Source organism: Callorhinchus milii, unplaced genomic scaffold (genome assembly GCF_018977255.1).
Source record: "Callorhinchus milii isolate IMCB2004 unplaced genomic scaffold, IMCB_Cmil_1.0 Scaffold3, whole genome shotgun sequence".
NCBI classification, from domain to species: Eukaryota; Metazoa; Chordata; class Chondrichthyes; order Chimaeriformes; family Callorhinchidae; genus Callorhinchus; species Callorhinchus milii.
In genome coordinates, this window is record NW_024704744.1 from 12,509,466 (window position 1) to 12,581,554 (window position 72,089).

Sequence of the window (72,089 nt, forward strand, 5' to 3'; positions counted from 1 at the left end):
TCCTACCATCTGCTCCATCCTTTAACCAACCGTCTATCCATTTTGCTACCTTTCCACGAATACCAGTTGCCCTAATTATTTTAACAAGCATTCAAAAGTCATCTGAAAATCCATGCACATGTGTAACACATCCACAGAAATACCTTCAGCTATTTCAGAAGTCGCTAGGAACACGCAGCCGGTCAGGCAGCATCTATGGAAAGAGAAAAATGAGTTAACGTTTCAGGTCGATGACCTTTCGTCTCCAGTACGTTGACAGTTTTTATTTCAGATTTCCAGCATCTGCAGTATTTTGTCTTTCCTTTTTCTATTCCATTGATTATTTTGTTAAAAATACTTGCCTTTAACAAATCGATGTCTTTAATCAATCTGTGTCTATGCAAATGGTTATTAATATTATCAAATGGTTATTAATATTATCTATATTATAGCCTCTAAAAGTCAGCCAAAAGGAGCTGAGCCAGAATGATAGCACATAAAACAAAAATTAGGGGCTATCATTTTAAAGGCAAGAAAATAATATACAATTTTACTTCTAAAAGTCTAGTGTTGATTTTAGACTGGAAATTCTTGGTTTCAGTGTTCAGTCTTGACGTCAATAGAAGTGAGGATCTGCATACCTGACTCTGTGACTGAGAGCTTTTGAAAAGTTTCACTGAACACTCGCACAGCACTTTGATAATTCATTCTGAATAGCCTGGGTAAAAGTGCATGACGAATGTTTAAAGAGCAGGAACATTGAAGGCCAAAAAGAAAAAAATATCTGCAGTGGAAAACATTCAGCGTTCAAATCCGATGAAGTACACATTTCAGTGAAAACCCACAAAGAAATAAAACGTTTATAGGAGAAACAGACTGAATCCGTTCTGGTGAGAATCTGTATTATTTTGAAGCTTTTTTTAAAAGTGTTTAATTTATAATATTACTGTGTTTATTATTTAATTTATTTGGCTATTAAATATATTGCCCAAAGTATTTATTAGTTTTTTTTCACTATTTGGCAATAGTAGGATTAGCAGAGTTTAAAAGAGAGAAGTAATTATTACTATAATGATTAAGTAATCAAAACTGAGGTAAAAAGGGTTTCATTGTATTTAAAAGATATTTAAACATTTGAGCTATAATCTGAGATTCCTTGAAACGGAGTATTGATTATCACTAATAATACACACCCAATTGTTTTTTATTGATGTAAAAGACCCATATTATATTACAGTATAATAAAAGTTGCATTTGGTATCGCACCTTTTACGTCGAGACGATGTCTCAAAGAGCTTCACAGGATTCATTGTAAAATTACATGGCTGAACATTTTGTGGCAAACACCGCAGTCAATTTGAACACAGTCATGAAGTGAATTATGAAGTAAGCAAACAATCTATTGTGCTCCTTTTCACAATGGAAGTTAAAAAAAATGAAAACAGATGACATTTTACTGCACTATCTTGTCAACCCTGTCAAAGTGCAAGCTTTGTGGAGTCCTGTAGCAAATTGGCTGGAGCACTCGCCTCGCAAGTGAGAGGACCTGGGTCCGATTCTAGGACATGGTGAAACCTTAGGCAGGTTTCCTTACTCCACACAACTTTGTTTACTTAGCAGTAAGTTGGAACCCGGCTGTTAGTATATTGGTGGATCCCTTTTTGGGGGTAACAATCCCTTCAAAAAATAATAATAATAATTTAGTCACTGAATCCATGACTGTTTGTGGGACACTGCTGTGCGCAATAGGCTGCCACGTTTCGCTCATAAATGTACAAGCAATTCACTTCACAGTGTATTCTGTGAAGCGCTTTGGGACATCTCAATGATGTAATGATACTATATAAAATGCAGGGATTATTATTATATATTATGTCTGTTGTTTGTATCCTCATCCTTTGTCCTTGAAATTGTGCCTCTATTTGGGAAGGCAGTCTGTATTGTCTCCATTAACACAGAGTTGATTTAAGGTGCCTTGTACATTTGATACCATGTTCCCTTTGTTGGAGATGCACTTTGTATTGGAAACACTTCCTTGGAGATAATCTTTACCTTTTAAGTGTAATTTTACATTGCAAGCATAAAATTCCCTTAGCCACAGCAGGCTTAGGGGTTGTTTGATCATCTATTGTCCATATTTAACATCCAATCATACTTTAATCAAATATCCAACCAGTTAGCACAACATGAAGTGCTCCTGATAGGAGTTGCTGCCTCGTAACTGTTACTGTATGGGTGATTTTCGAATGTGCATCTAACTCGTGAGCAGTTAATTTTCTTTATTTTGAAGGAGGCAATGTGATGTTACATGGTGAGGTTTGACTAATTAATGAACAACATCAGGTATTGTTCCTAATCCTGCCTCCGGCAGACATTAATCTTCAAGTCACTATGCTGCCCTTATTGATTCTTTCATTCGCCAAGCATCTTCAGATATTTGCAAATTGCCTTCTCCTGTTTACTCTCTGCAGGACTTCGCCCTTCAACATGAAAATAGTGATTGTTTTGGGCATTGTAATCGTGATGACTTGTGTAGCATTACTGTTCTCATTTAATAAGGAAGATACAATGATCAGCACGGGTGAGTTTCACAGTTACATACTGAACCTAGTACTTCTAAGAAAAGTTTAGTTTCGAAATAGTTGAATTAAAAGGCAATTAATTCACTAAAAATGAAATAAACTTGTACTCAAAAATGTTGTTCACATTGAAAGATTTTATGTGACCACTAATTTCTTGTTCAAGGACATTTAAAACCTGTTCAAACTAAACACTGTACAGCAGTATATTTAAAATATCCATGTGCAGAATGCTTGCAGTCAAATTAGTTTTCAGTTTTCAAAAATCTTCTAAAAGAATTTCTAAAACAAATGAATCCTTTCAGATCAGATTCCTGAAAGGATTTTTTTTTAGAAAAAATAATTACTATCATCAAGATTTAATGGACTGTGGTACTATTACACAGAACCATAGAGCACAGGGTAGGTTTGTGCCTTCCTGATCTTAAGAAATGAATTTATTTAGCCAGAAGAAGAGAAAGATGAAAATATTAGAGGGGATTTCATCACGGACCATTTTTAAACCCTTCCTGGAGGCTGGAATCAGGTAGCATTCGAAGCAGGACAATTCACCAAGCTATTGGTTCAATACTGATTCAATTATAAGACAATGTCCTAAAAACAAAGAGGGGTGGGAACTACTACAGATATATTAGGTATATAAACATTTCCAATAAGCAAGTATTATAAAATAAACTGATGGAATGGATTGCATTACTCTTGAACCTGGGTTCCAATCCAGCTGGACAAAAAATGAAAATGTAACAAATTTAGTTTCAATGGGATAAACTCTTGAATATTGGAAAAGCAGAAATAGAATTTGGGATCCAGGATGTAGGATTTCTAACCGGATTCCTTGACTATGCATTCTCACTAGAAATCCAATCGAAGCTCCAGGAATGCGGATCCAGAAATACATTGCATTAGAGGATTCATTGTTCTGCAATTACATTGACTGGAAAGAATCCCAATTTATATCACTTGGATTCCTTACTGAGCAATACAGTTAGAAACACTGCAAATTATACACCACTGTGTGAGTAAAACGTTGAGAAACGAACATACAGATCTAATGAATCCTAGAAATATTCAATGTTCTCCTTATTGTCAGCCTGGCTCAGTTGTTAAACTATTGCCTCTGAGTCAGAAGGTTATGGGTTATGTGGGGACTTGGAACAAACAGTTTAGGCTGACAGTCCAATATAGCATTGTCGGAGGTGCCGTCCTTCAGATTAAACATTGAACTGAGTCCTCATCTACTTGCTCAGATGGTCATCAAAGATTCCACAGCATTAAGAGACAAGGATAGTTTCTTCCATTATTCTGATCATTAATCCCCAGATACAATTCACTAGATAGCTGTTTCACTTGGAGTTCTTGTTCGACCCTGAACTGTCATTTCTCCCCCACATCCGCGCCATGACCGGCACTGCCTACCACCACCTCTGCAACATTGCCAGACTCCGCCATTGCCTCAACCCTCAGGCTGCCGAAACCTTCACCCACATGTCACATCAAGGCTCGATTATGGAAACTCCCTCCTCATCGGCCTTCCCAACTCTTCCCTTCACAAACTGCAGATCATCCAAAACTCTGCAGCTTGTGTACTCTCATGCACCAAACTCTGCGACCCCATCACTCCCACCCTCGCAGGGCTCCACTGGCTCCCCTTCCCCCAGAGGATCGAGTTTAAGATCCTCGTCCTCACTTTCAAGGCCATCTATGGCCTTGCCCCCTCTTACCTCTCTGACCTGCTGACTCCCTACCAATCTGCCCGCTCCCTCCATTCAGCAGGCTCCAGCCTGCTCCATGTCTCCCGTCCGACCTGCCCTACCATCGGTGGCCGGGCGTTCAGCCTCTCTGCCCCCACACTCTGGAATTCCATCCCACGGTCCCATCGCCTCGCTTCCTCTCTTGCCTTCTTCAAGGCCGGTCTCAAGACCCTTCTCTTCGATCGTGCCTTTAGTGTCCCTCCCACCTCTCTGCCTTCCCTCACCACTCCATCACCCCTCCCCCATGCTCAGGCCCCGACACCTGACTGTTCAGCACTTTGGGACATCCTCCCGACATGAAAAGCGCTCTATAAATGTAATTTTGTTGTTGTTGTTTAAGGAACGTAGCTGTGCACGAACTGGCTGCCGCATTTGCCTAACAATCCTGCACTAGAATCCATGAGCCTATCATCTCCATCTTCGCCTGCTCCAATGGCTCCCCATCCCCCAATGGATTGAATTCAAGATCCTAATAAAGGGATCGAAATCCCTCCGTGGTCTTGTCCCACTCTACCTCTGTGACCTCCACAAACCCTACAAACCTTGTCACGTGTTCCGCTCAGCAGGCACCAGCATGCTTCATGTTGCCTGACCCGCCTGCCCACTATCGGCTGTTTGAGTGTTCAGCATATGTGCTCCCGTTGTTTGGAGCTGCATCTTGAAGTCCCTTCAACTCATACCATCCTTTTCCTGATTCAAGATCCACCTAAGATCTTTGTTTTGCCACCTTTCTCCCCCACTCAGCCCCTCACCCCCCATCCCCTCGGTCCTCATCCCCAGCTTAGATGCAGGTCTTAGACTGCCCAGCACGTTGGGATATCCTCCGGACATGAAAGACGCTCCATAAACATAAATTTATATAGTATTGTGCTAATATCCAGTCACTACACTTCATTGTAAAATCCCCTGAGTGCTCTGAAATGCTTTGAGATGTTTTGACAACATGATAAGGTGCTATATTAAATGTAAGGATTATTGTTGTTGATAGATATGGGAAAGATTGCATTGTGTAACCAATGAGAATTTTGTTCTGTATTTTGAAGAGTATTGGGAAAAGCTTGGTGACCCCTTTTTATCCACTGTGATTCAAGAAGGACTAAACACTGTGGATGGTGCAATATATCACACAATGAAAAGGTAGGTAACAGAGGAAAAAATAAATGGTCCTCTAAAATGAGATTGTGTTATTTTTGGAATGATCAGTGCCTGAATTAATAGAACTATCATTCTGTCTGCCTCTGACTAGGGATCTCTATCCATCCTCGATCTCTCTGGTGCTTTGACCCCATTGACCACTCCATCCTACTTCATCATCTATGATATATTTCCGCAGGTCTATATTTTCCCTGCTTTTACACATACTTGTCTCAGCATCATCACTATGTCTCCTGTCCAGGGTAGTCACGTGCAATGTTCCTCAAAGCTCCTATTCTTGATAATCTACTTTGTTTCACCCACCTGCTCCCTCTTGGTGACATCATTCACAGTCATGAGATTCTTTTTTCACATGAACATTATTGGCATTCAACTCTACCTTTCTGCCTCCATCCTTGACTCTAAAGCCCCCTGCTGTTCTGACAAACTGCCTGTCAGATATCATGTCTTGGATAAGCCTTAACTTTCTCACAATGTAACATTGACAAATATGAGGCTATCCCACTGGGATCCCGTCACACCTCCTCACCTCAGGCACTGACTGTACAGTATCAACACTGCTGGTTCCTTCCCTGCTGTAGATTTACTCTATTAATATAACATTTCAGAGCATATAGAATTTGGTGAAGTCCTTAATACAGCTTTAATTTTAAAGCCAGTTTTCTGTAACCTTTTATGAACTACAGAAAATTGACTTCAAATTTAAGACTGAATTCTGGATACTCTAAACTGGTAATAGTTAATGTTAATAGAGTGAATCTAGATCCAGATGGACTTCTACCCTATTTTTTGAAAATATATATATATTTATTTATAAATATAATATTTGGCCCAACAGAAATCCCAAACAAAAACAACATAAACATCTTCTGTTACATTTTTCCTTTTCTCCCGATACAAACACATTCCGTCCTTTACGTTACATTCCTTCACTGCACACAGGTTTTTATGTTTTTTGGACGCTCCCTTTAAAACAATCGGGAGTCGCGCCTGTGCACACCACATCCATGTGTGCGCCTGCACATGCCCTGATAAGGCGCACTTGCCACTTTTGGAAGGTGCCCCATGTGCACTGTACGCTCACATGTTTACTGTACGTACATTTTTTGGGCCGCTCTTTATTTACATCTCAAGCGTCCATCTGTACATTTATATGGTTACCCTTACGTTTATTTTAGTCATAGTTTTGGGTGCGTTTGTGGCTTCCTGGTGGGAGTGTCCTGCGCCTTACTCCAGACCTGGTGGGGAATGGCTCAGTCTCGTCCCCGTTTACTGTGACTGCGCTACAGGTGTCTGTGTAGAGCAGTCGGATCCACCTGCATAATCCCTCCCCAGAGCCATTTTGGAGAGTAACTCATGCGCTGTGAGATACCCTGTCAAAGGCTTTCTCTTGATCAAGACTGATCAGGCAGGCCTTCACCCCCCTTTCCTGCATGTAGGCTCTGGTACCCTGAGCAGCATGAGGCTGTCCGAGATCCTTTGGCCCGGAACAATGCAGGTCTGGTCTGGGTGTATTTTCCCGCCCAAGGACAGTTTTTATCGGTTCAGAGATCACCTTTGCCAGGATCTTACAGTCTACATTCAGTCGCGAGATCGGTCGCCAATATCTCCTCCCCCTTTTGTTTGTACAGTAGGGAGAAACTGCCTTTCCTCATAAACTCTGCCATGGTCCTTGCTAGCAGCATGTTGTTAATGTTGTTAATAGTCAATATATTTAGCCTTCAGGACAGCAATTCTTTTCCTCCTTTCACTCAATGTTCTATTTTCCAAGTCACCGTTCCACCTCTTATATGGATGTCTGCGAACCCTTTCTTCATTCCTTTTTCAACTGCTTTCTGTAAGCAATATTCCTCCCTCTCTTACTCTGATTCCAGAGATTTAGGGGGTATGACTGAGAGACACAGCCATGCTCATGCTATATACCCACTCTCGTAACAGCATAATTAAATAAAAATCTAAAACTGCTTTCTATCCCTAACATGTGTTGTTAAACCTTTAGCTGTCAAAGCAATTAAATGCTCATTACCCAAACAGGACATTTACCATATTTTAACAATCTATCCTATTACAGTTAATGACACATTAAAATTACTATATATATACACATAATATATATTGAAAGTCAATTTCGATTTTAATAAAAACCAAGATAATCGTTATCCACAACTAAAATTTCACTCTCAGTTGTGTAAGTTAATTATGCTTCTCAAAAGAACTTGGTGAGCTGCTGTTTTGTGGTGTTTTCATCAGTTGTCTTTACCTTCTCAGGAGGATTAGTGATTGATGAAAATGAGTCTAAGTCCAATTCTGTAGCAAGAACAGAGGGGAATAAAATCAACGCCTACTGCAATCCTAAACAGCAATCAGTAGATTTGTCCAGTGTTTTTCTAAGATGTAATCATGAAAAGCAGCAATAGAATACTTTAACAGTACTCTGCCTGGAGTTTCTCTTGAGCAGGCCTATACGTACATTCACCAGAAGAGGATGAAATGCACACAGTTGCCTACAGATGTAGTGTAGTCAATAAGACAGAAACATTCCAAAGGTGCTTAGAAAGCATTGGTACAGATATTAAAATAATTTTTGTTTCCAGGAAGTGGGGTTGGGGCCTGGACGTTGGACTCAGTTAAAAACAGCTTGGTGCTGTGATGGGAGGATGGGAGAGTGGATGTTTCAGAAGGATAAGATCAAAGGGACTAAAAAGCTTTCTTCATCTGAATCAATCTTGTGATCCTGCAAAGTTTCCAGCACAAAATTAGACCATTTGGCCCATTGTGTTTATCCTGGTGGCAGTTTTCTCCACTGGAGCAAAACACAATAATCCAAATCCCTTTAATATTACTTTTCCGTTGGAATAAATTTGAATTTTTGTATCACTCCCTTTTAAATGCAATCATGGACTCGGCTTTCACAGCCCTTTGTAACATATTACATATTCTAACACTGCAAAAAAGAAATTCTTCTCACCTACTTATTTTATCTTCTGATGATACTGCTCAAAATTATGTTCACTTGTTACTGACTTACCCATCAGTAGAGATAGACTTTTCGCTTTGTCTGATCAGAACCATTTCAAACATACTTTCAAAACCTCTATTAGACGCAATCTAGCTTTCTCCGCTCCAATTGAAACAGTCCCAATGTTTTAAACCAGTTTAAAAATAAGTTATGTAAATTACAGCCAACACAGTTTCAAAATGAGCAGATCTTTTCTGACCAACCTCTTAGATTCTTCTCTCAAAATCTCCAAATAATTGAATTTTTCATGCCTCCCTTTGGCTATAATGGGCTTTGCTGTAATGGGAAAAACAAAATAAGCATTTAAGTCTTTTGGAGTTCAAAATTATCTTGTGTTTTCACACAAGCTGCTTATGGGAAACTGCTGTTGTAAATTGGCTGATGTTTTCTCTTACAAAATAATACAATATTCATCTCATAATAAATATCGTGACACTTTTGAGACATCCATCTGACGTGAAAGGTAGTATATCAAATGCAAGTATTATTATTACTTGCGCCTTGGGACGTCCTCCTGACGTGAAAGGCGCTTTATAAATGGAATCTTGTTGTTGTTGTATTAGTAGTAATTACATTTTACCTTGCAGCACATGCATTTGAATAACAAATTGAAAACACATTCACCTCATTCATTCATCTTTATAATGAAGCAGTTTTCATAAACTGCAGTAACAAATCTGTGCTATTTAAACTGTTGAACGAGTCAACTATAGTTTGATATCATTTCCATTTTCTCTCTGTTTGATTTCAGGAACATTAAAAGGGATAAACTTGCTTCCCCCACTGAGTTGATGTCATTTTTCAAGCGACCGGAACCTGAGAGCAGGAAGGTTTCAAGAGCTGCTGAAATAATGGAGATGACTCTTCACCTGATCAAAAACAAAGTGTATCAAAAATATAAAAGATCAATCAATGCTACTGGTGAGGAGATTATAATTTATAACATCATAGCTCACGAGTCGGAAGACTTGATTGCTGGTTTAGGACTCAAATCCGAAAGATCCAAGTTCTTATCTTAGCTCATGTCAAAGTCAATCATTTTCTCAGCTTGTTATCCAGCGTCAACCTCAATCACTCCCAATTGAAATGACGCAATGCCAGACTCTTAATAATTTAATGCAGACTTCTTATAATTTCTCCCACTAGTTATTCCTGGGGTCCGCTTGGAATGTGATTACCAATCATCATCATCCTTGCATTTCATATAGCGCCTTATCACATCTTCGAGACGTCTCAAAGCTCTTCCCAGAAAATACTGTAAAGTCCAGTGACTGTATTTGTGGGTGAAATGCGGCAGCCGATTGCACACAGCAGTGTCTCACAAACAGTCGTTGAGCGATTGACCAATTTATGAGTATTTATTTTGAAGGAATTATTATTATAGAAGGAAAATTATAACAGAGTACGGGCGTCACTACACTTTACACACATACACACTGTACTATCTAGTGACACACACACACAAACACACTGTACCATCTAGTGACACATACACACAAATCTAGTGTCATTCTGCATGGAATTGGGATGACACTGGGATCTGAAATGTGGGTTGTGCTAACTAATAATAAAAATAATCCTTGCATTAGTTATAGTGCCTTTCATGTCAGGACCACATCCCAAAGCAAAGCACTTCACAGTGACTGTGTGTTTTGTGGGTGAATGCAGCAGCCAATTGCCACAACAATGTCCCACAAACAGCCATGAAGTGAATGATCAATTTAATTTGGGGTATTGTTGGATAGGATACCAGTATTTTCAATAGTGCCACGGTATCTTTAACATCCACCTGAACAAGCTGTGGATGCTCAGTCATTGAATATATTCAAGACTAAGATTGATAGACTTTTAAAAACTGAAAGGGATTAAGGGATATGGGGATAGGGCAGGTAAATGGAATTAGGTTAGAAGATCAGCCATGTCCTTATTAAATGGCGGGGCAGGCTCGAGGGGCCGAATGGTCTATTCCTGCTCCTATTTCTTATGTTCTTAACAGGCAGTGGGGCCCCAGTTTATTATCTCATCTGAACGACAGCAACTCCGACAATGCAGGATTGCATTGGAGAGTCATTTTAGACCATATGAGTTCCAATTCCTGATGTGAGGTTGAATCCACAAGGGAAGATGGACTAACTCATTTAGGACCATTCCCAGTTGAGATCCACATGACAACTCAAATCTCAGATGGGAGTACAACATTTACTCAGGAATCATAAGTTGCATTCTAAAAATATATCAAGATTAATTAAAAACCTTAAAAAACATCAAGCATCACAATTATACTTTCAGATAATATCTAATACATTAATTACAGAATCGTTACTCACAGAAGCGAGAGTGTCAGTTGTCAGAAGGCAACTATGTGAAACAATATGTGTAAAGAGGGAATTACAGGTACTGAGAGGATTACAGAATTATCTGTAAGCCTTTTAACTTGTTGTTAAATGCATAATTAAAGTCAACTCTAATTCCCACTTTACACATGCCGCAAACTCAAATATTAGATCCCACTGTCACATTTCACTTTATTTGCGAAAAGGATACTTTCATTATATCAGTCTGTGCTTCATTTCATGCAGCTGTCATGGGTGAAAGGGAAGCATGTAAACTCACCATCATATACATTCCTGCTTAATACAATTTCCAGCAAAATCTATAGTATTCTTTAGATCATATAATAATCATAATTTTTATACTTGGTATAATGCCTTTCAAATTGTGAGGTCATCTGAAGCGCTTGATAATGCTGGCTGGGCACCCGAGCTGGGGATGGGCACCAAGAGAGGTGCGGACGGGAAATGTAGTCATGAAAGTGTAGTTGAAGAGACGTGCCCGGAAAGAGAGGAGGGAAGGAATGAATCGTGGCAGAATAGCAGATAAGGAGGGGGATATTTAGCACATCTATGTGGTTTTAGCTGGGTAGACTCCAGCAGTGTCCCAAACGCTGGAGTTCCCAAGCCTTTGGGTTTGCATACTCTTAAGTATGGTGATGGACTTCCATACATGTCAGACACCCAGATGACAAAACAAACTTGCTCTTCAACCTATCCCTAAAGACCAGTTTATAACAGACAACATTTACCACATAGCTTGCCATTGAGGGCATTGCCTGGCAAGCTTTCCTGCTGCTTGTTCAGCTAGGACCATCATACCCGTTAGGGCTTTGGCTTGCAGGATTAACGGGAGCTAAGTGGGAAGAGTCCCTGCGACGTGAACAAGGTGAATATATAAATTATTATCATTAAAGCCTACATTGAGATCTTGAGATTTATGTTCTAGATAAACAATAAACACATTAAATCCAAATACATTTATCTTCTATCATTCTGTGGGAAGCACCTTTAGAAACCTGAAATAAGCCCTTGTGTATTTTATGTTCCCGTCAGTCATACATGATGGAAAATCTTGCTTTGCACTTTGTTTCAGATCTCCTCTCGTTCGATTCATTGATTGCACTTGCAAACACTTCAGGATGCTTCCCTCGCGTCCAGCCTCCCACTTGCTCCAACAGCTGTTTAGCCCACAAATACAGGACAATTGATGGAACCTGCAACAACAGGTTTTTGAAAATGTTTCCTTCATTTATTCATACTGTTGCTTAGAGTTTGTGAGTATGTTTAAAAATGTTCATTTTGGTTAAGTTTAGTGTCTTGGAGGGAATTCTCCAATTGAGGTAGTACTGTACAGCTCTGTGTAATGTGTCACCGTCTGTCAATTGCTTTGCTCTAATTGGTTGCCATGTTCACCTAAAAAATACACAGTCACCATAATTTACTATGAATCCTCTGAAACGCTTTGAGACGTCCTGCCAACACGAAAGATGCTACATTGAATGTAAGATTTATTATCACAAACTTTCTGTACGAGTAGCAAATCTTTGTAGATATTACCACTCCTGCGGGTATCCTCTTTATACTGAGACATCCTCATAACTATAATCCCTCAAACCTGGTATCATCCTTGTGAACCTCCAATGGACCTTTCTACTCTAAGGTTACAGTGAAAAATCTTTCACTATATATCCTCCCAAAACCATTAGAAAGACATCCATTGCACTTTCAATGCAATATCATTTATATTTAGATGGCTCCTTTCACATCAGGAGGGTGCCTCAAAGCAGTTTATCCAACTGAGATGGGCCCTGGGGGTGATTTAAAAGGATGGGTGGTGGGGAAAGGGAAAATGATCAAAGAGGTAAATGATGAAAGGTTTTAAAGGTGAGAAGGCAATGGACTCTGGGATGGAGTTCTAAATCATGAGGGAATAATGGATGAAAGATCACCCACCGAGGGAAATAGACCCCATTTGTTGAGCCTAATTATAACAGCTCATCTTTGGTGTCATCTCTGAAAACCTATGCAGTACGCTTTCCATGGCTACACACAACACTTCAATTGTTGCCTTACATAAATTTAGCTGCAGCACATCACCCATAACCGAACCGGCCAAACCCTAGTTACTTGAACAAACATTATATTATTTTTGTTTTAAAAAGTACCTGTATTGATATATCTCAGTTATATCTCCATCTCACTCTAACAAATAAGCACATTGCTTAGTTAGCAATTTGTTTCACTTTTTATTTTAAGTCGCACCTTGACATTTCAGTAAATGTGTCCAACTCTGTGCTTGTCACAAGCGCCCACAAGGTACACAGTCACTTAACTTTATAGTACATCCTGCAAAGTATTTTGAAATGTCCTCTTGAAGTCTACCTCCCTTATTAAATGTAAACATTATTATTGTAATTTCAACAGTGAAGACAGAGGTAGAAAATAGGACAATGTTTTTGAATGTTAGAAGAATCAAGGGAAGAGATATGATAGAAGTAATAACTATGAACAAAATAAGGAAAGGCAGAGAATTATAGTGAGTAAGAGAGAGAGAGAGAGAAGGGAGAAACAGAATTTTCAAATATCCTGTTAATTAATTTGAAAAAATATCAAAAGACCCTCTGGATATACAGTAGGCACAATATTCATGTCTTGGACGCAAATTTAGATTAATAATAATAATATAATAATAATATCATTATAAACAAATTTAGATTAAATAGAGTTTAAAATGGAAAAATCAACAGTAACAACAACAAAATTACATGTGTATAGCGCCTTTCATGTTGGGAAGACATCCCAAGGTGCTGGACAGTCAGTGTTTTGGGCGAGGATTGGGGTGATAGGGTCACGGACTCTGGCTTGGGAGAAGACCTGGGCTGCAGAGATCTGGATGATCTGCAGTCTAGGGCGGGAAGAGTTGTGGAGGACGGCAACCAAGGAGTTTGTATAGTCAAGCCTCGATGTTATGAATATGTGTATGAGGGATTCAGCAGCCTGAGGTGTGAGACAGTGGCAGAGCCGGGCAATGTTGCGGAAGTGGGGGAAGGCAGAGCGGTGATGGCACGGATATGGGGTAGAAAGGATAGTTGAGGGTCAAACAAGATGCCAAGATTCCGGACTGGCTTAATAAGGTGATTTGTGCATCCATGGTTGGTGATGCTGTTAGCGCCTGAGGTGTGGAGGCACCAAACAGGAGGGCCTCAGTCTTGCTACATTTAACTGAAGAAAGTTAGCTCTCAACCAGGACTTGATGTCTGCCAGACATTCTGTCAGGACAGCAGTGGTCCTGGAATCAAGAGTGGAGGCAGAAAAGTAGTTGGGTGTCATCCGCTTACATGTGGAAGTTGACCCCACTTTTGCGGATGACGTCACCAAGAGGGAGCATATAGATATTGAAGAGGAGGGGACCAAGGACAGAGCTCTGACGGTGCGGGGACTAGAGGAGAAACAGTTTGTGGAGAAGATGTGGAGGTGGTGTGAGAGGTACGATCTGAACCATTCGAGGACATAACTGTGAAGGTTGAGGTGAGAGGAGAGGCAGTAGATGAGGATAGAGTGGTCAAGAATGCAAAGGCAGCAGAGAGTTCAAGCAGAGGGAGCCCTGGTCGCAGATGGACAGAATGTCATTTGGCACTTTGACCCAGCCTGTTTCTGCTTGTGGGCGGCACGGAAATCCGATTGGAGGGGTTTATGAAGAGAGTGACCTTCATCTTCTTGGAGACAGCATTAATATTGAATGAGATGTTAAGAGTTCCATTCCAGATCAGAGGAGACAGTGAGGCTATGAATGCTGACTGAAAAAGGAGGAATAAGTATTGAGGCACCAATGATAAGAGGATGTAGCTGTTGGCTAGATATCTAGAGACCTGGAGAAACTGTCTTTGAAGAATTGAAAGAAACAAGGTTTCCCTTGTTTCACTGCAGGACATAGACAATATCAATGTTTATTGGTTTTGGCAATGCACATTGAGGGGAAGAAAAATTGTGTGCTCAGCAGGGGTGGAGAGGGAGGAAGGATCATGTGATTCAAAGCAACTTGATGAATGTAAAGTGGATTCTTCATCAATAGCATAGTTAAGATTGAATGGTAATAAAGCATTGGTATGGAGAGAGAACAAAGTGGGAAAGATAACAGAGCCCTGCGTATTTTCTTCTCTTTTAAAAGAAAATTGTTAAACAAAGCTCAAATTACAGAAACTCACATAAAACACTGTCTTTCTGTGTTTCAACCATTAAACATAGTGCTGACAGCCATACTTCAAACCCTACAATCCATATGTGGCATCAAAAGCACTGAATCGATAACTCCTTTGATTTCATTTCAAACATAATATGAAACTTAAAATCCAAATTATGCCAAAGAATTGAAAGAAACATTTTCTTTGACTTGTAAAAAAGACAAGTCACCATAGAGTCGTGGAGTCCTGTAGCTCAGTGGTTAGAGCACTCGCTTTGCAAGTGAGAGACCTGAGTTCAATTCCAGGCAGGGCGAAACCTTGGGCAAGTTTCCTTACTCCACACGCCTAATAATAATCCCTCCAAAAACCAAAAACAATAATTAATTGGTCATTTTCAATCTACGACTGTTTGTGGGACATTGCTGTGCGCAATTGGCTGCCGCGTTCGCCCACAAATATACAGTCAATTCACTTTGCAGTATGTTCTGTGAAGCGCTTTGGGACGTCCTCCCGACGTGAAAAGCGCTATATCAAATGCAAGGATTATTATTATTATTATTATAGGGAGCAAAAGCAAATTGATTATTAACAAAAGTAATAATCCTTGCATTTGATATACTTCCTTATCATATCTTTGAGACGTCTCAAAGCCCTTCACAAAATATATTGTAAAGTGGAGTGTCTGTGTATTTTTAGGGTGAGAAGATTAAAATTTTCTGGGTGACTCACCCCCAACCACTGTCCACAAGTAAAATTAGGTACTCAGAACTCATACTCAAGCTGTACAGTCTTCCTGTCAGAGAACACCTAGAGTATTGCAGACAGTTCTGATCATTCTGACATCAAGGGGCTGTCGAGGCCCTAAAGGCAGTGTAGAGGAAAGTAACGAGGAAAGTAATCCCAGAACAAGAATTTTGATTGAGCTGAGATAGCAGAGAACATGGGCTTAGGCGACCCAAGTTGAATTTCAGGATAGATATCAGGATTTAACACAGAGGATAATTAACAACTAGAATAGGTTACCAGGAAGGGTGAATGAGGCCAAGAAACTGGACTTATTTAATAAAACAGCTTGATACTGAGATGGTGGGTGGGTGTTCTGGAAGCATGTGATCAGATAATAATAATAATAATAATAATCCTTGCATTTGATATAGCGCTTTTCACGTCGGGAGGACGTCCCAAAGCGCTTCACAGAACACACTGTAAAGTGAATTGACTGTATATTTGTGGGCGAACGCGGCAGCCAATTGCGCACAGCAATGTCCCACAAACAGTGGTGGATTGAAAATGACCAATTTATTATTGTTTTGTTTTTTGGAGGGATTATTATTAGGCGTGTGGAGTAAGGAAACTTGCCCAAGGTTTCACCCTGCCTGGAATTGAACTCAGGTCTCTCACTTGCAAAGTGAGTGCTCTAACCACTGAGCTACAGGACTTCACAAAGGAAAGGCTTGTTCATCAGAATCATCTTGTGATTCTGTGTGATTTTCAAACAAGATGAAACTAAATGTATGCTTATATATAATATAGCCCTTAAAATAGTTGAGATGTTTCTTGAAACTGATATCTGGGACACCTGAAGAAACTGTCTTTGAAGAATTGAAAAAAAAGTTTTCAATTGCCCCGTCACAAGATATAGACAATATCAATGTTTAATGCAGAAATTCATCTGAATTTGGAAATTAATTAATGTTAAGAACTGTAGAAAACCAGCTTCCATATTAAGACTGAATTTAATAAATTTCCACAATTTTACCTAATCTTTAATTTTAAGTGGTCAAAACTCGAATTATGGACTAAGACTGTATAAAAAATGTAAATGGAGTGCAGGAACAGAAAGACCTGGGGTTCACATACACAAATCTTTGAAGGCGGCAGGACAAGTTGACAGAGCTGTTAAAGGAAGCATTTGGGATCTTTGGGTTTATAAATAGAGGTCTAGAATATACAAAAGCAAGGAAGTTATGCTAAACCTTTATAAATCACTAGTTAGGCCTCATCTGGAGTATTGTGTCCAATTCTGGGCACCATACTTTAGGAAGGATATCAGGGCCTTGGAGAGGGTGCAAAGGAAATTTACCAGAATGGTATCAGGGTGAGGGACTTCAGTTACACTAGAGAAACTGGGATTAATCTCCTTAAAGCAGAGAAGGTTAATCGAGAGATTTTACCAGAGATGTTCAAAATTATGTAGGGTTTTGATAGAGCAAATAAGTAGAAACTGTTTCCACAGGTGGGTAGGTCGGTAACCAGAGGATACAGATTTAAGATAATTGGCGAAAGAACCAGAGGGGAGATGAGGAGAATCTTTTTTACGTAGCAAGTTGTTATGATATGAAATGCACTGCCTGAAACAGTGATGGAAGCAGATTCAATAATAACTTTCAAAAGGGAATTGGATGGGTACATGAAAAGGAAAAAATTGCAAGGCCATGGGGAACAGTGGGGGAGTGGGACTGATTGGGACACGCACAATGGGCCGAATGGCCTCCTTGTGTGTTGTAATACTCTAAATGTAATTTTTTTCCTTTAATTAACCACCAAGTTCATGGCTATTTGTGTGACAAATCAACTGCCATATTTGCCTGCAAAATACACAGTCACTACACTTCACAGTAAATTCTGTGAAGCTCTTTGAGATGTTCTCTCAACATGAAACGCAGCACTTTATGGAATGCAAGGATTATTATAAGGATTATTGTAAATTCTCTTTTAGAAACAATCCTCGATGGGGAGCCTCAAACACTGCTCTTGCCCGATGGCTTCCTCCACAATATGAGGACGGATTCAGTCAGCCCAAAGGATGGAATTCCGAGTTCTTGTACAATGGCTTAACGCTACCGCTTGTAAGTATTTTCCTTTGTGGTAGACCTTCTTGTTTGTTAAAGTGTAAGTGTTAAAGAACAATGTCGCTAACATCTGCTCTGCTCAAAATTGACTGCTGAGTCCTCCCACAAAATATTGTTACATCACTTTTCAGTGTATCGTGTGAAGCACTTTGAGATAACTTGACAACTCGATGATTATTCAAGGATTATTATTATTATTATAATGTATATCGATTGGGTTTTCAAGTGGAAGATTTTCTCCATTTAAAAGGAATGTAATCTGAGCTGGGTAAAGAAATGTTGTGCTAACTACTTATCGCACACAATTGGTATTTTCCCAAATGGAAGAAAACTCCACATTGAAACCTGCCATATTGAAGTGTTTCACCAATGGGGCAATTTATGATCTTCACAAATCTTGAAGGTGTCCAGATGTACCAGTGGACCAAATGTTGTGCAACTTTCTCCAATTGTGCTGGCCAACAATACTCCAGATAAAATTAGTCATTCACTTCATCACTGTCTGTGGGACTTTGTTGTGTGCAAATTGACTGTTGTGTTTGTCTACAAATACAGTCACTACACATCAAAATAAGATTCCATTAAGTACTTTGAGACATTCCAATGACCTAATAAGGCTCTATTGCAAAATGATTATCATTGTGTTAAAGTCAGATTGTATGTGTAGGGGGCTGGAGGGGAGTGGTTAGAGTGACACCCATATATAGTCAATAATTTAAGAATACAATTTCAACATCACTCTTTATTTTTGCCCTTATATTGCACAATACCTGAGCCAAAGATCTCCAGCAAATGTCCATACAAAGAATGCAGGCACTGGCTTGCTTTACAATCCCTGCCCTGCCCACCATCGGTGATCGAGTTTTCAGATTATCTGCCCCACACTCTGAAACTCCATCCCAGAGTCCTTCCATCTCGCCCCTTCCCTAGCCTCCTCAAGATGCCTCTCAAGGACCTTCTTCCTTGACCACCCTTCAGTCATCTTTCCCGCACCACTCCCACCTCCATTGGGCTCCATCCCTGACCCGATCCCAAAGGTGCTATATAAATGCAATTTGGTATTGGTGTTGTTGTTAACTTGGGTTCTCCATTCACTTGTGCATCACCCAAACCTCAGCATTTGAAGAGTTAAAAGCTTGCAGTAAAGATTACACTTCGGAGGGTGGGAACAAAAAAACATTATCCGGTGTTGTCCATTATTTTTACTTACAGTTACACAGTAATCCAAATGAGTACTTAAGATACGGGCAGGCCAGACAGGCACTGGGAGCTGTGTCTTATGAATCAATAGCACAATGAAAAGAACCTTGGTGAAAGCTTAGGCTTGTGAGTTTCCAGTTACCTGGAATGAACTGGGAATAAGATGGAATCACCATCTCTGGTTCTGGTTTTGCTTCTTGGACAAAAAAAAGTTTTACTACTAAAGTTACTTTTGTTCAGAAATGTCACCAAGTCTTTATCTATAAGAACAATTTGTCTTCAATTTTAAGATGGCGCTTGATTGTGGAAAAAAATTCAGGAAACCGTTTTCGTTTTAAGAACTATGAAAAACTGATTGCCAGATTAAGAATAAATTTGAAGAATTTTCCAATATCTTGCATAATCTTGGTTATTCACATCATTTGTGGGACATTGCTGTGTGCAAATTGACTATTGCCATAACTTTATAGATAAACAGTCACTCAGTCTTACAGTAAATCCTGTGAAGCACTTTGACATGTTTCAACAACTTGATAAGGCACTATATCAAATTCAAGGGGTGTTATCTAAAATTGTTAGAAAAAAATGATCAGAATAGACAAAGACTGAGTGTAATTTCAGATCTTTAATGAGGTTCGATGTTTTGATAGCACAATTGATTTTCATAAAACTTTCATTTAAACCACTTTAATAATAGTAACCTTGAAAGAGAACTCAGGCCTGCTGATTACCGGGAAGTAACAAGATACGTTGAAATCATTATAGACAAAATATAGGGGAAATAATGAAGAGTACAAGTATCCCAGAAAACATCAGACAGGGGGAATGGGGAATGGGGCCTGCAGAAAAACAAATAATATTAATGTAATTGGTAGAGTAAAGGAGAGAAGAGGTGAGCAGAATTTAAATACGCAGGGAAGAGATGTGAGTAAAATGCAAAAAAGGAGGTATGATTGAACAATAACAAGAAGGCCTGAAAAGAAAGGAATCTGTTACATGATCTGTACTGCAACACACAGAGCACGTGGAACATAATGGGAGAGCTGGAGGTGGTAATGAAAAGTGAGGAATTGGATGTAAATGCATTAACAGAAACATGGTCACAACTTGGACATGATTGGCAATTAAATCTTGCAGGATACAATATATTTAGAAAGAACAGAGAGAGGAAAAGGGGACGTGAGGTAGCAGTGTTGGTAAGAGAAGCTAAAATCGCACTGGAAAGGATATAAATAATTGAGGGAGTAGAGACAGAATCCATCTGGCTGGAGATAAAGGATAAAAAAGAACTAGCCACATTGTAGGGTATGTACTTTCAATGGCAGATAAGACATAGAAGAAGAAATATACAGGCAGATAAGGGAGATAAGCAAAAATAAAGTAATAATTATGGAGGATTTCAATTATACCCAGATATATTGGCAGAGAGAGGGGGTAGGAAGTGAGAAGGAGATGGGGTTTTGCAATGTGTGGAGGACTTTTTTCTGTCCCAATGTGCAGAAACTTCAACAAGAGAAGCGCTGCTCAATATAGTAGGCAATGAGCCAGAGCAGGTCAGGGATTTCAATGTGGGGAGCACCTCAGGGGTAGCGACTATAAGATAATAAGGTTAAAAATTCTGATAAAAAAGAATATAGACAAGTAAAGGACCAAGATCTTTGATTGAAATAAAAGCTAAATATAATGGTATGAGGAATTAATTGCCTGAGGTAGACAGGGAGGGGAAAATCGGCAAACAACAATGTTGAGCAGCAATGGAAGATTTTTAACCATGTGATAGAAAAGATACAGAAGAAATACATTCCTTTCGCAAATAAGGGGAAATTAACTAATAATGTGATGGCATGGATAAATAAGGAAGTGAAGATAACTGCGGCTAATGAAATTTTTTAAAAAAATACAGAATGGAAAGGGAAACAGGAGTGAATACAGGCAAACCTAGGAAGGAAGTTAAGAAGACAATTAGGAAGGCAAAGCGGAATCATGAGGAGATCAATTCTGGTCTCCACACTGTAGGAAGAATATAGAAGCAATGGAAAGAGTACAGTGTAGGTTTACAGAGATAATACGAGGGCTGGCAGGTTACTGTAATCAGAATAGACTGGATAGATTGGGCCTTTTTTCCGTAGACAAGAGACGATTAAAGGGGAGACCTAACAGAAGTGTTTAAAATGATTAAAGGTTTCGATAAGATTAACATAAATAGGCTGTTTCCACTGGTTAGGGAATCCATATCCATGGGACACAAATATAAAATGGTGACTACATAATTCAGGAAGAAATACTTCATGCAGAGGGTAATGAGATTGTGGAACTTGCTGCCTGAAGCGGTGGTTGAATCAGTTAGTATAGATGCATTCAAGAGGAAGCTAGATCTTCACAAGAGAGAGGGGAAAGCAGAAGGGTATGGAAGGGGGTAAAGGAATCGGGGGAGATTTATGTGGAGTTTAAACACTAGCAGAGACTGGTTGGCCTGTTTCCTTGTTGGATATTCTTTACAAATCTTTGTAAATTTCTGCAGTAATGTTCACATTAGGAATCATGTTTTAAAGAGCTTCACAGGATTTACTGTAAAGTGCAATGACTGTATATTTTGCATGCGGAATGTTTTGAAAATGCTTACATCAGTCCTAATTTAGCAGTCAGTTTCTCTGCATTCTTAATTCAACTAAGATTAAATTTAAGAATGTTTCAAAATGCCACACAATCTTAAATTTGAAGTCAATAATGGATTGAAGCCTCGGGTGTTTCCTAAGGCATTGACTGCTCAAGTAAAGGAAATAATTCAAAGTAAATTTAAAGAATAAATTCAAAGAATAAAAGCTATAGGCCAGTCAATTTAAAAAAAACTTCCCCTTCGGGAAAGTACTTTCAAATGTAAAGCATTGCCTTAGTTAACATATCAATCTTTAAGCTCCCTGGTGAAATAGCTCTGACATTTCATTGCCCTTTTGCAGTCCCACAAAGACCCAACATTTCAGCCGTGACATGCAATAAAAACGTGTTCAAAGCACCTCAATGGTGAGCTCAGGCTCCATGCAATCAACAGAGATCAGCATTCTATTCAGTGCTGGATATTCATCTTGAGCTATTGGTGAAACAAGGCAGATTCCTGTGGAGTATTCCTGACCATTACTCCAGTTCACACATTATTAAAGCAGACTAGGAACTACAGTAAACGTATTTCACATCTTGTCCTTTCTAAACTGAAAAAGTGATAATATGATTATTAAAATTAACGGATACTGCTTTAAAAGTGAAGCAGTTTGAGACATCTCAACGACATGATAATTCACGATATATATAGGCTATTATTATTATAAAAGACTCAAATTGACTCAAAACTCAGAACTGTTCTTTGGACACTTTGTTACTTGGTGATCACTCCTAAAGTGAGACATGGCATTATATCAAATACAAACATTTGATTTTTTTTAAGACGTAACAATTGAAGCAAAATCATTTACATCATTCAAAAGGGAATTAGCTCTAAATGCTTGCATATTACTTAGAAAATAATGCAGGTTATGGGGAAGGGCAGCAACACGAGATCACAGTGGATAGTGCAGTGGGCAATGGAGGGCCATGTAACATGGCACAGGGAGCATAGATCAAATGGCTTCTCTCTGTGCTGTGAGATTTCTGATAAAATTAATGTTCTTTTTTGAAACAAAAGTTTGGATCTATTCCTAGGAATAATGAATGGGTATTTCCCTTCACCTCGCTGGTTACAAACAATGTTGAGCTACATTTTTTACAGCTAACCCCAAAGGAAATTAGCACAATAGCAAGCTAATCAGACATGGGCTTGAAATAGATTTAAAGACAGTGTCTATTTGCTCAAAGAAGATTTGGTAGTCAATAATCTAGTTACGTTAAATTGCAGTTATAATGTAATGTGATGTTGGAGAGAGAGCATGAATACAGAGCACATTGTGCCTCGCTCCCTCCCTTGTCTCCTTCAAAACCCATCTCAAGACTCTCCTCTTTGACCACGCTTTTGGTCAACCTCCTACCCTCATCCTCCTTGCCCTCCATCACTCCTGACCCCAACCCCCAGCTAGGGTCCAAATCCCCGACTGTCCAGCCCTTTGGGACGTCCTCCCAACATGAAAACCACGACACAAATCTAATTTGTTGTTGTTTTTGTTGTTTGCGCTCAGTTTGTATTTGCCACTATCTGGATTGTTTGTCCAACAGGTCCGAGAAGTGACCAACAGGATTCTGCATGCATCCAACGAGGCTGTAAGAGAAGATACTCTATATTCTCATATCATGGTGGAGTGGGGGCAGTATATTGTCCATGATTTTGCATTCACACCCCAGAGCAGTAGTCAAGCTGCCTTCCTGGGAGGAATAGACTGCCAGAGCACATGCAACAACCTGAGCCCCTGCTTTCCAATCAAGGTGCATGGCTTTGTGACTTTTTTTGGGGGGGCTGAGTGATGCTAAATATGAGTTTAGAGCTAAGTGAGCAAATGGGGGAGAATTTTTTTCTTGCACAAACTGGTTGGAATATAGAATACCTATCATACCTATCACGGTGGTTGATGCACAATCCATATTAGCTTTTAGAAGTAAACTAGATAGATATCCAAAAATGAGTAAATTACCTGGATATCGGTAAAGGGCAGGTAAATGGGACTGAAAGGATTGCTCTTTAAAAGAGCCAGCCCAGACACGATGGGCCGAATGACCTCCTTCTGTGCTGTGAATGTCTATAGTTCTAACTGACACGTGAGCTGTTTAGGATTCTTAACTTTAGTGAACACTCATCAGTTACGTTTTAGATAAATTAGTAGTTTTAGGGATAAGCATGGATCTGGCTTAACCTTAGTGTCCTCGCTTAAACCTTTTACAGGTACAAAGCAGTTTGTTTCAAAAGCTCCAATATGGACTGAAGAAAGTTATCTTGTCAGAGTTCAACATATTTATGTTCAAAGGCAAAATTGTTTCAGCTCTTCCCTGAAATTGCATTGCAGCTAATGCCTGCTCCTACTACAACTGTCCATTCCCAAGAGAGCTACAGTTCAGAAATATTAATACAGTAAAGCAATAGCAGAAGCTGTTGATTTTGTACCACACACACATATGTCCAAACAAAACAATCTGTAACTTTAATTGGTCTCTGACCCAGATGATCTTCCAACCCAGGTTTGCATTCAACCCCTTCATTTCTTTTCAGGCTAAGATTACGTGGGTTAGTGAGTTGGTTTTAAAGTTCGGTTTTACTGCCAATATTATGGGGTAAAGTTTGAGTATTCTGTAAGATGTTTCTTGTGTTAATCAGTGCAAGTAAGATTTTTAAAGAATACCACAAAGTTTCCCACTGCTAACATCTTATGATTTTGCTGAAGAGTAAGGGTGGGTATTACATCCCTAGGAACTGGACTGAGACCGCTTCAACCCATTTTACATAGGATTCATATAGCCAATAAAGAAAGGAGATTAAATAACTTGTTCCCACCGTCTGGACTGGATTCACACCAAGGCCCAGTAAGGGAAAGGTCAGTGTTTGAATCCTATTTCCACACAAAATCGTGTCAATTTTTCAATTTTATTAAACAGATCCCTCGGAGTGATCCCCGGGTTACAAGCAATGGCTGCATCACCTTTTATCGCTCCGCTCCTATTTGTGGTTCAGGAGAACAAGACTTTGAAACCGCTTCCGGTCTCAACCCTCGACAACAAATCAATGCATTAACTTCCTTCATTGATGCCTCAACTGTCTATGGCAGCACCCCAGCTCATGAAGTAAGGCTGAGAAATTATACAAGCCAGGAGGGCCTCCTACTTACTAACACAAGATACCTAGATGGTGGCTATGCACTCTTACCTTTCGTGGACCAGGTACAATCACCATGTGTGCAAGAACCTAATGCGCCAAAGGGTGAACGGGTGGAATGTTTCCTAGCAGGTGAAAGCAGAGCAAATGAAATACTCACTCTTGTTTCAATGCACACGCTCTGGATGCGTGAGCATAACCGTTTAGCAAAGGCCTTGCATGGGATAAACCCTCACTGGAATTCAGAAACCGTGTACCAGGAGGCGCGGAAAATTGTTGGTGCTCTGCATCAGGTTAGTGGATGGTATAATTGTTGCTCCTTCATAAAATGGTAACCAGGGAAAAATCTGTGGACATGTTGGATCAGATAACGTAGAATATAAGCAGGCTATCTATTTTATTTGGGCTTTACTTTATTTCACTTGGATTGAAAACGTGGATAAAGTACAAACCTATCAAACTTCACATAAGACTCAAGATTAGAATTGTTTTCCCCACACAATGGATAAATCAAACAGTCTCTCAGCAAAAACAAATGATGCTGAGTCAATTATTTCCTAAAAAAAAATGAAATAAATATCTGGTTAGCAATTGATTGGACTAAAGAGCTACAATGATACAAGCTTATCAAAAACTGCTTGCAATATGGTGCTTCCTGTGCTGCTGCTGCTGCTTTGGGAATGTCATCTGTAGAAAGCATCTGGCCAGATGTGAACAATGGAGTAGAGATAGATAATATATATTTATATTTTCCTTGGCAAGCAGGGACATTTTTTGAGACATTCTGTTCGGCAAATAAATTTGTAGAATCTGTAAAAGTTTAATTTGTACAACAATGCAATTCAATACAAAATTACATTTGTATTGCGCCTTTCAAGTCGGGAGGACGTCCCAAGGCGTTGGGCATTGACGACCTCAGCACAGATGGGATGCTGAATTTTGGTCCTCATGTTCTGTATGATGGCAGATCCGCACTGGGTTGAGTTAAGGCAGTGCCCCAAGAAGCAACATTGAAATGTTACGTTTCACAGTTAGCAAAGGAAATGTTTTAAATGGCTTCAAGGATTATCCTGAATTTGGTGGTGGAGGAGGGGATGTTGATACCCTTGTCCAGCCTTCATGAATCAACTGGAATGTGTGCTGTCTATTAACCAATTTGGTAACGTGCCTCTCGTCTGTATAGAAAAATCACAATTTTTACCCTGCATATGGGTGTAGCAACTGTTGTCATATCATTGATTGCATCTGCTCCTACCAGTCTTTTTAACAGAGTTTAAAATAGGACAACCTGAAATATAATGCAAAGTAACGTGAACTAAATCTTCGAAGACAGAGCATTAGTGATAATTTTGGGACAGACTGTTCCAGTTCTTGATAACTCCATAATGGAATCCTAAAACCCTTTATTTCCCAGCAGACAGAACTGCAGCCTTGTCCATTTAGTGCATTAGTTGAAAGCACACTGGCTCTCCAAGTACAGCAATTGTATTCAAGCTGTTCGAAATAATAAAAGAAACGTCTATGGCTGATGCTTTTAGCTTCACTGAACTAAGAATGCGATACTTATCTATATCTATGTTATTGACAAGGCGAAACCTTAGGCAAGTTTCTTTACTCCACATGCCTCTTTTTACCTAGCAGTATGTAGGAACCAGGTTCTTAGTCGATTGGTGTAATTTGGTCACTCAATCCATTACTGTTTGTGGGAAACTGCTATATGTTTTTAGCTGCTGCGTTTCACCCACAAGATATACAGTGAATCCTTTTTACTGTATAGTCTGTGAAGCTCTTTGAGACATCTCAACAGCATGATAAGGCGCTATATCAAATGCAAGGATTATGATTATTATTATTTAATACAAGTAACACATTATTAAACAATGCAAACCTTATCCCACTAATCTTGGTTAATTGATTGCTAAGATAATCACTCTTTTTTTACTTTGTTACAGATTATTACAATGAGAGACTACGTTCCTAAAATCCTTGGTCCCAGGGCTTTTAATCAGTTTATAGGAGCCTATAGTGGATATGATAAAACTCTGAACCCTGCAGTGTCCAATGTGTTTGCTACTGCAGCATTTCGATTTGGCCATGCTACTATAAGCCCTAAGCTACAAAGACTTGATAAAAATTACCAGGAGCATCCCAATTACCCAAGTCTAAATCTGCACGAAGCTTTTTTCAGTCCCTGGAGAATCATTAAAGAAGGTGAGTGTCATGAGCCAGCAAGTTAACACAGAAAATATAAGTGAAGCAGTTTTAAGGGGCTGTGTAATGGCTCACAATTCTTGTTGTATTTTACAGGAGGTTTAGACCCCTTGTTCAGAGGACTTCTGGCAAGGCCAGCGAAACTGCAAACTCAGGATCAAATGGTGACTGAAGAACTGACAGAGAAACTATTTGCGCTGACCAATGCTGTAGCCCTTGACCTGGCCTCACTCAATCTGCAGCGAGGGCGTGATCATGGCCTTCCTGGTACCTTGAACTCCTGATTCAATAGGTGTTGTCTACAAAAAGGATTAAAGGAGAGGAAATTGCAATACGCATTGTAATTATCATCAGAGAAGATAATTTAGTTACAGAAAATTCTACCCTGTCGACATTGTGGAGTTCTGTAGCTCAGTGGTTAGAGTACTCGGCTTGAAAGCAAGAGACCTGGGTTCAATTCCTGGCAGGGCGAATCTTTGGGCAAGTTTCCTTACTCCACGCGCCTCTGTTTACGTAAGAGTAAGTAGAGCACTGGTTTTAGTCGAATGGAGGATCGCTTTTCCAGGGGTAATAATTCTCTTCAAATAATAATAATAATTTAAATTGGTCGCTCAATCCACGACTCTTTGTGGGACCCTGCTGTACGCAATTGGTTGCAGCATTTTACCCACAAAATATACGATCAATTCACTTTACAGTATATTCTATGAAGTGCTTTGAGACATCTCGAAGACGCGATAATCCGTTATATCAAATGCAAGGATTATTATTATTCATCAGGTTGGCACATGCAACAGCAGCCAAAGTAGGCTTTAGACCAAACAGCTACAGTATTGCAATATAATTTGATAGGAAAAGGTCACATCTTGGCTGTCATGTTTGGCCCACAAAATACACAGTCACTACACTTTACAGTGTATTCTTCGAAGCACTTTGAGATGTCTCAAAATGTGATAAGGCACTATATCAAATCCAAGAATTATTATCTGTAGCCAGACATCAACAGGTAGTATGTTTCTGTAATATAATGCAATCACACCAAATATCACAATTTTCAGATCAAAGAAACATGATTCTGATTCTATGTTGATGTGATTAAATTAATGAGTCTACATCTACATGTCTACATTGATCTATCTCTGTTGATGTATGTTAAAGTTTTTATGTTGATGTGTCTATGGTGGTGTGTCTGTGTTAATGTGTTTGTCCTGGTGGGTCTATATTATTGGCCTGTGTTAATGTGCCTGTGTTAATGTGTCTATGTTGATGTTCTATGTTCATGTGTTCATCTCAACAGGAATTGTTCAACAATCAATCTAATAAGCTTTAAAAAAAAACATTTTTTACAAATTGAATACATTTTTAAAGAAAAGTCTATGAACTGGTGTGACATTTGGTTCTTTTTATGATTAATGACAACTCAAGGCATTTATTCATTTTAAGTCATGCCATAAGTGATGATGCTGCAGGCAGAAAGGTAATCAATTACTTTTCTTATTAAAATAGTTTGGATTCAGTGACCAAAATAACCCAGGTCACCTCTAATAACTGTTAAGAGTCGCTAGAAAAATTGAATGTGTCAGTCTCACTGTGGAATCTATTTCAGAAAAATCATCAGGGAAATCCTAGCCCTAATTTGTTAACTTCAACTTAGACTGGCCAGAGCCTAATATGAACTGAAAAGAATCTAAAATAAACTGCCAAGTTGTAAAGCAATCATCATAATAATATGCATAATAAAGAATAGTCAGCATGGATTTCAAAAAGGAAGGTCAAGCTTGACCAACCTCATTGAATTCTTTGAATAGAAAGAGTAAACAAGGGTAATGGGGTAGATGTAATATATTTAGATTTCTAAAAGTCGTTCAATAAGGTACCATATAATAGACTAATGAATACGATCAGAGCGTGTGGCGTCAGGGGAAAAATAGCAGAATGGATAGCAAACTGGCTACAAAACAGAATACAGAGAGTAAGGGTAAAGGGCAGCTACTCAGACTGGCAGGGGATGGGCAGTGGTGTTCCACAAGGATTGGTATTGGGACCACTGTTGTACACAATATATATCAATGATTTGGACTCTGGAATCAGCAGTACAATTTCAAAATTTGCAGACGACACCAAATTGGGGGGAGTAGTTAATGCAGAGGAGGATTGCAACAAATTACAGCAAGACATTAATAAATATGCTGAGTGGGCATTTAAATGGCAAATGCATTTCAATGTAGAAAAGTGTGAGGTGGTACATTTTGTTAGAAGGAATAAGGAAGTCACATACACCCTGGAAAATAAAAACCTAAATGGGGTAGAAGAGCAAAGTGATCTAGGGGTACACATACACAATTCAAGAAAAGTAGCAACTTAGCTTAATAAGGCCATAAAAAAGGCAAACCAGGCATTGGGGTTCATTTCTAGAGGGATAGAAATGAAAAGCGGGGAAGTTATGGTAAACTTCTATAGAACCTTGGTTAGACCACACTTAGATACTGTGTGCAGTTCCGGTCCCCACATTATAGAAGGGATGTAGAGGCACTGGAGAGGGTGCAAAGGAGATTCACAAGGATGATCCCAGAGCTGAGAGGTTACACTTGGACTCTTTTCACTTGAGACCAAAACCAAGGGCCATCAATATAAAATAGTCACAAAAAGATCAAATAGGGAAGTTAGAAGAAATTTATTTACACAGAGCGTAGTGGGAATGTGGAATATGCTACCACAAGGAGTTGTTCAGGCAAATAACAGAGATATATTTAAGGGAAGGCTAGGTAGGTACATGAGGGAGAAAGGAATAGAAGGTTATGCTTGAAGGCTTAGTTGAGGAAGGGCAAGAGGAGGCTCATGTGGAGCATAAACACCGGCATAGACCAATTGGGCCGGATGGTCTGTTTCTGTGCTGTATATTCTAATGTATGTCCATCCAAATATAGCGTAGAACTGGAATACAGTATAGAGTGAATATAGAATATAGTATATAAGAAGTCTTAGACCTCAGTCAGTTTTACTTGTACTCAACCCCAATTGAAGACTAGGAGCTCTGAGTTGGGAAATGGTAAAAGGAAGAGAGGGAGATGGTGCAAGAAAGATAATGAAGGGAAGAAAACAAAAGGAAAGAATGATTGGGAAGTCAATAAAATAAAATAATTAATACTTCCCATTATCCTAGAGCCTAAACTTGAGAATCATCCCAAAGTGTTTCCCACAATAAGAGCTAATGTGTGATGATCTTTTCCACTAAATATCATAGGAAATACAACAAGTAAACGTGTATCCATTACTAAACAACACAGAAGAATTGACCAAAGTACTATGATCTGTGAACAACAACAAATAGTATTTATATAACAAGATACCAATTGCCAAGCAGGAAAGCCTCTGTCTTATGGATATTCAACCGGAGAAATTAGCTCTGATCCAGGACTTGATGTCCAACAGGCAATTGGTTAGAGGAGCAGTGGTCCTGGAATCGAGGGTGGTGGCAGAGAGATACAGTTGGGTGTCAACCACATACAACCCATGTTTCCAAATTTATAATAATAAATAATCCTTGCATTTGACATAGCGCCTTATCACGTCATTGAGACGTACTCAAAGCGCTTCACAGGATACACTGTAAGGTGTAGGACTGTGTACTTTGTGGGCGAAACTCATGGCAATTGTGCATGACAAGGTCCCATAAACAGTTGTGGAGTGAGTGACCAAATTTTTTTTTGCATGTGGTAGGATTATTATCCCCAGAAAGCGATCCGCCAATTGACTAACAGCAGGTTCCTACTTACTGCTAGGTAAACAGAAGGGTGTGTGTGGAATAAGGTAACTTGCCTAAGGTTTCACCCTGCAGGCTTATAACCAGCCAATTCTCTTTTTTTTCCCAGGATACAATGACTGGAGGGAGTTTTGTGGATTGGAAAGATTGGAAACTAAAATGAATTTAAGTGAAGCAATCTCTGATTTAGATTTAGTTGAAAAGATTATGGATGTCTATAAGTATCCAGACAATATCGATGTCTGGCTTGGCAGTTTAGCAGAAGATTTTCTCCCTGGAGCTAGAATCGGACCATTGTTTGGCTGTTTAATTGGAAAACAAATGAAAGCTTTGAGAGAAGGTGATAGGTAAGTTTTACGTATATTGTTTTTGCCATCCCAATTGAGTTATGGTCACAGGCTGCTAATACTTGCTATTACTGCAGATTTATCAGACACTTTGAAGCAAATCTATTTGCCAGATTACCAATTTCTCTTGCTGGGAACTGAATCAAAACACGCAATTCCTCTGTATTATTTGTGTGGCCTTTTGTCTCCCAATTGGCAATTAGAGTGATTCTAAGATACGCAGTTACTTTCAATTTATGGGGCTGTGGGACAGCATGTTGCTAGTAGGTTGGCCTGCAAAATGGAAAGCAGTGAAATCGAATTGTTTTTACCACTGTTCTCGCCGTCAGCTCCTTGATGCCAAGGACATGCACTAGTAGCATTTGCATCATTCTACATTAACTTATGTCAAGCAAGGATGCAGAAGTCCGCAAGTCTTACAAAAATAACACTGACGCATATTTCTAATAAAATATTTAGTGAGAAAATGGACCTTTTGATTCCATTGCATATTTATTAATAACCCAACCTTAGTAATAGTAAAGTATATTGTGCAGGCTTGGGAATGGATTTATAGCATGACTGAATGTCAGATGTTTCAAGCTGTTAAACTGGAAATGAAGTAAAGCAATGCATCCTTTTGACTACAAGGAATACTTTATCCATTAACCCACAAAAGTGACCTTGAAAATCAACCAGACATGTAAGGTCAGTGCAGAGGGACTTTGAAACTATATTTTCTCTATCGCTGAGTGCTCTGGAATTATTGGAAAATAATTCTAAATGACACGCGTTTTAACCTGCTGCCATAGTTATCATTCTGCAGCAGAAGGTTGCAAGTCCTGTGAAATTGACGAAGTAACGACAATAAGCTAAATCAGCAAAGCTCTATCCATTATCAGAGCAAGGTCAAGGAAACCACAACTTTTTTGTATACTCTCTTGGGGTTAGCTGGTGGATGATATTGAGTTAGGCTCTTGCAACCCATGAAAAATGTTGAGTTGTTGTGTAATGTGCAAATATATGCATTGAAAACACAGTAAATAATAATAGAAATCCTTGCATTTGATATAGCGCCTTATCATATTGTAGAGATGTCTCAAGTGCTTCACAAAATATACTGCAAAGTGAAGTGACTGTATATTTTGTGGGCAAAACGCAGCAGCCAATTGTGCACAGCAGTGTCTCACAAACAGTGGTGGATTGAGTGACCCAATCATTTATTTATTTATTTTTAAATAAGATGAAATTATGATTTTTACAGTGTTTTAATTGTTAAAATGCAACAAAAAATTACATTTATATAATGCCTTTCATACGGACAATTATCCCAAGGTGTGTGAGTATGTGTGTGTGTGTGTGGGAGGGTTGGGTAGGTGGCGGGGGAGTAAGGGGGGGAGGTGGCCAAAGACACAATGAAAAGAATAGGTCACACAGTGGGGAAGAGGGTAAAAAAATAGCTGAACCAGATGCAAAGAAAGTAAGTGAGATCTCTGAATGCTCCAAGGCTACATGCTTGGCAAAGGAATGTTGGTATCAAGTTAACCCTCTGTGGCAGTCCCAGTAGTCCAGTTACTGAGCCAGGTAGGTACGCAGTACTGCAGGGCAATACTAATGACAGACCAGCCAGCCTGGTTCATCAGCAAGACTTGGAAGAACAAGCCAGGCCACTGAGGATGGGGATTTTTCTCACTCAGCTTCAATTAACCCTGCAAGCCAAAGCCCTAATGGGTTGAGTGATTCTTGCTTGACAAATAGCGGGGATGTTTGCCAGACAATGCTTTCAATGGTAAACTATGTGTTTTTAGCTGGTTAAGCAGCAGTACCCAACCTGCACCTAATAAATTCTGGAATTAGATAAGCAGGGTGTGTCCCTCTAGGGAGAGAGTGTGAATATTAATTTGTAGGTGGCAAGCAAACTCTCAATCTGGTTTGAATACACTTAAGTATGGTGATTGCTTTCCACATGTGTCAGACTCACGACTGAGTAAATCTAGAACCACGTGGAATTGCTTGTGGGTTATTTTTCGGTGAGACAGAGCCACTGAAAAAAATTAATACATTAGTTATTAAAAGAGTCAAATGTGATTTTTTAAAAAATTAATTGAAGACTTCTTACGGTTGCTTTAACTTATTGCAACATATTGCATTAACATGATGAATAACTATTTGAGCTTTAATGTGATTTAATATCCTGAAGTAGTAAACAAGGAAAAGCGAAACAAAGACTGATATTTGAAAGTTAAAGGTACATTTAGAAGCAGCAAGCCGATCAAATGTTGAAGAGGAGGAAAGTAGTGGTATATGTGCAGAATAATAATGAACCTTACACTTGATATAGTGCCTTTACGTTGGGAGGATGTCTCAAAGCATTTCACAGGATTTTAGTGCAAAGTGTATTTTGTACATTAACACTCTAAGACATTACCTCACTATAATGAAGGGTGCAATATTGTTGTTGTTGTTGATTGTGGCAGCCAAATTTGTGCTCAGCAGTGTCTCACAAACAGCCATGAAGTGAATGACCAGTTTTTTTCCAGGGATTGTTGGCCAGGAGATAATCCTTTCTCTTTTTGAACAGTAACATGGTATCTTTATTAATCCAGCAAAAGTATTTGGAGTTCATACAAAATGTATTGTTGAAAGTGAACAGAAAGTCAGTCAGGTGTAGAATCACTGGAGACTGGTAGGAGCAATGATAAAAGAATATACTGCAGGACTGAAGATGCCTTAGTGAGTAATGGATGTGTGAAGGAACTGGATATTCTTAGTCAATCGATATCTGTGGAGATTTGTTGAAAAAGTCCTGAAACAGCACAAAGCTACTTCCATTGAAAAAAGCCTGCAACATTAAACAACAATTTAGATTTATGTAGCATTTTTCACATCAGGAAGATGTGTAAGAATGCCGCACACATTTTTTGAGGAGAAATAGCTATTACCTCCCACTGACTTAAGAAATTTGAACTCTGTTTTGAGAACTCATCAGAGGCAAAGTTTGTGAGTCAAATCCCAAGGTAGATTTCACCAGAGCATAATTCCCATTGGTTATTGTGAAATATGTCTGGTTGCAGAAAAGGAGTCTTGATTTCACAAGATCATGAAATTGGTTTGGATAAAGAATCTTATTCCTCCAGAATGCCACCCTATCATCCTCCCATCACAGCATCAAGCTGATTTTTAAATGAGTCTAATATACTGCCTTCAACCGTCCTTCTGGCTACCTGTTCCAGTCGTTAATTGCCGCCTGAGTAAAGAAAAACATGCTGGTGTCTGTCCTGAAATTGCTTTTTGCAACTCTAAAGCTGCGTCCTCCTGTTCTGCTGTCCTGGTGAATTGCTCTGGTTTTACTTTTTGAATCCCATTTAAAATTTTATGTACTTCTATGAGGTCCCCTCTGATCAGCTTCTCTGAAGACTGAAGGGCCCTAACTTGTCTAATCACTGCTCATAGCTCAGCTAGCATGATTCATACTTGTTATAAAGGAATCGTGTCAGGAAACAAATTAATAATAATGTTAATCCTTGCATTTGATATGGCACCTTATCACGTCGTTGAGAAGTCTCAAAGCGCTTCACAGAATATATTGCAACGTGTGTATTTTGTGAGTGAAATTAGACTCCATGATAACAAATTTTCTTCCGTGTTGTCCAGGTTTTGGTGGGAAAGTCCTGGTATCTTCACATCAGCCCAAAGACATGAACTTTTGAAGCATTCGCTGTCCCGTGTCATTTGCGATAACACTGGAATTACTGAAGTACCATTGGATGCTTTTCAATTGGGGCAGTTCCCACAAGATTTTGTACCATGCAATCAAGTTAACAAACTAAATCATCAGGCCTGGCGTGAAAATCTCAAACAAGGTGCAAAAGATTCTCCAACATTACTACTGTCTTCTCAATGTTAAGTATTATTTGACTGATTGCAATCTTTGCTTCATAATGGAAACAGAGTCCATAAATTGTTTCAAAAAGAGAATTTACAGAGATTTACAGAATGGAAACAGGCCATTCGGCCCAACTATTCATGTATACTCCACATGAGTCTCCACACACTCCTTACTTCCTCTCAGGCCCTTCTATTTCCTTCCCCCTGATGTATATATGTAGCTTCTTAAACACTTCATCTTAAATGTTTCAACCACCAAATTAAAATAGATGCTTGAAAAAAAAAAGAATTGCTAAAGCTTTGAGGGAGAGAGTAGGGGAATGGGATTAGGCTAGATGGGTTATCTGGAACTGCGGCAGACTACATGACCTGTGATGTAGCGCTGTTATATTTTATGATTAAAAAGATAAATTGGTGATCAAAGCAGTTATTAAGTTTAATTAACATTTTCATGACAGACACACAAATATTTTCTTCCCCAATGATTTGAACCCATTGCTGTCAAGGTATGAAAAATGTTCAAAGATGTCCAAACCATTTAAGGGTTTCTATCAACAAAATGTTAACAACTATTCTTGAGAGCAGAAATCATAATGCCCTAAGACTAAAATTTAGTTTAAAATAAGAATTTTCTCTCTTTCAGTTTTATCACATGTTAAATAATCTTCTGACTCTAACTGTGTTTCATGTGGAACTATAATCATCATTCATATAAAAGCAAACCATTCAAATGTGATTTAGGAGATTTAGAAGCTCTAGGGCAGAAGTACAGAAAGGATTCTACATCTTCCTGTCTAAAATCTGACGCCAGTTAAGAATTAGAAACTCATATTGAATGATTCTGCCTCTCACCTGATAATGATAATAATATTAATAATCCTTACATTTGATATAGCGCCTATCACTTCTTCAAGATGTCTCAAAAAGTGCCTAAATCTACCAGAATGGATGAATAGGGATTAATGAGTGCTGACAATGCTAATAAAACAGGGCAGACATTAACAAATGTACAGTAGTTTATCATTACACTTTTCCCACAGTTGGATTGTGTGGCCCCCCAAAACCAGTGGAGCATGGAGACTTTGTGCTGTGCAACACATCTGAACCATCCATCATTTCATACATCTGTCACCATGGTTTTCAACTGGTTGGACTGGAGGAGCTGATCTGCACAGTCAAGGGATGGAGCAGCGATCCACCAGTCTGCAAGGGTAAAGATTTTACATTTTACAGTGGTGTGTAAGGAAGGCTTAATCAATCACTGTATCACTTAAGCTCCTTGGATTCAGAAGCATTTCAATTAACTGCAAAGTACCTGTGTTTGCAAAACTCCACACTAATGCTTACTGTCCTCCACTCTTATTCATCTTCTTCCGACATTGAAGGAACTTGAACTGGAATAAATCTGCAGTGCTGTGCCTGCAGCTCACTCGTGGAATTGACATTGTGATTTATGTACAACCAGAATAGAAAAGATTCAAAAATATTAATATTCAACAAACTCGATCAAAGCCACATACAACCAACATGATTGAGCATCCTACTCTGATATATAAAGCTGCTGTTAATAATTGAGTTTTGCTTTTGATTTGATCAGTTTGTTATAGTTGTTGTAACTCCAGATATTGATGTATGATTTGCCTACAGAGTCCAACTAAAACAATCTACGTAGTCATGTTGGTAGAGACCTAATTTTCACATTTCTCCTTCTATCACTGAGGCAATTGACAAAAGTAAAGGCAAAGTTTACAAAATATGTAATCATATTTGATTTTGTAAAGATGTAGATCCATTAGAAAACAACAATAAATGAATAATAATATAATAATAATTGTTGCATTTGATACAACACCTTATCAACTCTTTGCAACACCTTATCAACTCTTTGCAACATCTCAAAGTGCTTCACAGGATACACTATAAAGTGTAGTGACTGTATTTTTCATGAGCGAAACCGGCAGCCAATTAGGCACAGCTGTGCCCCATTAAACAACCATGGATTGAGTGACCAAATTATTATTATTATTTTTCTAAGGGATTTTTACTCCGGAAAGTAATCTGCCAATCAAGTAACAAGTACGATCTTACTGCTAGTTAAGCAGAAGTGTGTGGAGTAAGGAAACTTGCCTAAGCTTTTGCTCTTTCAGGTCAGGAGGACATCCCAAAGTGCTGGGGAAGAGGGAGAGGAGGGGGAAAGGAGAGAAAGGAAGGGACAGCAGGGAAGGAGTGAGGCAATGAAAGGCGAGGAAAAGCGGCAGAGGAAGATATGTTTGAGAGACTGAGAAGGAAGAGAAAGAAAGTAAAAATAGGAATAGGTCAGTGTCATATATGACTGATGGTGATAGATGGAGCTGAAAGACAAAGTAAAGAATGTCAGGTACAGGGAATATACACAGATATTCAGGATGTGAGTGGTACCTCCCCAACCCCACCACCCCTCCACTCCCAAACCTGACTAAAGTAATCCCATCTTTTCCTGTACAATTAATTATTATTTTTTCTCAAGTGTTTATTCCAATTCTTGTTTAATTACCGTTATGGATTTAACTTCCAAAGCCATTTGTAGTGAAGCATTTCATGTCTACAAAACCATTGTGTGAACAAAAATTGTCTTCTAATCTATCCCTGTGAATGAAAGAGAAGAGTTAAGAATCCCATCAGCTCTTTTACAAACCTCACTGATAGAGAAAAGCTAGTAATCCGTGCTCAATGTATGCATATGAGTCTGCATATAGGGAATTTTGCTTTCCCTATTCAACAGCGTTTCTGCCTTTTGCTCAAAGGGATTCCCAGTAAGGTTCAACCACAGCATGACCTTCATATCAGTGACAAAAGTACAGTCAGTACTGCACTGTGATAGAGAATGTTAGTTTCTTTCTGCCTGTTTCTCACTCTCTGAGTTTATTTCAGTATATCTTCAGTATAGCTCTCAATATGTATCTCAATGTGTTTTAATCTTTCTGTATCTCAATACATCCTTATCTTTCTGTGAGCATTCTTTGTTTGTCTCTGTGTCTCTCTAGCCAGGTGTTAACATAGTTTAGTTTCCAGCATTCAAGCGCACAGCTTGTGAATTTGTGAATTCCAAACCCACTTCAGGACTTTAACTCATAGGCTAGGTTTACTTTCCAGTGCAGTGTTGCATTGTCGGAGGTGCTACATAGAGATCCCATCTTTCTGTCCTCTTGTGGATATTAAAGATTCATTTTGAAAGAGAAAGGTTTCTTCTGGCGTCCCTAGCCCTAGCCAAAAATCTTCCAAATTAATAGGGCAGCATTCAGCTCATGGCTGTTTGTGGGACTTTGTCATGTGGAAAATGATTGCCGTGTTTGCCTTTAAAAATCACTACACTTGACAATGATTAAAGTGCTTTAAGATGTTCCGATGAATAAGGTATAAATCCAAATTCTATCCTTTTCCCTTCTTTTGTATGTTTGCAATGGCTCAGTTGATTGCACTCTCAACCCTGAGTGGAATCAAGCCTCATGTCAGAACTTGGAACTCATATAGTCTGTGCTGATACTCCAGTGTCACTGGATGTGCTGCATTGTCAGAGATGCCCTTCCTTCAGATAGGAAGATAAGCCAAGGTCCAATCTGCCTATTCAGGTGAACATTAAAGATCACATGGCACTACTTGAAAAGAGAAAACAATTTCTCCTAATATCCTATTGATGGGAATTTACTGTGTGCAAATTGCAAGGATTATTATTTTTATTATGTTGTGTTTCTTTCTCTCCCTTTCTCTTTATTGTGCATATCATTTCAATCAAGGTACCTTATTATCCGCCTTCATGTTGCCAAATATATCTACAATACCTGTCTTCTGTACAGTCGAATCACCCACACAAGTGAATCTGATCAAGCTCCATCACTGCCACATTAAGTGTTGATGCTATTCCTACAGGACTCTGTTCTATCAGATAACAATGTAAATATGTTTGAAATGCCAGCATAAATTCCAGACTGTTACTTTGTATCACCCACATGGGAGGTTTTCAAACCAATTATTGATGTTATATTTGTTGCGGGACATGCTGTGGTATTTATATAGAAGAGTCTGCTTTGGAATGAGAGCTTTCAGGACTTTGTTATACAACAAAGTGAATAAATATTGTAGGTCTTTTCTTTTAAATGTTATTATTAACATATTTAATAATATGTTGAACCTTTTTGTTTTAATTTCTTCGACATATTTAATAATAACAGAAATGAATTATAATAATAATAAGGTTTCGCCCTTGGGCAAGTTTTCTTATTCCACACGCCTAATAATAAACCCTCAAGAAAAAAACAATAATAAAATTGGTAACTTCAATCCACGACTGTTTGTAGGACACTGCTGTGCGCAATTGGCTGCACTTCCAGGATATTTTCTAAGAGTAATTACTGTGCATTTTGAAGACGAACACTGCAGGAAATTTGTGCACAGCAAAGCCCAACCAACAGCCATGAAATGAATGACATGGATTCCCAGACCAGGGCCTGGATGAATGAAAACTTCCTGCAGCTAAATGTGGACAAGACAGAAGCCATACTCCTTGACTCCCATCAATGTCTTCACTCCTGTGGATCTGAACTCCTCAACCTCCCTGGACCTTCCCTCATACTTACCAATCAAAGCCCAATCTAGACCTTCGGTTCGATCCCCAGCTGTTCTTCCTTCCCCACATCCAGTCCCTGACCAGGGCCACCTTCTTCCACCTCCACTACATTGCTCGCCTCTGACCATAACTTACCCCAAACGCAACCGAAACCCTAGTGCAAGTGTTTGTCACCTCCCACCTGGATTACTCAAACGCATTCCTCGCCAGTCTCCCCAGCTCCACTATTCAAAAGATCCAGCTCATCCTGAACTCTGCTGCCCACATACTTACCCGGACCAAACTCCTTACTCACATCTCAGCAGTTCTGGCCTGGCTTCACTGGTTCCCCGTAACCGAACGAATCGACTAAAAGATCCTCACTCTCGTGTTCAAATCCCTTCACTTTCTTGGACCTCCCTACTTCTCCGATCTCCTCACTCCCCAATTCACTATCCGGTGCCTCTGCTCCACTGGCACTGGGTTCCAGCTTGTCACTCGCACCCTCCGCCCCACTATCGAAGGTCGTGCTTTCAGCCAATATGCCCCAAAACTCTGGAAGACACTCCCTCAATCCCTCCACCTTGTCCCCTCTCTCCCCATTTTCAAGTCCCACCTGAAAACCTTCCTCTTTAACCATGCTTACAGCCACCCCTCACCCCCAGCTCAGAGTCAGGCTCCACCACTGTTAAGCACTCTGCCACATTACCCTGCGTGGAGGGCGCTATATAAGTGCAAGTTGTTGTTATTGACCAATTTTATTTCATGATTTGAATTTAAAAGATTTCAAGGACTTCACATTAAATTTCTTCCAGTGGATTCTGATTCATGTTCCTTACTCTGAAGCCAGCGTTTGAGTATTGCCTCAACTGACACTCATTGAATTATGCCAGTATCCCACAAAGAGTCAGTGACATTGTTCTAAGAATCTTTGGTTTAAACTATTGTGCTAAAGTTTGGAGGTGGGGATTTTTTTCCTAGCCTGGAGATTGTTGGCCATGATATGGGAGAAATTCTTTTTTCTTTCAAATAGTCCATTGAATCATTCACTGAACAGACAGATGCACCTCGGTTCATGAATCTTTAGGCTCAGATGTGACTCTGATGAACCCAACCTTAGGCATTTGCTGATGTACATGTCACACCTCTGCCAGACCAATCTTCAAGCCAAAACCTAAAGGGTAGGGTGTCCTATCTGGAAAAGCAGCGGGAAAGCTTGCCAGGCAGTGGGGGAGGATGAAATAAAAATGCATAGTTCTACAACAAAAACAGCAGCTTGCATTTATATAGCAACCCCCACACCAGGCGCCATCTCAGGGCGCTTAACAATGGCGGAGCCCGAGACTGAGCCAGGGGGAGGAGGACCATAGGCACAGTCGAAGAGGAAAATTTCAGCAGAGTACAACAAAAATGTTACATTTATATAGCATCTTTCATGTCAGGAGGTTGTATCAAAGCAATTCTGAGCTGACTGGGAGTCTAATTTTGGGGATGGGGGAGCTGAGGAAGGAGGGGAGGGGAAGGGTGACCAAAACCACAGTCAAAAAGAAAGATCTTTAAGTGTGCTTTAAATGTGGGGAAGGAGACCATTAGGACCATTTTAGCCTATTCCACATCCCCGCCCTGTTCTGGGATGCTATCCTGCGTGAGGGCCACTATATAAATCCTAGTATTTGTTGTACTTGTTGCTTGCTCCACCATCAGTGGTCTGGCATTCAACCTTTCTGCCCCCATGCTTTGGAACTCCATCCCATTATCTCTTTGCCTTGTCCCCTCCCTTGGCTCCTTCAAGGCCCATTACAAGACCTTCCTCTTCGACTGCTCCTTCGACCACCCTACACTTCCCGCCCTCCACCCCTCCTGATCCCAACCCCCAGCTCGGGTCCAAATCCCTGGCTGTCCAGCAACTTGGTACGTCCTCCCAATGTGAAAGGCACTATACAAATATAATTGCTGTTATTCTTGTTGTTGTTGAATACACAGCTACTACCAGATGAGAACAGTATTAAGTATGTGACAAACATTGAGTAGAATATTCTGCTGTTGCTGGAGGAAGCAGGGCATAGCCATGAAGAAATTTATAATAAGGCTCCAATGGATCTCAGGATTGTTGTCTTATTCTGCTTCTGCGGCTTGTAATGCTGAAAGCTTTTTATCCTTACTGTAGACATCAATGAATGTAAAGACACCACACATGCTGCCTGTCATGCCTCTGCAACCTGTGTCAACACTGAGGGACGTCACAGATGTATCTGTTCTGATGCTTTCATCCTTTCAGAAGATGGACAGTTTTGTATTGGTAATGTTCCGTTTCAATCATATTCTTAGAGGGGAGAGGGTGACTGTTTCAATTTCTTAAATAGTACAATCTCATAGATAGGAAAAAAAACACTGGTGTTTCCTTGACTCTGAAGGTCTTGTATGGTTGTATTCATAGGACACTTGTGGAAGTGTGGAAGTATGAGACTGAAGGTACAAAAGGACATATTGGAGTCTAAAATGTGGCAATTTCAAATTGGATTCTAAAATAGGTTCCCAGACACACAAATAGGACTGCATTCCAATAACTGGAAGCATGTCAAGCCGATCTTGAGAACTCTGCTCTGCAAGTTGATTGGCCAAAGCAGAGTTTTCATGTGACCGGGTGATGTACTTCCATTTACCAACAACAACCCAACAATTTACATTTATATAACGTCTTTCATATCAGGCGGACACCTCAAATCACTTCACACAGCTGACTGGGAATCTGAAGGCGGGTGGGTGGGGTGGGATGGGGGGCCTAAGGGAAGAAAGCTGGCTGTAAGTGTGACAAAAGATAAATCTTAAGATGAGCTTTAAATATTTGAGGGAGTTAAGCTTAAAGAATCCTATTAGGAAATGCATACGTAACCCCTTCAACACACTTTACTCCAGCTTTTACCAGTGTTAATGAGGACAGTTCTACACAAATTGACTTAAAGCAAACCAACACTGAAATGTAGGCAGAATCACAATCAATGTCATGGTGGTTTCTTTGTCCCACTGGCGTCTCTTTCACACCATGGAACTGTTAGTAGGAGGCGTAACTTCAGACTCAGAAGACAGAAATGAACTAACCCTTTAAGGATGAACCACTTTGCCCCGAGGTTGGTCAATATTTCAATCATAAAGTCTAAGAAATACACTGGGGCTAATCTGCAATATTCCTGGATTACTCACCATTAAAATTCTCAACAATTCACGATTGCTCCCTTCCATGTCAAAAATCAAGTCAGAGAAATACCCCAAATTAGACCAAGAGTACTTTTAAAACTTGGGGTCATCCAGATGGATTACAATGGGCTTCTATTTCTGTGGACTTCCCATAAATCCCTAAAGTAATTTCTTGAAATTCTCTTAATTTCACAACACTAAGAGGAATTTCTCTGAGGATAAGTGGTTGAAGGTTGCCCGAGAGAAAGCTGACTGTTAGAGAAACCACAGAAGAAGAAAGTCAACAGAGAAGTGGAGGAGAGAGAGGAGACAGTGGAGGAGAATTGAGAAAGAATGACATTGAATGCATTGTGTTGACTTACGTAGTTGGCATATTTCACATATAATACCCTTGAGCTAAAGCCTAAACATGACTGGTTGAAAAGCAATTCCTTGTTGGAAACTGTTCATGCTTCATTGTTTTCTATAAATTGGTTGAGAAGCTCTTGTAGTAGTAGCAACAAAGAGGTAGTTAATGCTTACTTGATGGCTCGTCAAATTCAGTGAAAGCCTTCATCTATTTTCATTGAATTTATCTGAAGCATAAGATAAAGCAGGTATTAACTGTAATTTTCATGCTACGTATGGTATTGTCCCTTTGGGTTCAGACATTATAACACACTGTTCATCATGTCTAACCCGGAGCACAGTATTAACCTTTAAACCCCTCAAAGACACTTACTAACCATCTGGCATTCTGCTTGTGTCACATGTATAGAATATACTGCGGCAAAACCGGCAGTATGTAAAAAAATATTGTTTATGTTTGAATTAGTAGCGTTCGATAATTCAGTGAATCTAAAATAATAAGTGGAATTTGTGATATTGATAGAATGCCTTAATAAGGAGCGAGTGACAGTCATGCAAATGGAAACTCCTTTTAGTTATTGGAAGTACAGAATAACACTCGAAGTGCTGTGCATGATATAACGTGGTCGAGAGCGCACATAGATCAACAGGAATTCTAATAAGATTACAAGAACAATAATACAAATTTCCATTTATATTATACCTTTCTCGTCAGGAGGCCAGGCATACCAAAGCACTTGAGAGTCCTGGCATGGCATTGCTTCTTCAGCAAATCCCAATGACAAATAGCATAAATTGAACACTGATGATACATAGCATAAAAGACTGAAAGCTTACTTTATTTATAAAACTTTTATTCTCTGGAGTACTGTCTAAATGTGGTGTGTCTGACATTTTTATGAGGAACAATGTTTTATATGTCTAACATGGTATTTCTATTTCTTAGATTCTGGCAGGCTATCTAAAGCTTCAGTGGCTTGTATCATTTTAGCCGTCATACTTTGTTGCCTTGCTATACTGACATTGATAGCTCTTAAGCAGAGGTGAGTAATAATAGTAATAAAAATAACAATAATAATACATGCATTTGGTATACAATATAACATTACACTCATTTGATATAGCGCCTTCTGAGGCCCACATCGGGACATTGAACAGGACCTCAGTTCAATGTCTCATCCAGGATTGCACCTCCGACAATGAGACGTAACCCCAATACTGCATAGGAGGGTCAACTTAGATTATTCGAGTTCAATGTCCCGATGTGGGCTTCGGAAGCGACAGTGCTACCAACTGAGCCAGGCTGACAGATATAGCCCAGCAAAATGAAACAAAACATATCAACTGAAACGCACAATAAACATATTTATTCATATCAAGGCTACTTAGTTGACTAACCCTGAAATGCATCACTATTTAATATTAATTCATGCACATTTATTCTACATCACAGTTAATACTTGCACACATTGATTGCAAAATCAACAGATATATTTTTAAATCAATCTAATTTACAAACGAATATTGCTAAAAATGATCTAAAATAAACAAAAATGATACCTGGGTAGGGGAACAGATTATCTGTAAAAGACAAACATTCAATCAACAAAATCATTTCCGTCTAGGAGTTAGAAATTACAAAACTGCTGAACCCTGGGTCGATTTGTAGTGTTCCTTGTGTTATCTGTACACAATAAATATGAGTTGTTATTAACTACTTTGATAATAATGATCCTTGCATTTGATATAGCGACTTATCATGCCATTGAGACATTAAGTGAATTGACCTTGTATTTTGTAGGGGGACACATGATTGTATGTGATGCACATGATATACTGGTTTAATAAATACAAAAGTAGTCTACAATAATTGTGTTGTGAAGTTTTACACAACAATGGGGAAACATTCTACTTGTCCCTAGATTTATTAATGTAGCATTTTAGAGTGTCCAGAATACGGAAAATTGTTGAATTCAGTCTTAACTTTGAACATGTTTGTTTTCTGTAGTTCTTTAAAAGAATTTACAGAAAATAAGCTGCAAAATTAAGGCTTTATTTAAGAATTTGCCAAATATTTGATGTTCTGAAATTCTACAGACATTTTGACCCAGATGTCATTTCTCCTGGGTAATGTTTTAAAATGCCACAAACAGTATCTCTATGGAGTAAAATTTGTGGTGTGTAATAATTTAACACTGGCATATATTAACACAAGTTAATTGTTGTCACAATGTAGATATTAGTGTGGCCTCGCCACCTACTGGTCATTTAGTCCATTGCACCATGTATCTGTATGAATCTTGTAACATGTAGCCTTAATTTACAGTGATGTTAAATTATTGAACACTGCAAATTTTCTCACTATGTTCATAAATTGCAGTCCTCAAAGGCCAACTACATTTTAGCAGATTGAATTGATCCAAATAAGATTTTGAATTGATGTCAAAAGGTCCTCCTGATTGGCTCGCGCCAGCGCCTCTGCACCTCAGGCTCTGGTAGCATCAACCTCCATGGTTGCACACTTCAACTCACCAAGCCAGTCAGGAACCGAGGTGTCTTGTTCGACCCTCAACTGTCTTTCCTTCCCCACATCCAAGCCATGACCCGCTCTGCCACTACCTCACCCCTCAGGCCACTCCAACATTCATGCCTTCATCACCTCGAGGCTCGACTATGCAAATGCCCTGCTTGTCGGCCTTCCCAACTCCTACCTCCACAGGCTGCAGATAATCCAGAACTCTGCAGCCCGTGTCCTCTCCTGCACCAAACTCCGTGACCCCATCTCCCCCACTCTCGCCTGACTCCATTGGCTCCCTATCCTTCAATGGATCCAGTTCAAGATCCTGGTCCTCACTTACAAAGCCCTCCATGGCATCACCCCACCCTACCTCTGCGACTTCCTAGCCCCTACCAACCCATCTGCTCCCTCCGCTCAGCCGGCTCTGGCCTCCTCCACGTCCCCCGACCCACCCGCCCCACCATTGGTGGGAGAGCTTTCAGCCACTCTGCCCCCAACCTTTGGAATTCCATCCCCCAATTACTCCGCCTCGCCCCCTCCTTAGCCTCTTTCAAGTCCCGCCTCAAAACCCTCCTTTTCGATCATGCCATCGGACACCCCCTTCCCCTCCCCCCTCCTTCCCCCCACGCCCCCCCGACCCCAGCTTAGGTCGGAAATGTTGAACACTGTGCAGCCCTTGGAACGTCCTCCCGATCTGAAAAGCGCTATACAGATGTAATTTTGTTGTGGTAGTTGTTGTCATCTTCAGAGAAGTTTAGGAAATCTTGATCACAATTTTATTCATTTCTATTCTCTTTCTCTACTCTTGTGTTGTGTCTAAAGTTTGCCTTGAGAAAGACTTCTTTTTGACCAACTTTTGATGGTCTTTTGGTTACCTTTCCCCTCTTCCTCTGCCACCACACCCCCGACTGGGCTTTCTGCCAGCTCTGTGAAGTGTTTGAGACGTCCTCCCAACATTAACAACAACATTGTGCATTGATACAACATCCTTCACATGGGGTAGGGTCTCTGAGTGCTTAACAGTGGTGGAGCTGGACATTGAGGAGGGGAAACAGGAGGTAGCGTAGGCATGGTCAAAAAGGAAGGTCTTCAAGTGTGGTCTGAAGAATGGCAAGGAGAGGCAAGGTGGAGAGATTGATGCATTAAACATGAAAGACACTATATAACTGTAAAACTGTTGTTATTGTGTAAAGTTACCTTTCGTAATATTCTATGAATGCCTTTTTTAGAATTTATGTTTATCTACAGGTCAAATGCAAAGAAAGCAATAATACAGATGAGTATATTAAATGGTAATGAAAATCTGGGCGTTGAGACCAACCATGACAAAATCAATGAAACGAGGCAGAGAGGTGTGGAGGTTAGTCAATGTCCAAAACTGCTGTGATTTCTCATCATATTCCCTGCTGGAGACTGCACTATGATGGTGGTAACTAATGCAGTAGAATGATTGCCGGTCATTCTTTCTGTGGGTCACTGTTTACGAATGAAAGCTAAAGATTAATTCATTCACTAAATGCTACACATTGATGAGCCTTTGAAAGGATTAACACTAAATAGATTGTGGCACCACAAAGTGATGTCAAAGGTCAGGTATCCAAATGCTTAATTCCACATATTGAGCAGATTTCAGGGAGGATATCAGAGAAACATAGAAAGTGGAACTTGACTTCTTCACAACAGTGTGAGAGAGAGAATCAGAGCATGTTACCCCATTATTTACATGGATACAAATATAGCACATAATACCCATGTGTACAGGTTGGGCTAAATGGCCCGTTTCCATATGTTAACTAACTCTATGTCATGCCTGTAAGGACTGCATTCTTGCTGATGCCATGATTAATTTTGATGTTCAGTAACTTTACCGACACAAATCTAGTGTAGTTTCAGTCTTCTAACAAGCTGTCATGCTGTTAGTCTCCTATGATTGGGAAATCTCTCTTACATTAACTGTGTGTCTTACACTGATTGGCTGATGTGGCAGTAACTTTTTCATGCTCCTTCAGTAAAAAATAATTTTTTTCTCGACTAACATTTATTTTCTGTTTTCGTTTAGAATGCTGGTGACAATTTTGTCTGGAAATAAAACCAATTCACTTTGCATAAGTGACAACAACACACATTCAAGGAACCCTTAAAGCATTTTTCATCATTTCAGCCATTTCTAACATCTTTGCCTACCAAACATCTGTGAAAAAGAAGAACCATGAAGACATGAAGCTGTTTAGTTCTTTGGAGCCATGTGCAGAGCTCTTAAAGGGTTTGTAATTTTACACCTGATTCTCAGCCCAGGAGAAGACTCTTTAATGACTGTTTAGCATCATACATATCAATGGAAAACTAACAACTTAGAGTCTTTCGTGGGTATGAAACACCACTAAACTCAATTTTTACATGAGTTAGAGGGCTATGCATGGTATTTTAGAGCAGGAAATACTAAAGTATTTAAAATAACACTTAAGTACTTGATTTCCATTCAAACAGCAATTGAGTCACTTAGAGTTTGATTGCAAGTTTTAGAATGTGTCACATATGTCATTGAAAAAGAACACTGGAAGATTTCTACATTTAATGGTTTATCATTAAGCATTCTGCTCAATTACAGTCACCATCAAATAATGGTTGCTTCAAGGATTCGATTATCCTGAATATTCATTCTGTGGAACCTATGGTATATCTCTCTTGTGACAGAATATTCATTCACCAGTTGTCAATTTATTTGATACTTTTCAGCACAATTTGAGGACTTCTATTTTTTCTTCTTTCTTATTATATTAAAAGGAAGTTGAATTAAATTTCCCTACTCTTTTCTTAAAGAGAAGGATTTACTTCCTTAGGCAGTCCATCCAGAACAGTGCTCTGAAGCAAGGAATGGGTTTCTTTCTGTTTTTTCTCTGTTCCCTTCTAAACTAAGTTTTTTTTTGAAGGGATGATGATCAATAATGAACTGTTTCTAAACCGATGATTACAATCAACAGGCAAATTTACTTTAGAATACACAATACTCTAAAATCCTAAAAAGTGCTTTGAGTTACAAATCCACATGTATGTTAAAAAAAGGACCCTTTAGGTCCAAATATAATGAGATACAAATTTACATTTATATAGCCCCTTTCATGTCAGAAGGATGACCCAAGGTGATTAACGTTATAGACTGGCTTGGCAGCTGAGCTGATGGTGGGTGCCGAAGGTAGTGGGAGGGGAAAGAAGACTGAAAGCATGGTCAAAGAAATAGAGATGAACTTTGAACAAGGGAGGAATGCTCTGTTTCTCCTAAGAGGGACCATATTTTAACTATTCAACGCCTTGTTGTAATCATTTTTCAGGCCTTTTCTATTGTGGTTGAATTGGATGATTGCATTTGACACAAGTCACGACACTGCATTTGAAGAACTTTAAATTAGATCTTCTGTCAGTCTATTGGATATCCGTTAATTATTGGCATTATCTACCTTTGATCTGTCCAACTCCACAGAAAACGTAGTTGGCTCGCTTTTCATATTCTAAAATTGGAGTTTCAGTTAATAAAGGAATTCCATCAGCTTTCATCCAAAGGCTTTGAGCCCGACGCTGAAACATTGATTAGTTCTGTAGTGAAAAGTGGGCTGAGGTCAGTAACTGTGGACCTGGGAGAAGGATCCATTAAAAATATGTGCTCAGCAAAACGTTTTGATATTTTTCTTTCGCATTTCTACAAGGACAAATCATTTATGCACAGTCATTCCTGTTAGATGGAGTAATACATTCCTCTGATTTAATTTGTTCATTAATTTCCCCCAGAAAAATGTTTCACCTACAAATTTCCTGAGGTAGGAGTTTGTAAATGTGTTTGCAATGTCTGTTGTCTTATTTTTCTAAACCGAGTCTCTATCCTGCGTGAAGAACGTTATAATAAATGCAAGTTGGTGGTGCTGTTTGTATTTTTAAACGATGCCACAGATTAGATGCAATTAAAGAGGACTTGACTTCAATGCGCTCAGATCAATAAATAGTTGCGTCCCATTTGAAATTAACTATTTTGCACACACTCAAATTAAACCCACAAGGCAGAGTGAGTTACTGAAGTCATTTGTCAGTATGTTCACAGAATGGACCAACATATTTGTTTAAGCCTATTAAATTGGGAAGGAGAAAAAAAACAAATATATTAATTTCTTGTAATATGTGTGATTGAGACAATAGCTCCTATTTTCCATAAATCCAATAATCTACTTTTAGATCAGTGCAATTATAATCCTTTTTTTTGTTGGTCAGCTGGGTGTATGACACATGTGGAAACCCATCACCAACCTAAATTAAATAATCCTTACTTTTGATATAACACCTTTCACATTAGGACTTCTCAAAACACTTCACAGGATTTACTGTAAAGTGTAGTGACTGTGAGGTATGTTCATTGTAAGCGAATAGCGCAGCCAATTTGTTCACAGCAATGTCCAACAAACAGCCATGAAGTGAGTGACCAATTTTATTTTTGAGGATTGGTGGCCAGGACATCGAGAGAAATTCCTTTCTCTTTACGAATAATGCCATGGGATTTTTAACATCCACCTGAACAAGCAGACAAGACCTCGGTTTAATGTCTCATCCAAAGGAAAGTACCTTTGACGATGCAATAGACCTACTATTTTGGAGTATCAGTGTAGACTAGGTGAGTTCAAAATCCCAACAAATCCTGATGTGGGCTTGAACCCACTACCTTCTGTCTCGGAGGCGATCATGCTACCAACTGACAATTAATATTATTTGTGCAGCAAGTCTAAACCTAATAGGCGTGAATATGATTCTTAAAATTGGAACCTATGGTATATCTCTCTTGTGAATGGTAAACAAAAACATTGATTTACTAACTCTAATATAATGATGCAGTTGCTGAGGGAGCCTCATCACAAATATTATATGTTTGTGGACTGCTCGCTGCAGGTACATCTGCGATGGAAGTCTATGACAATTGCTTCCTTAAACATCTATTACCCTGTCCAAAAAAAAAAATCCATTTCTTGACAAAAACAAGGTAGAAAAGAAGATTGGATGAGGAGAATTTTGTTAGTTCTTCCAAAAATATCATTGCCAAAACCATAGCAATTGAGAGTAAGACAACTTTGATTACTCTAGCTTATCCTGAGCTGTTGATTAGCCTGGGTCATTCTGAACATACGAATTCTCACATTTGATATAGCGTCTTTCATGTCGGGATGACGTTTCAAAGCATTTCACAAGATATACTACAAAGTGGAGTGACTGTTTGGTAGGTGAATGTGGCAGGCAATTGTGCACATCAATGTTCCACACAAAGCCAAGAGGGACCAATTATATTTGGTGGTTGTTGGCGAGGACGCTGGGAGAAACTCACTGTTATTTTCGACTAGTGCCATGGGATCCTTAATGTTCACCTGAAAAGCACACAGGACCAAGTTTAAAGTCCAAATAAATCCAAAAGACAGAAACTCTAAAATTGCAACACTCCGCCAGCACTGTATTAGTGTGTCAGCCTCAATAATCAGAGTTCCAAGTCTCGATGTAGGCCCACAACCTTGTGACTCAGGGATGGGAGTCCTACAACTGAGCCGGCGCAAAGCAGAAACTGACTGGAAGCTTTGCATATGTCAGATTATTTCTTTCTCTATTCAAATGTGTTTAGCAATAAAAAACTTCTGGATGGCAAAAAGTTTCTTAGCAATGCAGGCAGCTGTATTAATATTAAAAAAACTAACCCTAACCCTAACATCAGGAGGACATGTCATAGCACTCCACAGGATATGGGGAAAGAACGGGGAGATGGGACTGATTGGGTAGCTCTTCCAAAGAGCCAGCACAGGCACAATGGGCCAAATGGCTTCCTTCTGTGCTGTAATATTCCATGATTCTATGATTCACTGTAATGTGCAGAGACTATGTGCTTTTCTAGGCAAACACAACAGCAAATTTGTACACACCAATGGCCTACAAACAGCCATGAAGTGAATGACCAATTTTATCTGGGAGATTGTTAGCCAGACACCAGGATAAACTTCCTTCTCGTTTCAAGAAGTAGATCGAACAAGTAGATGGAACCTCTCATTTAATTTCAAAACATCCTCTGAAAGACATCACGTCAAACAATACAGCAGACGACTAGTACCATATTGGACTGTCGACCTAGACTATGTGAGTTCCAAGTTCCAATGTGGGGCTTGAACCCACAACTCTCTGACTCAAAGGTGAGAGTGCTACCATTTAATCCAGACTGACACATTTTTATAGCAAATTGTGGAGCCACTTGGTTCACATGATTTAACTTAATCAAGTTGTTGACAGGTAAGTGAATGGATGAGATAAATGCAAGTATGCTCACATCATAATTAATGGAGCACATATAGACAACAAAGCTACAAAAAGTGTTGACAGTACGGGACCATTTGTAAATAAAGATAAAGTAATATTGTCACAGGTGACTTAAGATGAATGATATTTTTCACTTTACACAATAAGTAAATAAAGAAATCTATACTAGTGCTTTTATACTCATCTTATCTCCTAAACCCTAGATGTAAAATAGCAAGCTATATATTGCATATTGATGCTAAACTGTATTTTTTTTTATCTAAATGGAAGCTGTAATGGAGTTAATCATGTGAACAGTTGCATATAGTAATCAAAGTAGTTATGGCAAAACCAATTGGCTTTATCATCGTCACTGCTACAAAGAGACTGACTGCCACACAGTTTATTATTTGTTTGCCGTACAGCTAAGATTGTATAGATTCTTCAGATCAATAATGGTGCGGTTAGCGACCCAATGTTAACCCAAAACAGTAGAACTGCTTTGAAAAGCAATTTAGTTACAGCATGATTAAATAGACTGACTCAGAGAATACATGAAACCATTCAACCTTTCACTACAGCAAAAAACATTGTGGGATTGCATTGTATTTTGCATTGAAATACAATAAATTCCATTCAATCAAACCTCCAGGTAAGTGGTGCATTTCGCATATTGGCTGAATGACAATATTATCAAATTGACTCCACCAAGGTTAAAGAAAACAAAAGCTCTACAAGGCAGCTTACGTGGGTATCAGTCTCTTTTTTTAAAAAAAAGTCTGGCTTCAGAAAAAAATAGCAACCATTTCCACTGCAAAAATTATAAAAATGAACAAGCAATAAGGTGGTTATTCTCAGCTTGTTAGTGAATTTACTAAGATTTTCATTGTTCATTTATAACAACAATAATTTGCATTTATATATGTTATATATATTATATATATTAAACCTATTATATTTTACCCATTACCAATTTTAACAGATAACAACAACAAAAACAACAAAATTAAATTTGTATAGCGCCTTTCACATCGGGAGGATGTCCCAAGGCGCTGGACAATCAGTGTTTCGGACCCGAGCTGGGGTGTCAGGATCGGGGAGGGTGGAGGGCAGGGGGGGAAGGAGAGTGAAACCCAATCAACTTTCCCACATAGGTTATTTAATGTGTTAAATAAGACATCTCCCCAATAGTTGAGTGTATAAATGGACAGGATGGGATGTACAGTAAAGTTTTCAAAAGTCTTAGACATTAACTGTAGTGTGAACCTCCAATGACATCTGACATGTATTCTGAAAATGCTGACAGTCTGTTTTCTGATTATATACATCTGCTGCGTCCTTTTTTAAGCATAGTTTATAGTTTTAACATTAAGTTATGAACCATGTCTTGTGGTCAGAACGTTTGCAAAATGAATGAAAAGATATATAGTAGTTTAACATTCATGGAACCACATAAAATCGGTACATTAATTGCTTTGCTTTTAAAAGTACCAAGGTGTGTGGTGTGTGGATAATAATAATCTATTGGGGTGTGTGGATAATAATATTAATAATAATAAGAACAATAGTTTTTTTGCATTTGATACAGACCTGGGTGGATTTCCAGAGAGTAGAGCAGAAAGGGTTAAAATCCACCCACCAAGAAGTGAATGACCATGTAAAGATATTACACCTGGAATATTCGAAAAGGCAGCAATGGATAAATCTCCCTTTATTCTTATTTCCTGTGTGGGGACATTGGAAAACAGTACAAGTTGTTGTTCTTGATAAGTGTTCGGAAGCTGAATTGGCATTTGTAGGTAGACAAGGTCACATTAAATTAGTTCCGTTAAACTGTCCAATTTAGCAAATTAAATTTCTGATGTTCTCTATTATGGCAATATTATTCCATTGTTTCAGCAAGAACATTTCACGTGTAAAACTCAAAGGTTTGTGAAAAACCCAAACATATATTAGAATAAATTATAATTCAATTCAGAGCTGTTGATGCTTCGTCTGTGAATCATAACAGACTGGATCTGCCTGAGCTCCATGAATTTGTATGGAACATGTTCGCTGCCAGTTTAGAGTTTCCAGGACAGTGGCTACCACTGATAATGCTTTCTGTCAGTGTGATAAAGAACCAATTTAAATGCGGTATTAGTGGGAGGAATGATTAAAGTAACACTGCTGTGCATTTTTCATTGACTGACTCCAATGTTAATTGCTGATGATCCAGTCTACGTCGATGTTGGTAATGTTCACATTTAACTTGGGTTTACCTTATGATGTGACGGAATGTGATTTTAGTACTTCATCTAGTCTCATTTAAGTGCTTTAAAATCTCCTCCCGATGTGAAAGGCACTATATCAATGTAAATTGTATTGTATTCTGTATCTTTGCAATATGCAGCAGCTGCAAGGATTTTCCCAGGTGGCTCATCGTTGGAAAATCTGTTGTTATGCATTCTGAGAACTGTCTGCATCTTTCCTCTCTGCACAATAGTGAACAGTAATGTCTGTGCCCACCAGCAATCCTCTCTTACAGCATGCTCTCTATTGTCTAGCCTTGAATATTTCCCCCTCTTTGTGTGGTTACTTGTCCTAATAGCATATATAATTCTAAGTGTCTATAAAAAAAGTCACTTAACACTTTGAAGCACTTTGTGATGTTTCAACATGAAATGAGGCCCTATAATGAGGGATATCAGGACATGGTTTCCTGGGGCAGCCAGAAGTACACCCACTATTCATGTACGACAGAGCTCACATGTCACTCTTTCTTGGGGAATCCTCTCTTTACAGAAGGAAGACGAGAAATTGGGGAGGACAAGTTTGCAGGGCTCTGGGGTGAGAGAGGGGGAGTGGGATTGATTTGGATAGCTCTTTTCAAAGAGGCATCACAGACATGATGAGCCGAAAGGCCTCTTTCTGTGCTGTATAATTCTATGATTCTAAATAGGACTTTGAAAGATCCAAGGAGATACACATTTGCAAGAACAGGATTACAATTACGGTGCTCACATTTTCTTCAAGGTCACTTATTACTCATTCAGGAAGAACTTTGTGTGTGATGTGAAATATAACATTTATGTTGTTTTTTGCTTTGAATCTTTTGAGTTTGACTATGTTTGATGCTTTACCATACTGTTGTGCTTTGCTTCCAATGTGGCAATAAATATCCGAAAGCTTTTGTTTAAAAAAGGTGCAAAACAATGTAAAAGTATTCAGAGGAACATGTTTGATTCAAATTATTCATGCACGTAAAATATAGACAATTCACTTTACAGTATATGCTGTGAAGCACTTTGAGATGTCTCAGTGATATGATAAGGCGTTATATCAAATGCAAGGTTTATTATTATTAATAGGTGGCATGAATAGAGCGCAAATGTCAAATCAAGAAAAGAAGATAAAACCTGCTTCAAAGCAAATCAGCTTATGAATTACGTGGATCTAACAGAAAGTGACACACAGCTTTTCTTTGGTTTCTACAGTCCACTCTTGAAAGATTTATTTTAACTCACTTTGTAAATCTAGAAAGGTCGCTGTCAGTTTTACTGTTTTCACCAGCCATCTTGAAATGCTGGGTGACAACAAATTGAATGTTAATGGTTTCTTTCTGGTAACCTCGTTAATTAAACAGGCATCAATAATCCCCTCACATTGTATACATCCATTAAGGAATACAAAAGCCAGCTCTTACCTACCATGAAGAGGTAGTTACTTATTCCAGATCATTCAAGGGAGAGGAAACACATAGTTTCTTTCAGAGATCATTACATTTACTCCAATGAGCTCTGAATTCCAATACTAGGAAATAACAAAGGGAAAGCACATCACAAACAAAAACATATTTACAAACAACACTGACAACAGTAAATTAATTATGCTTAAGGTCTGTTTGTTGTTTTTAAGCATGAAATGCATTAGTGTTTCTTTTCTGATTTGCATCCTCTGTAGGTACTGAAGCTTAATGTTGCTTAATGCAAAGTCGCCAATGAAAGGATTAGAACCGGGAACTTGTATAGGGTCTGGGGTATTTCAGGCAGTTTACGTTCCCTCTAAATTCTCTTCAGCAAAGTCATTTGACATCTCATGGGAGGTTTGATTGGTAACATCCCAGAGCTAAATAGACAAGCTTAGCAAACAAAGCTTTGTCAGCAAGCTGATCAGTGAACTAAACCCATTGCTTGTCCCCAGCTGAGGTTGGTTCACAAAGCTGTTGTCTTGTCTAAGGCTTTTTAACCAACTGGATGAATTGTTCTGAATAGAAACTTGTAGTTTACCTTTGCTAGCCTTGTACTGGGACTTTCCTGCCTCTTGAAGCCCCATGTTGTATATGTAATGCTGAGTTAGCTGATCTCAGGGCACTGCTTATTCACTACAATTGGTCTTAGCTGACAGAGATGCAGAAAATCATCTAGGCTTTCGGCTGCTGATCTCTATTCAGTGCATGTATATACTCGCCTTTGGAAAGTATACAGTGTGGACTTCGGTGAGAACAGGTTTGATTGTGATATCCTCCAGGGTCAAATGTTCTGTTCACACTCATTTGCCAGAGCACATCGGCAAAGAAACAGTACTGCCAGGAGAAGAGAATGGGAACAAAGTGGAAAATATGGGAAATGTTGGTCATTTGCTTTATAATAATAATAATTCTTGCATTTGATATAGTGCATTATCACATCTTCGAGACGTCCCAATGCACTTCACAGAATAAACTGTAAAGTGAATTGACTGTATATTTTGTGGGCAAAACTTAGGCACCGAGTGTGCCCAGCAGGGTCCCATAAACAATTGTGGATTGAAGTGACCGATTTATTATTACCCCAGAAAGCGATCCATCAATCAACTAACAATTGGGTTCCTACTTACTACTAGGTAAACATAAGCGTGCGGAGTAAGGAAACTTGCCCAACATTTCACCCTGCTTTGGGACATCCTCCCGACGTGAAAGGCGCTTTATAAATTTAATTCTGTTGTTGTTATCGTTGTTGATAAACTTCACTGTATAATTAAATAAATATTATTGATGGAGCTTGTGATGACGTTACCAATTGCTTCGCACCCACCCCTGTCTGTCCGTCCGTCTCGGATGCAAAGCATTTTGAAACATAGAATCACAAAATTATACAGCACAGAAAGAGGCCATTCAGCCCATCATGTCTCTGCGGCTCTTTGAAAAGAGCTATCCAAATCAATCCCACTCCCGAGCGCTCTAGCCCTGCAAACGTGTCCTCCCCAAATAATTATCTACTTCTCACTTAAAAGTTGTTATCGAATCAGCTTCCACCAGCCTTTCAAGCAATACATTCCAGATCGAAACAACTCGCTGTGTGAAAACATTTCTCCTCGCCTCCCCTTTGTTTCTTCTAACAACTATTTTAAATCGGTGTCCTCGGGTTACCGACCCACCCGCCAGTGGATATAGTTTCTCATTGTTCATCCTATCATATCCCCTCATAATTTTGAAAACTTCTAAGTATCCTCTTAACTTTCTCTGCACCAAGGAGAATAGCAAGGAGCTTCTCTAGCTTCTCCTGATAAGTGAAGTCCCTCATTCCTGGTACCATCCTAGTAAATCTCCTTTTCACCCTCTCCAATGCCTTCACCCATAATTACACAGTCACTTCACAGTCGATCCTATAAAGCTCTTTGAGAATTTTCCCAATGTGAAAGACAACAACAACAACAACAAGATTCCATTTATTGAGTGCCTTTCACCTCGGGAGGAGGTCCCAGGGCGCTGTACAGTTGGGTCAGGACCCGAGCAAGGGAGAAATGGTGAGGGGAGGGAAGGGAGGGAGCGAGGAGGGGGTAGAGAGTCGAGAGGGGAGCTGAAGGCACGGTCAAAGAGAAAGGTCTTGAGACCGGCCTTGAAGGAGGAAAGGGAGGAGGCAAGGCGAAGGCACTGGGGGATGGAGTTCCAGAGCCTGGGGGCTGAGAGGCTGAAGACTCGGCCACCGATGATAGGGCGGTTAGGGCGGGGGATGTGGAGCAGCCCGGAGCCAGAGGAATGGAGGGTACGGGCAGGTAGGTAGGGGGATAGTAGGTCGGAGAGGTAGGAGGGAGCAAGGCCATGAATGGCCTTGTAGGTGAGGATGAGGATCTTGAATTCGATCCTCTGGGGGATGGGGAGCCAGTGGAGGCGAGTGAGGGTGGGAGTGATGTGGTCCCGAAGCCTGGTGCGGGACAGTACACGAGCTGCAGAGTTCTGAATGACCTGCAGCTTGTGGAGGGAGGTGCGGGAAGGCCGGCGAGGAGAGAGTTCCCATAGTCCAGCCTTGAGGTGATAAAGGCGTGGACCAGAGTTTCAGCAGCGTGAGGGTGAGGTAATGCCGTAGTCTGGCGATGTTCCGGAGGTGATGGAAGGCGGTGCCAGTTGTGACACGGATATGAGGAAGAAAGGACAACTCAGGGTCGAACAGAACCCCGAGGTTCCTGACTGGCTTTGAAAGGTTTAGAGTGCAGCCTTGGATGCTGATGCTGTCAGCGCCTGAGGTGCGGAGGCGCTGACGCGAGCCAATCAGGAGGGCCTCAGTTTTGCGCACGTTGAGCTGGAGAAAGTTATCTCTCGTCCAGGACTCGATGTCGGACAGGCAGGCTGTCAGGACATCGGTGGTCGTGGAGTTGAGGGTAGAGGAGGAAAGGTAGAGTTGGGTGTCATCCGCATACATGTGGAAGTTAACCCCATGTCTGCGGATGATGTCACCAAGGGGGAGCATGTGGAGGGTAAAGAGGAGGGGACTGAGGACAGAGCCTTGAGGGACACCGCACGAGACAGTGCGGGGGCCGGAGTAAAAAACACCCTCTAGAACTCCATCCCAGATTCCCTCCATCTTGGCTTCTCTCTTGCCTCTTTTCAGGAGAGCAATCCCTTCAGTCCCATTTATCTACCTTTTCCCCATACCCCTGTAATTTACTCCATTGTTGATATCTATAATCTAATTCACCTTTGATAGCCAACATATTGCCTCAACCGTTGCTCCTTGCAGGGCATTGCATATTCAAACTACTCTTTGCCACGAAAGACTTACCCTCACCTACAAATTTGCTCATTTGCTAATTATCTTAAATTGATGCTCTCTCATCACTGACTCACCGACCAATTTTCCCGATACCAGCGCTTGTTATTCCCACTCCTTGCCTACAAGTGGAGAAAAACAGAGGACACATTTTACAGCTGGTTAGAGCCTTAAACTGCAAACAATAATAATAATAATCCTTTGCATTTGATGTAGCACCTTATCACATAACAACAACAACAACTTGGATTTATATAGTGCCTTCCACGCTGGACGGCATCTCAGAGCGCTTCACAGTAACGGATCCCAGGGCCGGGCCAGGGGGAGGGGGAGGAAGGTGACCAAAGGCGCGGTCGAAAAGCAAGATCTTCAGCCAAGACCTGAAAATAGGAAGAGAAGCGACGAGGTGAAGGGAGTGAGGAAGGGAGTTCCAGAGCCTCGGGGCATAGTGGCTGAAGGAAGGGCCGCCGAAGGTAAAGCGGAGGACTCGGGGGACACGGAGGAGGCCAGACCTGGTCGAGCGAAGGCAACGGGCACTTTTGTGAGGAGAGAGGAGGTCAGAGAGGTTGGGGTGCAGAGGAGTGGAGGGATTTGAAGACAAGGGTGAGGATCTTGACATCGATCCTCTCTGGATCAGGCAACCAGTGCAGTCTGGCAAGGACTGGGGTAATCAGGGAACAGAGTTTGGTGCGAGTAAGAATGCGGGCGGCAGAGTTTTGTATGACCTGCATTTTATGAATGGTAGTGGAGGGGAGACCGGCGAGGAGGGCATTTGAATAGTCCAGCCGAGAGGTGACAAAGGCATGGACCAGGGTTTCAGTGGCTTCAAGAGTCTCAAAGCGCTTCACAGATTAAACTGTAAAGTGTAGTGAATGTGTATTTTGTGGGAGAAATGAGGCAGTCAATTGCGCACAGTAGGGTCCCATAACAGTCATGGAGTGAGTGACTAAATTATTATTTTCTTTAAAGGATTATGAGTTATTGCTAATATGCGTCTGTCAGTAATAGAGCATACATACAAAACAACACACACTTGCACTGGTAAAATATGGTCAGGCGGCAACTTTATAAAGTCAGTGTCCCTCCAAAAGTTAAATGTTCCAGGGTAAATGCAGGGACAAGGAATTTGCTTCTAGCTAGGTACAGAGGATGGATGAAGTAATCCCAAGGCAGTAAAGATATTGCTCTAACATTGGGTCAATTTCTCCATTCTGTTTTTTGTACAATTTCTCTTTGTTGTTGAAACATTAAAAGCAATATATGCGTGTTAAGAATAAATAAAATATAACCAGAGCAGTGGGAGAGAAGAGCATCCTTTTTACTTCTTGATCTGGGTTTGAATCCAGACCAGATTGATAGCATAAAAGTCCCATCTGTCTCTTTTGGCTCTAAGAGTCTTTCATGAAATACTTGTCAGCAGTTTCAATCGAGTTTCAATCGTGTTTGAGCCTACAGCATGAAACTGCCCGCAATTCAGCACTAAATAGGCTATCTCACTGAGGGGCCAGAAGGATAGATGACGTGGGAAATGGAATGATTCACAATGCTGCAGTAGGGGCTGCTCCACTGTGGTTAGAGTTAAGGGGTATTAGAGTTATTCTGCTCTTGAGTTTGGCCATTCCCTTACAGCAAATGAAATTGAAAGATTTCTGTAATGGCAACAGAATAGCCCGACACACACTGGCTAAATTTGTTAATTTAACAAAGTAGAATTAACCCCATCCCGTTAATAAAACAAACTACATGTTGTATATAACCTGTGCTATGATTTATGTAGCCACTGGGTACAAAACTCAGTGCCCCAAACCCCACCACTACCACCCAACAATACCCCCAATAACATGTAACATTCTTTTCATGGATGCTTGAGCAAATTGCTGCGTGCAATTGGCTGCTGCGTTCGCCCACAAAACCCAACAACTACACTTGTATCCTGAGACATACTCCTGTTGTAAAAGGAGTTACACCAAATGCAAAGATTATTATTCTTATTCTTATAAATACAACTTTAAGTAATAAATACATTGATTACATTGTACCTAAATATCTTGCGATTTTCTAATTGACATCTGTTTACTGTGGTAACATTTAATAAGGTCATTCATAGCAATTGGAGAGTGACAATATAATAATAATAATAATAATAATAACAATAATAATAATAATAATAATAATAATAATAATAATAATAACAATAACAATAACAATAACAATAATAACAATAATAATAATAATAATAATAATAATCATCATATTCCTTGCATTCGATATAATGCTTTTCACGTCTTCTAGATGTCTCAAAGCGCTTCACAGAATATATTGTAAAGTGGATTGACTGCATATTTTGTGGGCGAAACGCGGCAGCCGATTGCCCACAGCAGTGTCCCACAAACAGTCGTGGAATGAAGCAACCAATTAATTATTGGGTTTTTTCTTGAGGGATTATCATCAGGCGTGTGGAGTAAGAAACTTGCTCAAGGTTTCGCTCTGCCAGGAATCAAACCCAGATCTCTTGCTTGCGAGGCAACTGCTTTAACCACTGAGCTACAGGATTCAATATACATTCCAACCCTCAGTGGTATAGTGACAAGAGTATACAATTGTTTTCTTTAAAGGAAATATTAAATCATCTTTATTCCTACTTTATTCCTATAAATGTTTTATTTAGCTTTCACCTATTTCATTTCCCTTTAGTGTGATCCATCATCCATTGATGGCTTCTGGCAATGTCAATGTTTCACCAGGGGATGGAGGTGGCATGTTTTTATTGATTCCCTGCTGTTCCAGTATGTCAGCTTTGCTCTTATTTGGTAGTACACACTTGCCATTGGATCAGAAAATTGTACGCTGAAGATCCGATGATGCTACCTGAAATAAGAAGGGACGCTCTCCCTATGTTCTGGCCAAATATTAAAGACACCAGAGAATGATTAATTGGTCATTCAAGGCTATTTGTCGGACTTTCCTATGTGCAAATCTCATTCCCCTAGAAAACAGATACCACTGTTGACAATTATTTCCTATGAAATGCTTTGAGACAATGCGATTAAATGCTAAAAATACAAGTTCTTAGAAGGATCAGGAAATTAATCTAGGTAGTCATTTTTTAAGCTCTTATTTCCCTAGCCATGAATTCTTCCTATATTTAAAATACACTATAATGCTAAGTTATATGTGGTTTTGGCATCACTTTGTGGCCAGCAAACAAGGTAGATTGTTATCTTGTGAGACAGTGGGTGACTGGGTCTCAAGATCCCTGTAAAATCTTGTTTTTTTCTTTTAATCTACAAGCGAGCAGTTCCAAACAAGTCATGTCTGAAAAGCTATTCCCCCATTCAATTCCCGAAGGGTGATGTTGGCTCTCTTATTTCATTAAAATCTTTTTTTCTTTTGCCAGTGGCAAATCTGGACAAAAGTTTGTACATTCTTTTGAGGAATGCTAAACAGAGAGAAGACGTACAGGAAAACCAGTATAGGATCTGCTGAAAGCTGCATTAAACTGGATAAGAGAATTTGTTTGATTCAAATCCAGATTTCTTTATGTTCCTTGTCACTTTGTAGCAAGTATCTGATTGATTTTGACTCATTCTGATCCATTTTCCTGTGGCCACATGCACTAAATGTAACACTTTATACTTCTATCCCTTAGTTCTGCAGCACAATCTGCTATCTGATGTGAATTGCCAGACTCCATTGGACTCCTGTCACAGAATGGATCAACTTCAAGATTCTCACACTCATTTACAAACCCTTCATGGCCTGGCACCTCCCTACCTTTCCAACCTGCTTACTCTCCATGCTACCATCCAATGCCTTCGTTCAGCTGGCTCCGGTCTCTTGCTTGTCCTTTGGCCTCTCCGCTCCACAAGGGTGGCTGTGCTTTCTGCCACTGCGCCCCAAAACTTTAGAACTCTCTCCCTCAATCCCTCCACTTTGCCCCTTCCTTCCACATTTTCAGACCACGCCTGAGGATGTTCCTCTTCACAGAAGAGCTTACGGAAACTTTCCCACTCCCTCCAGTTCAGTCAGGCTCCAACTGTTAAGCGCTCCAAGATGCTACCCTGCATGAAGGGCACTAAATAAATACAAGTTGTTATTAAGAAGCAAACATAATCATCCTGGATATATAGCACAAGCTATTGACATAATGCATGGAAACAATGTTCTCTTCAGGCATCGCTTAAAAGCCTCTATTCAAGCAAACAACTGAAAACTCTTCTAACTGTTGAATGGTTATGGCCTGATATTTCAGTGACAGCCTGAAGTGAGTGATTTGGCCTTCCTGAAATTGTTCCTTTGAGTTTCCAGCCCATCTGTAATTTTCTCCAAAAAAAAGTATGAGGTTCCAGCCAATGTTCATTCAATAATTGGCTGCAACATCCTGTGCGCAACAAGTATAATTAATCACATGGATGTTAATGAGAGCCAAGGAACTGATCTATCTGCACTCTTGTACTTTTCATAGCACAAACTAATAACTCAAATAAGTGTGGCAGCATCCACACACTTAATTGGAAAGTAAATTTCTTACGTTTATGAATATATTTAATGGAAAATAATATACTACATTAAAACTCACATAAGCCTGATCTGTATAAATCGTATAATTGCCTCAGACATAGATCTGTCCAAGTCCCTTTCAAGGGTTTATATTCTATGCAAGTTTGAGATAACTCATAATTTGCAAAAGTCATATCACGCAAATATCAGTACAGTCTCAACTGATACAACTTATGTGAGGTTTACCATAATTCCTTTCTGGTCTTTGAAGGTGATTTCTCCTTCTCCTTATTTTCTTTCTAATATATTCCCTTTAAACCTCCTGCCCTAAATGTTGTGACTTACACTAGGGCATCACTCAACAAATACTGACAGCCCTCTGGTTAGCTATACTTCACATAGGAATCTGGATAGTAAGTGTCAGGGGTTTATTTGACCAAGGCTTGGGAGGTGGGAGGTCCATCACAGCCAATCTCAAATTTATCCTCATCTGACATCCACTCACCCCCAAGCAGGGATAAATTGGACAAAGCTTGGGACCAGGAGAGCTCGCAGATTTCTCTTTCCCCCTTTGGCTGGTGGTGCTGACTATTCGTTGGATTCATTGGAAACATCTTAGAGCGGGAATTGAGACCGATTTCACTCTGAGATAGCATAGTTATTTCCTTTTTTTTGCCAGGCAAAAAAATAAAGCATGAAGGTAGAGGCATTGGTTTTGAACACAGTCAGACTCACTAATACAGAAATTCAAGCAAAGTATGTGTTATGTGTGTATCTATATATATAGAAAATTGTCTTCTGGCACCACCTTGAGGCGATAAGAAACATGTTCTGCCTAGTGTAGAAGCAATTGCACATATTTTTCCAGAGCTATTCAAATAGAGAGTAATGTACTCTGGAATTATCCAATACACAACATATTTGAATAATCCAACCACTCCCCCCCAACCCCCACCTACACACACACACACAGTATTTTTTACCAATTGCTGAGCACAGTGACAGATTGTCAATCAAGGCCCTCTTCCTTTAAATTTACTTGAATGTTAACTAATAAAAACCATAATAATCTCTACATTTGATATAGAGCCTTTTTATATTGAGAGCAACAACAAATTACATTTATAGAGACATCCATCACACAGAGTAGTAGCTCAGAGCACTGCACAATGGCGGAGTTGGACATCAAGCAAAGGGGAAGGGAGAGGGAGGTGCCCATAAGCATGGTCAAAGCACTTCACAGGATTTACCCTAAAGTGGAAATAATTGTGTATTTTGTAGATGAACATGATGAAGCTGACAGACATTCTGAATAGAAACAAAGTGCTGAAGAACACAATTCCATTTATTTTTCTCCACACAAAAGACTCTGGAATAGTCAGCCACACTAAGCAATACTTATAGAATCAACCAAATATTCAGTTCCCTTTGTGAGCAATTTTCTTTTCCAAAAACTTCACTTTAATGATTTTCTACTAAAGTATTCTCGAAGGTTCTTTGGGATTTAAGTTCTTGATTAAGATGTGAAATGAAAATGTGGCATATTCATCTTATCAATAATTCTTGGGATAAAACAAAATAATGAGCCTTTTGAAAGTCCAGATATAGGACATAACCTGAGTCCGCAAGCTCCTGGCTCAGAGGCAATAATGTTACCAACTGAGCCAGGGTGACACCTAAGGTACCCACATAAGGCAAAACTCTATGTGCGGGAGTTTTAAAATACAAGACAGAGAAAAGGGCAAGTTAAAGACTGTTTTTCTTTTCACTAGATTTAGTATTTATTTTCAGAAAAAAACTCACAGGATAATTAATACGCAAAAATTATACTGTGAATCCTTAAAATAAGATCCTGGCTTAAATCATCACATGTCTTATTTCATCATGCTGTGAATATCCCACCCCTTTTCCCATGCAAAACGTGTATTAAGGACATCCTGTTTTTCATCACTTGCTTATAACATGTAAAGGAGCATTCTATACATCAAAATAAGTAACATAAAGGATATGTCATCAGAATGAACTTACCTGCACTGCTCAGCCAGCTGGGTGTGCACTGGACTTTGGGCACCATTGCCCCCACCAGGCATATGAAGGCACCATATAAATGCAAGTTGTTGTTGTTGTTGCTTTGACTGTTTTGGCAAGATCTCCAAGTAGAATTTTTTAGACTTGGCTTCTGTGATGTGAGTGATTCAGGTTATTAACATCAGCAAAATTAACAAAAAAGTGTTTTGTAGACACATATGGCTACACATCAACTTATACTGTACTCAAGTAAGTTTAACAAATAAATTGACAGTTGTGGGGCCCGGGTCGTTCTGTCACACTGGTTGTTGCTCGCTCTGCACAGGCGCAGTGTGTGTTGGGGCAGGGATACTTGTCCCTACATTGAGTAATCTTTTCTGTTGATTGTTCAAAGGAGCTTTGGTTTAAGCGTTAATTTCACCAAAGGCCTGAGAGAAAATCACTGGCCACAATTCAAAAGCAGAAGACCCTTCCTCGGGCTGCTTTTGGAATGAAGGTAATGCAGAACTGGCAGGTTCATTTCAATCTAGAATCTTGCAAGACACTACAGCAAGGTATCACATCAAATTGATGCCTGCTTTATAGCTGTACCATCAAAAGGATCATCCACTGTCAAGGCATACACATGAAACACGATGAATTGAGAGAGATACTTCAGAGCAATTGGCCCCAGTGGAGCCATACCCTAGGAAAAGGAATGCAATACCTACAGGAGGGGTAGAAAATAAAAACATTTGTGAAAGATCAAGTTCCTAAAACAATGAACCCAAGTTTACTGCAGTCATTTACTCTGAATCTGGAGTCAGAAGAAAGCCCTGAAGAAAGGGAAAGGCCACCATAGAGAGCATGAAGAATAATCGAAAAGAAAATCAAAGTTCAAACAAAACTACTCCAAATGAACATGTTGTAGAAATTAATCAATCTCCAGTTTGGGATCATGCTAGTTACTGCACAACATAAAGACTAATAGAGGAATCCATTGAAGTAAAGCTCACAAGAGATAAAACTAAAATCAGAAACGATGGTAAGAATCTAAATGACAGATTGTAAAAGATTAAAAGAGGAGAGTCCAGAGGGAATGCTTCAAGTGAAGCCCCCTCTTAATTTATGAGAGAAAAAATATTTGTAAAAATATCATAATTTTAGTGAAGAACCCTTGTATTCAATTCAATGCTGGGACCTTCTTGCTTTCACAGTTGCTAAGTCTTACATTTACATGTGAAGTGAGAACCTGAAAGAAAGCTTTGTACACATGCTCCTAGATATCCAAACATAATAAAGCACATCTCAAGAATATGCATCTATCCCCACTATTTGGGTTGTTAGGCTGGTTCAATTGGTAGTACTCTTGCCTCTGAGATAGAAGATCATGGGTTCAAGCCCCACTTCAGGACTTGGAACTCATAAAGTCTAAACTGACACTACAATGCAGCATGGCGTGTTACTGTCTTTCAGGTAACATATTAAACTGAGGCCCCATCTGCCTGGTCAGGTGGACGTTACAATATTTTACGGCAATAGTCAAAAAGAAAAGGGAATTTCACTTCATCATTCACTTCATGTCAGTTTGCGGGACCCTGCTGTGTACAAATTGGCAGCCACGTTCATCCACAAAATACATTTACAGTTCCACTTTACAGTGTATCCTGTGAAGTACTTGGAGATGGCAGCCTGACATGAAAACACTGCACCAAATTTAAGGATTATTATTATTATATTCAATCCTGGCCTGAACCTTCAACATAAGATAACCTCTCAAGCTCTGGCAGGTTGGAAACTATTATATTCTGTTTGTATTCATTTATCTCAGTTTAAGCCAATATCTACAACATCCAACTAAGATATTTAACCAGCTCTCTTTTGAGGAAGTTATTCTGCTCCACATTTCCACTACTGCGTGGGAATCACATTCTGCTAATCTCTGGTGTCTCTTGTGGTTTCCCTCTGTAATCGCTGCAGATCTGGCAGTTAATGCAATAATGTTATGAAAAGGATTATTTCCTTCCTGTCAGTAAATTTATAGCGAATCCCTTTCCAAACAAATGTTTGGTCATTTTGCCAACCAGAGGAAAATAATCCAGAGGACACGTCCTGCAGTTGAAGGGGAATAAATTCAGAACAAATCTGCAGAAATACTACTTCAATGAGCGAGTATTAAACATATGGAACAGCCTCCCAAGGGAGACGGTGGAGGCAGAACGTGTTGATTCTTTAAGGAAAAATTAAATAGATTTCTGCTCGGAAATAATATCTCAGGATAAAGAAACATAGAAACAGGAGTAGTCCATTCAGCCCTTTGAGCCTGTTACACAATTCTATAAGATCATGGCTGATCTGTACTTCAAGTCCAATTATCTGCCCTTGCCCTGTATCACTTAATACCCTGACCTAACAATATGGAACACAAATAGTTTAATAGTTTAGGTCACAACATGTCATGCGATTGCCAGGATGGACCTTGATCTTCTTTCGCTGAGCAAATTCTTATGTTCTTATACCCCTAACAATTTTGTACAGCCTGAAATGTTTTCTTACTTTGCAAACCTCTAAGATACAATTTGCAGGGTTACCTTTTACTTTGCCCTATAAACAATGAAATCAAGTTAGCATCTTATAAAGGTATTATAAAGAGGTACAACAATTTTAGATTTATTTTTCCTTTTACTTTGTTGTCCCATTTTAATTATTTTTTATTTAATTTGTTTGGGAGAACTGTACTCCATTGACTATTGGAGCAGCCATCTGACTATCAATGTCATTTGGTCAACTTAAAAATGCATTGGAAATACTCTTGGTCTTCTCTGTCTGATTTTCACTCTCTCCAGCCCTTACATATTACATCCCAATCAGGATTGATGCCTTCAGGTGAAGGGATTCCTACATTCCCTCTGCCTTGCTCCCTCCCTTGCCTCCTTCAAGGCACATCTCAAGACACTCCTCTTCAACCGGGCTTTCGGCCACCCTCCTACCCTTCCTGCCCTCCACCTTCCCTGATCCCAACCCCGCACTGCTTGGGTCCGAATCCCTGATTATCCAGGACCTTGGGACGTCCTCCAAGTGAAAGGCGCTATACAAATGTAATTTTGTATTGTATTGTATTTTACCAATCTTCACCAGATCCAGCCCAGAAAATTACTATTAAAATAAAACACATACCACACTCTGGAGGAGCTACAATATTGAATCCAAAAGCACAATTACAAAAGGCAGAAAAATAAAATGTCTGGAATAGGACATCACCTCCTCGTTTATCACACACATTTGATACTAATCTTCTAAGTTTCACACTAAGCAGCAACCACAAAGAGCAGCAATAATTAGTTCCGGTGTTATTTTATACCAGCTCTAATTAAGAACTAATTATTAACTTATCTGTGCTAGTGGCAGAGGTCTCACTACATAGTCACGTCCAATCTGAATCTACAATATCCAAGGGCATTGGTGAACTTTTTGCTGATTGTTACTTCACCGCCGTATTTCCACTCAGGTGGTTTCTTCAATCTATCAATCTTTCACTGTTGAGGTTTGTACATGCAAGAGAAGCAGGAGGCATGACAGCAGTTCTTTGTGAAAATACAAATGGTTATAAAAGCTATGTTAAAACAATATTTCTTCACAAACCACAGTTGGTGGAACAGGCTAGGTTGGAATCATATGAGTATAAAAGTATAACCTTTGATTGAAAATTAAACAACATCTGATATATTTGATTATTTTTAAACAGTACCTCATACACATGCATTCTAAATCATTATTTTGATTTTGCAGACATAATATATAGGAGAGAGCACACAAGAACAATTATTGCAAGATATAGGAGTAAGAGTGACTGGAACAAGAAAAGATCTTCCAACAATAATGATAACAATGATCCTTGCATTTGATATAGCATCTTATCATCTCACAGGATTTTTATTGTGAAGTATAGTGACTGTATATATTGTAGGTGAACAATATCATAGACTGCTCTACTCGTTTAATCTCCCGAGGGAGGTGAAGAAAGAGGCAAAACTCTGAAACTTATCAGCAGCCTTGAAAGGAAAATAAATGAGCTCCAGGATCAGATCATCTATTCTTACAATCTCCTGCATTCAACCATGACTGATTACATTCCATGGATGATATTTATATAGTTTAAGCAGAAACATAGCTCTACTAGCCCACTGTGTTTGATCATTTGTGCCTGCACTCATCCTTATACCTCCAAGCTCTTTTGTAAAGGAATTAATCAATGGAGGATTGACTGCCTTTGTTGGGAAGCTTTTCCTCATATCCACAAATCTTAGAGAAAAAAAATCTAATCTTTGCATTACTTGAGGCTTGCCTGGAGCATCAGGAGAAAATACCAGTAAAAACATCAGACGTTCCACATTTTCATTCGAACACAAAACGTTTCTCTTTATGAAACAGGAGATATCAGTCAGTTATGTTGATTATATCTATTTTGTTGATGAGAAATTTAATATTATAATAATAATCCATGCATTTGGTATAGCAGCTTATCACTTCGGAAGACATTTTAAGATTTACTGTGAAATGGAGTGACTGTATTTGTAAGCAAACGCAGCAGCATAGTTGCGCACAGCAAAGTGCCACAAACAGCCAGAGAGTGAATGACAAATTTTATTTGGGGGATTTGTTGGCCAGGACACAGGAAGAACTTCCTTCACTTTTTGAATAGTGCCCTGGGATCTTTAACATCCACCTTTACAGGCGGGCAGGTCCTCGGTTTAACATCTCATCCAAAAGACGGAACCTCTGGCAATGCAACACATCCTAGGCACCGTATTGAACTCATATAGTCATCTCAGACTATGTGAGTTCAAATCTCGGGGTGGGATTTGAACCCACAACCTTCTGACTCAGAGTCGAGAGTGCTTCCACTGAGCCAAGCTAACACACTCATTTTCAACATTTGTTTCATAACTCAATACAGTAAAAGAAACTCTAGCCTGATAAAGTACTGATAAAGTGTTTTGCAATTAATTCGGACATATGAGCAAAGCATCTTAATTATATTGAATTTTACATGAAAAATAGATTAGATAGAAAGTAGGTTCCTTAGTAAATTGGATAAAATTAAAACCTTTCCAAAAAATATATAATTATGATACTGTTTGGGATTGCAATTTGAAAGCTTAATTTAGAATGTATATACAATATTCTGGACAGACTAGAGAACCCACAGTGGTCTTTTCTGGAATTGTACAATTCTATGTTTCTGTGTAGCTCAAGTAATATGAATCATTGTTGCAAATTACATTGTATAGTTGTGTGTTCATTTTCCCTTGGCCAGAGATTAATGAAGCAAAGGATTTAATAAGGAACCAGAAGCAATTGATCTCTGAATGGTTCACACAAATGTTCATTAATGCTGACTCATCGCAATTCCTTGTTTCGCCCCCAAAATATACAGTCAATTCACTTTACAGTATATTCTGTGAAGCGCTTTGAGATGTCTTGAAGAACTGATAAAGCGGTATATCAACTGCAAATATTATTATTATAATTTTCACCATCGGTTAGCAACACTAACTGTGAAGTTATTATTCGCTATTTTATTCAACAATTTCCCGAGTCATATCTATGTCAGCGCCTTGGGACATCCTTCCGACGTGAAAGGCGCTCTATAAATGGAATGTTGTTGTTGTTGTTATTGCTTTTATTTTGTTTCAAACAAAAATATATCTCCTTTAACCTCTTTCTACCTTTTGTTTTAAGACCTGGTGTTCTATTTATTTTCACTTCTTTCAACCCTTTCCAATATTTGTACAAAGCCTTTTTTTCCTTCTGCCATCTGCTCCTGTGCATCAAAAACACAAACACAGAGGAGTGATGTGAAAACATTCACAGCAGTGCCTCCTGAGAACTTTCCAAAACCTAAGAAATCCGGATGACTTCCATTTGCTTTTTAGTCTTCGTTTTTCTTAATACCTAAATTTATCACACAAACTATCAATTAAATAAAATTCTCCAGAATGCGTTATTGGTTCCTGCAAATCTTTAAGCTGATGCATAATTTTAAACAGAATATTTAAATTGTAATGCTTTCAACATAAACCCCCCCACCCCCACCATAATAAAACTGTACTACACTGAAAAGTGGGTTTCTAAGGAATAAACAGAAACAGTCAGCAGTTAGTCATTGATATTCTAAAGAGTTAGTCTATTCGTAGACAATGCTGAGAAACTGTTAGAACACTCCACCAATTTATATGCTGAGGGTCTCCTCTCACATATTCAGCAATCTGACAAAAGCTGCTGATGGAAGATATCTTTGAGAGATAAAACTTTTAGAAAGTCTGGAATGTAGTACATTGCTTATGGGAAAATGGGAAAGATCAAACTGGTGTAAAAGTCAAGCTACAGTCAGTAATACTGATGATCAATGTGATCCCTTAGAGAGACAGAGGTCTTCTTTAATAAGCTGAATGAAAGATGATATTTAAAAGGTCTTTCAGGTCCATGTTACAGCTGTAAGCAATGGGAGGTTGATTCTAAAGTGAAATAAAGTCACTCAGTTATCAGTAACCAATTGAACAACAACAAATTGTATTTATATAGTGCCTTTCACGTCGGGAGG

The 72,089-nt window shown here is 39.4% G+C and overlaps 1 protein-coding gene across 1 annotated transcript; it reads left to right on the forward strand.

Annotated features, from left to right (window-relative positions):
• Window positions 1–2,502: 2,502 nt before the first annotated feature.
• On the forward strand, window positions 2,503–47,754 carry tpo (thyroid peroxidase). The gene is made up of 16 exons (XM_007904748.1): window positions 2,503–2,560; window positions 5,353–5,446; window positions 9,235–9,404; window positions 11,910–12,042; window positions 17,717–17,846; window positions 23,250–23,456; window positions 24,618–25,127; window positions 26,787–27,045; window positions 27,142–27,312; window positions 30,918–31,155; window positions 34,789–34,997; window positions 36,063–36,233; window positions 41,772–41,903; window positions 44,094–44,190; window positions 46,914–47,025; window positions 47,725–47,754. Exons 1-16 carry the CDS (start codon window positions 2,503–2,505, stop codon window positions 47,752–47,754), a joined length of 2,721 nt encoding a protein of 906 aa, XP_007902939.1.
• Window positions 47,755–72,089: the final 24,335 nt, after the last annotated feature.

What these genes read in the sequence shown, in the direction of transcription:
- tpo (XM_007904748.1), top strand. Translation starts at nt 2,503, where the DNA reads ATGACTTGTGTAGCATTACTGTTCTCATTTAATAAGGAAGATACAATG. An exon ending in CTGGAGAATCATTAAAGAAG is followed by an intron (nt 27,046 to 27,141) that starts GTGAGTGTCATG and finishes TGTATTTTACAG; the next exon opens with GAGGTTTAGACCCCTTGTTC. An exon ending in GCGTGATCATGGCCTTCCTG is followed by an intron (nt 27,313 to 30,917) that starts GTACCTTGAACT and finishes TTTTTTTCCCAG; the next exon opens with GATACAATGACTGGAGGGAG.